Source organism: Neomonachus schauinslandi, chromosome 1 (assembly GCF_002201575.2).
Source record: "Neomonachus schauinslandi chromosome 1, ASM220157v2, whole genome shotgun sequence".
NCBI classification, from domain to species: domain Eukaryota; kingdom Metazoa; phylum Chordata; class Mammalia; order Carnivora; family Phocidae; genus Neomonachus; species Neomonachus schauinslandi.
In genome coordinates, this window is record NC_058403.1 from 146,037,375 (window position 1) to 146,109,463 (window position 72,089).

Here is a 72,089-nt window from a genome sequence, read left to right on the forward strand (position 1 = left end):
CTCCCCTCTAGAACCTTCAGTTTGTTTTTCAGAGTCCATTGTCTCTCATGGTTCGTCTACCCCTCCGATTTCCCCCCCTTCATTCTTCCCCTCCTGCTACCTTCTTCTTCTTCTTTTTTTTTTTCTTAACATATATTGCATTATTTGTTTCAGAGGTACAGATCTGAGATTCAACAGTCTTGCACACTTCACAGCGCTTACCAGAGCACATACCCTCCCCAGTGTCTATTACCCAGTCACCCCCTCCCTCCCACCCCACCCCCCACTCCAGCAACCCTCAGTTTGTTTCCAGAACATTGCCAGACAATTTAACAGCACAGAGAGTATGGTAATGGTTTCCTAAGGTCCCTGGTCTTTTGAGAGCTGATGTCTACGAAGCACCTAAACATTAGGTGGTATGTTCCATGCTGTGACCACTGTATCTCCCATCTTGGCAGATAACGTCACATCACCGAATGGCCTTCAGAAGGAATCTTGGGCTGCAGGAGATGGGCCCCTTCATTGAGTGACTGGGAGCAAGGCTTGTTTTCTATAAATCTTGTTCATTGTCATTTGCTGTCACCTAACCCTACCCTCCACCTTTATTCCTATATCAACCCCTGCCTCCCCTCTACCTCCAACTTGGCCACCACCTGGAAGCTGTTTCATCGACAGAGGAGAAATATTAGGGTCCCTATTACCCAGGCCAGTGACTGTCCAGCATGGTAAAGGAAAAAAGCTTACTAAAACTCCCAATCCTGCCAAGGCTGAAAGTGTGGTGCACCCAAAGACTGGCTCAGTCCTATGGGCTTTGTAGGGGAAGTATGCTATTGTTGGCTTCCTAGTAGATGGGAGTATTGGATTCAAAATTTTCTGCATTTTTTTGGTATTTACTCATTTAATTTTTTTAAATTAAGGTGTAATATAAAATAAAGTACAGACATCTTAAATGTACATTTTGGGGAATTTGTTTTTATATATATACACACATGTGACTCCCACCTAGAGCAAAGGATCCTAATCCATATCTTCCATCAAGAGCAATCACTTTTCTGATTTCTAGACTGGTTTTGCCTGTTCAAGAACTTTACATTTATGGAATCCTGGAGCTTCTCTCGCTCAATATTATGTCTGTGAGTTGCACCCAGATGGTTGCATGTAGCAGAGGGTATTCTTTTCCATTCCTGTATAGTATTCCATTGTACTGAATGTACCAGAATTTATTTATCCATTCTACTGTTGCTGGACATTTGATCATTTTCCAGCTTGTGGCTATTATGAATAAATCCACCATAAACATCCTCGTACATGTGTTTTGGTGGATATACACACTTATTTTAGTTGGGTTTATATCCAAAAGTGGAATTGCTGGGTTGAAGGCCATGTAGGTTTAGCTGTAGTAGGGACTGTCAATGTTTTCCAAAGTGATTACACTAATTTATACCCCCTACTAGCAATGTGTTAAAGTTCCAATTTATCCACATCCTCACCAAAATTTGGTAGTATCAGTTCTTTTAATTTTAGTCAGTCTTGTGTGTTTGGTGATTCTGGTGGAAGTATATTGCCAGATTTTGAAGTTCCAAGTCAGAGGTTAGCAAATAGGGCCTGCGGGCCAAATCCAACCCACTGCCTGTTTTTGTAAATAAAGTTTTATTGAAACACAACCATGCTCATTCATTTGTGTATGTCTATCACTACTTTTGCACTGACATAGCCAAGTTGAATAGTTGCAACAGAGAATGCATGGCCCACAAAGCCTACAATAGCTGGCCAGTTATAGAAGAAATTATGTATTTCATTGTTTAAAGCAAGTAGATCATGGAAAAATCATCTTGGAAATCATCATAGGCCTCTTGTTGCTGTCCTCTTGGCTTATCTGCCAATGGGGACAGTGTTATGGTGCCACAGTGCCTTGGTGCTGGATGGTTACAGAAAGCTGGCATGTTGATCCCCTCAGCCCTCGGGGCAGCTGGATAGGGGATAGGGCAGTTGGAATTCCTGGGCAGCTCTTCTGTGATTTTGAGAGTGATTTTGAGTGGCCTCAGTGGTTTGTCTCAGCATGTTGCCTGTGTGTGCCGTGACTTATGAAAGTTTGGGACATCTTCAGACAGGAGTCCATACCAGCTGTCTTCACTATCTCGAGTCTGTACCCTAACACCCTCCCAATTGGCTTCTACCTATCTCTACTCAGGGAAATCACACATCTAGGGTTTTTTTCCACAGTCCTCATTTTTCTTAATCTCTTTGTGGCATTGGACACCTTTTGCTGCTCTTCTTCAAAACATTTGCTGGCCTTGCCTGCATAATAATTATAATTCTGATTAGCATTCACTGAGTTCCTCCTCCGGGACGTAAGATTTACATAGAGCATCTTAATGTTTCTCACAACAGGCAGACATGGTGAGTACTGTCACCCCAGATTTACATTTGAGGAAACAGTTTTGTCAAGTCTCAGTTCCCAGCTAGGAAGTGGAAGAGCAGGGATTCAAACCTTTGTGTGGAGGACCTGACTGCCAATATTCCCCAGGTCAGTGCTACCTCTGACCACATGATGCTATAGTTCTTCCTCGGACCTGAAGGATCTCTCTTTTGTTATGGCTTCTGCTCCTCCTGCTGTCCCTTAACTGTTGTTTTCCCCGAAGTTCAGGCCTTAATCTCTTCTTTTTTACCACATACTCTTTTCTCTCACGGTCTGGCTCACGCTTTCAATGTTAACATTGATCCTGAATGTGAATTAATATTGATTTTTCCAAGAGTGCTCTGGGGACTTTACATAGGGTATCTCATTAAATCCTCAACATAACCCTGAAAGGTCAATGCTGCACCCACTTTGAAGTTGAGAAGAGTCCATTGACCTGGCTGAGGCCACTCAGTTGGAGGATGATGAGAGTGGGCAGCTCAAACCCAGCTCTGTGATGATACTAAAGCCCATGAGTGTTTAGGGCACCTGCCCTCCCTGACATGAATGCCAGATTGGGACCCCCAACCACCTAGAAGCTGTGTCTGTTTATATATTTCATTAAGACCTTGAACATTACATGTCTAAAACCAAACTCACTTTTCCTTCATCCTCCTCTATGCCTTCTCTGCTTTATAGATTCCCCTATATGTTGACATCTACAAGTGACCTTGGATTCCAGATTCCACATTCTCTACCTACATGCTGTCAGCCAGCCCCAGGCCCAGGCAGGTGCTCTCTGTCCCCTGACACCATGCCCAACCATCTAGATCACAGACTCTTTCTCTGGGTCCCCATCCCTCCTTGTCTGCACCGTTCCTTCTGCAACCCAGTGCAATGCCCACATGTAATGTCACCTACCTGCTTTCATCTGTCTGCCCTGGATCCGCTTGGGCTTCTACATATCCCATCAGGGCAGGTAGACCGTTCAGTGTTATCTTTCATGGTAGTCCTCAAACTTGCTTGAGCCTCAGAATCAACTGCAATCTTTTTTTTTTTTTTCCAAGTGGATACCTGACTGGAGCATCTGATTCAGTGAATCTGAAGTAATGTTGAGAACTTGCATTTTTAATAAGAACCTCTGGAATTGCAATGCAGGAGGCCCTCTGTGTTAGTCTGAGGAGCACTGGTCTGCTGCAGCCCTTCCTCCACAGATGGGAGCTGCAAGCCAGAGGGAGAGGGCTGGCAGGACAACTGGCTGTAGAGCCCTGTGCTTCTGGCGCTCGACCCTCTTCTCTTGCACCCTCCATTGGGCCTCCTCCAGCACTTCCTTAGCGTATATGCAGGGCTCAGTGATTGTAGAATGAATGAATGGATGAATGAATGAATGAATGAGTGGATTTTAAAGGCCTTTGTCCTAATATCTCAGTTATTCTCTGGTTGTAAAGTCTAGGAAGCCTGGGGAAGTTGCATGAATCCTTTCTTCCAGTAGGATTTCCTAGGTACCAAGTGGTGAGGCTGAGGGACAGTCTACAAAATATCTTAGCAGCCCTCCTCAAAACTGTCAAGGTCATCAAAACCAGGGAAAGTCTGAGAAACTTGTTATAGGCAAGGGGAACCTAAAAAGACAAGGCAACTCAAAATAATGTGGTATCCCGGATGGGATCCTGGGACAGAAGAAGGACATGAAATAAATCTAAACTTTAGTTAAGAAAAAAAAGTGATAGAGTAGGAATCTAACTTTCCATCAGCACACAGGGAGGGACACCAGCATTCGGTTACAACCTCAGTGTCAACATCTCATTCATAAAGTTCATGATGGATGTGTTTACAAGTATTGACACTAGTCCAGTGAGAGCCCTGTTTCCTCCCCTTGCTCATTTTCTAGGTTGGATGCCCGTGAAGATCTGGCTGGTCTGACCGTCGGTGACATAGGCAGGTCACTAAGAGCTAGAACCTTGGCATTGAGGGCTGGTGGAAGGAAAGCATGATAATTTCAACAGAACCAGGCACCAAACCCAGCCCTGACAACCATCGGCTGTGTGACCTTAGGTGTGTTACCTTTTCCTCTTAGAAGTGGAGTGGTGGTGATAGTGCCCTCCTCATAAAGCTCTGAGGAACATTTGGTGAGTAGAGAGCCAGGGGCACTATAGACACTCGACACCTGGAAGATGGTACTTTACTTAAGACACCCTTTGGTCAGGCGCTGGGAGTTTCAGGCTTGCTAAAGACGACAATTCTGGGCCGTCTCAAAGTCTGCTGAACTCATTTCCCAAGTTGGGCTCCGCTACACCCCTGCAGTGCCACAGGCGCCTCTTGTCCCAGAAGCATCCCCCCCCCCCCACCACCACGCTTGGCTGGGCACCCCCAGCCATAACGGAGACGTCTGGTCCTCTTTAAATGGAACATTCATCTGCCCTGGTCCCCGATGTCATTTTTATTGGTGTCTAAAAATAAAAATAATCGTAATTTCCTAAACGGTAATAGCCTGACCCAGCCAGCCTGCTCCCTCTTCCTCCAGGCATGCTGTGAAAGCCATTGACACCGTGTCCAGATTGCAGACCTCTGACCTGTCACCAGCCTGTCAGTGTCAGTGAGGCCGGGGAGAGGACATGGGCCAGCAGTCCAAGGAGGAAGCTTCCAGCCCGTGCCCAAGGCTCAATCTCCAGGCTGGGACTCTTGCCCTGCCAGCCACCCCTTCAGCCCTGGTTAAGGGCCCTGGGAAAGAAGGAGAAAAAGTGGAGAAAGGAGTCAGGGAGGCAGAGAGTGAAAGAGAAAGAGAGAAAGAAGACTCTGACGGCTTAAAGGTGAAAGAGGTAGTTTTGGCAGATAAGTAACAAACGTGGTTTCCTCCTGCATGAACCGTCTATGCAGCTGATTAGATTTAGCATCACCCAGTATCATTCTCTGATGTACTCCATGCCACATGAGGTGGGGGGGGGGGGAAGATTTACAAGTGCAATTCTCAGAGATGCTGTACTGGGGAGTTATGGCATCTCTGTACAGTGCAGCCAGGGAGGCCAAGAAAGTCTCAGGCAATTTAAAACACTCCATAGATCTTTCTGGACACCTTTCTGATATATCACCAGGCCATTAGCTATTCCAACAGAGGCAGGGAATGGGAGCAGGCCAGGGGTGGCAGACCCCTGCAGGATGGAACATTACCATGTAGTCGTGGTCCCCATCTAACGGCTTTGGGTCCCGCTGAGATGCTGGGGAGCCTCCTTGAGAAAAGTCAGTCTCAATCCAAGGAACCTGCATTCCCAAGGGCCGGTATATGTCTTAAAATTTTTTAATTACATAAGTAATACCTGCATGTGTTCTCCTTGTAAAAGGAACATGATAGCAATATACACAATCTGAAACCCTATTCACAGATAACTCCCTAACTTCCTCCCTCCACCCCAAGCAATAACTATTGTTGCCATTTGAGTGGACTTTTCCCAGAACTTTTCAGTGCATATCTATGCATACATATGAATGCATAGAAAGATATGGGTTTTTGTGTGTGAGGTTCCCTCCTTCCTTCCTTGATTTTTCTTTTTCTCTTTCTCTGTCTTTAAAAAGATAGTTATTCATGTAGGCATGTACTTGTTTGTTTACTCACATAAATGGTATCTTAGTGTATGCATTGTCCTGAAATTTGCTATTTTCACTCCTCAATGAGTGTGTCAGTTTGCGGTCCTCTGGAAGGCAGACACTGAGAACAGTTAGAAGTATAAGAGGTGAACTGGGGGTGATACCTAGGAAAGATAAGGGGGACACATTGGGGAAGGACAGCACAGAGACGTGGATCTCACAGGGTCTTGGCCAGCTAGTGGGGAGCTCAGAGACTGCCCCCTAGAGGAGTTCCTCACTTGGCAGAAATGGTGAGGCCTTAGAACCCTACCATGCTCTGTCATTGGCTGGGGGATACCCAGGAAAATCAGGGCCTTAATTCAAAAGCTGCAGTAAATTCCCAGAGCTCTGCAGCTGGAGGCCATCTGCTCACTGCACTCCTTATAGCCACTGGCAACTCCTCTCTTACAGGCTCACAGCTGCCTCATTGGTCTTAGAGTCTTTTCAGGAGGGGCATGTATGCTTTTTGTTGGAGAATGTTCCCTGGTATCGGTTGATTACAATTGACTTAACCATTCCCCTCTTGATGGACACTTAGGTTAGCCCCTCTTTGCTGTTATGGACAGTGTGGCAATCATCATCCTTGAACAACACTCCATCCACAGCAGGAATCTGATCAGGGCTTCTCTGGGGTAAGTATGAAGAGGAGGAATTTCTGACTCTAAGGATGATGAACTCAGAGATTCAGGCAAATTCCCTGCTTGATGGGCTGTATATGATCCCCTGCAGGATGGGAGAACCCGTACTTTCCCATACCCCCAAGACATCTGGGTTTGATGTTGGATTTTTGTCTCTGAGGTTAGCCTTCCTGTGTCAGCCCCTGACCTTGTTTGTCCAAACTTTGCCTCCTGGCACCTGCTGCTGCATCTTCTAAGCATCTTCATCTAAACCTTTATCCTGTTTGCCTGGCTGGCCCCTGAGCCGTCTAAGGTAGCAAATGTAGGGTTTATGATTACAGACTCTGGAAACAACTGATGGGCTTCAATCCCAGCTCCACCAGCTACTAACTGTGATGTCAGACCAGTTTCTGAACCTCTCTTTGTACCTCAGTTTTCCCATCTGTACAATGAGGCTAATAATAGTACCTGGTTCATACAGCTGTTGAGATGAAATGAGTTAGCACATGTGGACCTCTCAGCACCCTGCCGCCAACTCAATAAATATTAGCTATTGCTATTATCTGCCCCCCTGGCTGGGATCCCAGCCCACTGACAATCATAAAGCCAGTATTCTGCTGCTAATTCTCATTTCCCAAGTGTCCTGCCCTTGCAAGTAGACTCCTGCTTCTGTTTTGGCCTGGGGAATATGCTTACACCATTGTCTCCCCTGAGCTAGGCTACGCTCAGCCTGGGGTTCCCCCTCTCCTGACTTCAGCTTGCCAAATATAGCAAAACCCCAAGAGTTCAAATCTTGATCCTACAACTCATGAACCTTAGCTCCCTCATCCATAAAAGGCCATTGGCAATGTGACCTAGCTCACAGGGCTGTCATGAGGATGAGAGGCAATACCATGTACCAAGCACTTAGAACTATGCTCAGCAAGTGGGATGAACACAATTATCTCCTCAGAAATGGACATTTTTACACTCTATTCACTTGCACCTCCTGGTTGACTGAGGATCTGGCACGTCCATCCGTCAGGACAGGATTAATACCATCTGATTAATACCATCAGATTTGACTTGTGTTTAGTTGAGTTAGGTGTGTGATAACAGGGCTTGGTGCAAAGAGACGGAACACAGAACAGGACAGAGGTGGCAAAAGCAAAGCAATCGGACTATCCCCAGCAGTGATGCCTTTCCTGTCCATCTTCACCACCATGTCTACATAGGTATGCACATCCTATCCTCCATGCTGCAAGGGCACCTCCCTACAAAGAAATGTGAAAGTGTCCCTATTTTAATGGCACCACCCAGCTACCACCCACCATTACCTTTCAGGATCTTGGGCCCAGCCTTGTCAAATTCAATTTTCAGAAAAAACAAAAAAATGGAAGTTGGGACTTTTATGTAAAAATTCTCAATTTTATGACTTTGACAACTAATCCAAATGAACATGGCCAGCCAGTTTATGCTTCTGCTTTTGGGGCATTTCTGCACACTTTCTCCATTACCAGCTATGTCACCTGAAAGCTGATGGTGTCTCTCTAAAGCATGTGGTCTTCAATGGTTGGTAACATTTATGTGGCAATTGTGGACACTTTGGGACTTCAGTGGCCTGCATTAAACACTTTCTCCTTTGGGTTCCCAGGTTTTATTTCTCCTGGGTTCTGCTTGGCTTCTGGTAATTGTGGCCTTTCTTCTCACCTCTCCCCTCCCCCACCTTTCCACAAGGGCAGGTGATCAAGGAGGCTGCCTGGCACATAATATTTGTTGAATGATTGCGAAGTTAGGAATCCAGGCACTTCTTTCCCTCAGCAACTCTTTTAATTTGTATCTCTCTCCTCTTGGAATGAAATTAAAGATATTTTTCAGGAACCTGTTTAACCAGATGGAGAGCAAGGCTTCTCTTGGGCCACAAATCTCCCTTTGGGCCTTTTCTTTGTATTTGGGGGGTGCATTTTTCATTTGCAAGGACTTTATTTACCAGCTGCCAAAGCTCCCTTCTTTCGGTTCTGTCCTTGGTTTATGTCTGGGCACCATTTTATTGCTATGCACTAAAAGGTGAAGTATGTTTTACACATACTTAGTCTTAGGACCTTTCACAGAATTCTGTGACAGTGTAGCCAGAGCTGTTGAGGCTTGAGGTCTTCAGTTTGGTGGGATGCATGGGGGCTAGGGGCAGGGTGTGCATCAAGGGCTGGGATTGCTGCTATCCTAGGGCAGGGTGGATGACTTCTCCCATGGGCACAAGGCTTAATTACCATCTTGATTTACTCTGTTCTCTTTGCACATGGAAGCATTGAAGAGCCATTGTAGGATGATTTTCAAACTTCCGTTTAGCAGGGGAAGCCTTTCTTTAAATGACATTGCATATGGGAGATCAATATGTAAAAGGAAGGAAGGATGAGCTGCTCTCCTTGGAGATCCTGACATGAGGAGCCCTACTCCCAATTGGAGTGGTCCCTAAGAAGTCCCTTGAAGTTCCACAAAGGAAACAGGTATCCAAGTCCAGAGTGTTTCTTCTGATCATTCCTATACCTTCACAAATATTAGTAACTGGAGTGGACATTGCCCAGATCCACTCCCTTTTACCATACCTGTGTGTGTCTCCTTGACTTTGGTGAATTTTTGCTTATAGCAGCTACTAACTTCTGCTTTTCTCCACAGAATGGCCCTCCAGTTCTGGGAGCCCATTTGCTTATAAAGAGCTGGGAGTGTTAGGGAGTTGACACCTCCAAGGGCAGCCAATGACCAATGACTGGCTGGAGAAGGAATAGGAGAGCTCAGCTACCTTGCCTGAGGGAAGGCCAATTGTGAAGTGTGACAGGACAGAGTTTCCCTATAGGATCAGGCTAAAGTTGCCTTTGGATGGGGTTGCCCCTGAAATCACAACCTTGCTTGACTTTCTCCCCTTCTCTGTACTGTTTCCCTCCCTCCCATACCAATCTCAACTGTGAGCATGTCCTAAATTAACTCCGTGTGTTTGGAATCCTTGTCTCTGGTGCTCCTCAATCCCATAGGTCTCTGTACTTTCCTAGGAAGATGTCCTCCTGTCTTTGGCTAGTCTTCAGTCAGCTTCTTCACACGTACAGTGGGGCTCATCTACCAATGGCCTTTGGGGATCCAGACAACTGTCTGCTCAGGCCGCAGCCACATCTCTCTTCTGGGTTGGGTTATTTCAGGAAAGTACAAACTCACCAGCCAGCATTTGACTTATCTGGGACTTTGTTGCCTTGGAAACATGGGTCCAGGAGAATGAGGAGCCAAGTGGGCCCATATTAAAGAGAGGTGGTTCCTGGGATCCTTTCTCTGGGATGGGAGGAGCAGCATCCCCTTTCACATGGCCACTGCACCCTCAAAATCTGATGCTGATTAGAGTTTGGGGATGTGCCTTTCAAGTATTTGATTAATAGTTTCCTTGATGAATCCAAAATAAGGCCGGTGTCCTTTTCCCATCTCTACTGCTCCAAAGAGTATATTAGAAAATAGCTTCCCCTCCACCCTCATCTACTTGGCTTTTATGTGGTTAATGTCTTGTGTGTACTTCTGATTGGGGAGGGACACAAGTAAGGCAGGTATTACCCTTGGGCCCCCAAAACCTTTCTTGACAGCCTCAAGACTGGCCTGGGCCCCTCCAGTGTGTTCCCGCAGACTCCTTCTACATCATTTCACACATTATTTTGCAATTGCCTTTTACTTGTCTAGTTGATGAGGGTGAATGAAAACCTCTAGGTCCGAGGGTTTGAAGTCATTGAATAATAATATTTAAAAGCAAATCATGGTGCCTTAATCAAGTGGTAAATTTGTACTTGCTGGCCTTACCTACTTGGCAACAAAGGAACAGCCCCAGGGTGAACATCAGAATGTAATTTGCAGATGGAAGAAAATAGGTCACTCTTCATACTCATAGACTGTATTTTTAAATTAAAAAAAAAAGAAGAAGAAAAAGAAAAAGGAAGCCAGGGCACAAGCTGTCCCAAGCACTTATGGGAACAATAGGAGAGAATGGTTGTAAATCCAGAATGCGGTGCCCTTGTCCTCAGGCAGGCCTTGCCTGAGCTAATAGCCCCATAGCTCTCAGCCCCAACCCTGGTACTACCCCCACATTTATCAAGGTGATGGAGATGGGAGCACTTCCCAATCTAGGTCCTCCTGGGTGATCATCCTAATGCCCCATAGCTCCTTGACCTGCTCACTTCTCATGACCGTCCCCTCCCCTCTATGCCTATGGCACCTGCTCGATTTTGCCGACTTGGAGCTGTTGGACACTCTGTGTCTTCCTCTTTGAGCTCGGCCTCTTGTCCACCCAAGCTTCCCAACCCCCAGTTCCTACCACATCCACTCTTGGACTCCATGTGCCTCTTTTTCCATGCATCATCCTCTTAGGCTCCCCTTATCTCAGACGGCATCACATCGTCCTTTCTTTGGCTAACTCCCCTGTCTTCAGCCTGCCCCATGCTCCACAAAACACATCCACCCTTTCCACACTGGTCTGGCCTGTTAAAGAGAACTGAGCCAGACCGAAGTTAAAGCAGGAAAAACAGACTTTATTCAAGAACTATTGTAACAGAAAAGAGGCCTCAGTATAGAACTGGGCTCAATCTGAAGAGAGCAAGAATAAGTGTGGATTGATAGCTGAGGGGCAGTTTGAGAGGGTTGGTGGGTGGAAATTATACTAGAGAAGGCATCAAATGTAGGGGTAATTCTTGCTAAACTGACCTAATAGGATTCTTGCTAAAGGCAGGCCAGGGTGATCAGGTATCACTGGGGGGATGGTGGAGGTGGGAATTTGATCAGATATCAAGGGTGGGAGATTTTCTCTAAATTGACTTAACAGGCTTCTTGTCAAAACTGGGCTATGCAGACCCAGCAAGAATGGAGGCCAAGGTCGAAGATTGAGAAGAGGGCTTAGAGGAGCCTGACTGAAGTTTGATCAGGTGAAGATTTTTGTCAAGCATATGAGTGCTGCTAGGGGGCAATTACACAACTCTGTTCCTTGTGCCCTCAACACCGCTCAGCATCTCTGAAGTTCCTAGCTCCTTCCCTTCCTCTGCAGCTATCCCAGACCCCTTTTCGAGCTTTCAATAGACTGTGCTAGCACAGGAGGAAAGAGAACCCTGGCTTGAATTCCTCCCCTCCCGGCCTCATTTGCTGGGCATTTTGTCTCTTCCTTCTCTCTCTTTCACCACCCTGCTGCCTGTCTTCTGTCTACGGAAACCAGGGCTAAGGCTAGACATCACTTCTTCCAGGAAGTCTTCCTTGGATCCTCCCACCCCCACTGGCCAACACCAGGTTGGAGTCCCCTCCAGTGGATTTCTACACAGCCCTGATTTTAACTCCATCATATCACACTATAGTGGTTGAGTCACTGTTTATCTCGCCTTCTAGACTGTGAGTTCCTTGGGGGCAGAAATACTGCTTTGCTCATTCTCTTTTATATTCCTAATCCTTGGCGGAGTGCCTGACACACAGTAGGAGCTTGGTGTGTGTTGAATGAATGAATCCCTTTTCTGTACAAAAAATTAGTCCATTCACCTGCAATCTGGATCTTTTCTCTCCCTACCTCCTCATGCCATCAATTGTTCTATTTCCCCATGGTATTTTGCATTCTACTATCATTATTGTCATTATTAATAATATTATTATAGTGACTATTTACTGGATACTTACGAAGTTCCACGTACTTTGCTGAACACAAATACATGCTCTAGTTTAATCCTTATAATAGTCCTATGCGGGCACTATTATTATCCCACTTTCCAGATGACATTTAAATATAGTCTCCTTTATTTAAAGCATTGCCTTTCCTAGGTGCTGTATTCCCTTCCACCTGATGCCGTTATGCTCTTTCATTCCATTCAAAGTGCCATCTGTACCAGCTGCCTGCACACTCTGACCTCTGTCTTTCCTATCTCACTGGAACTGAGCCCTGCCTGACTGTAACAGCTCCTGCTGACGTCACCAGTGACCTCCATGAGGCCAGCACAGTGCCCCCTTTCACGCTTTGTCGCCCCAGTTTCTCAGTAGCAGATGACACTGATGGCCGCCCCCCCACCCCGCCCCGTGCCTCTCCTCCCTTTCCAGCTCACATTTCCTCTGCCTTGCAAACTGTGTGTTCCTGAGGGCTCTGTTCTCTGCTCTTTCCTTTCTTCCTTCAGGACCCCTCTCCAGCATTCTCTGGTGCCTCATTCTCAAGTCCCTCTCTGCAGCCCAGACCCTTCCCTCCACCCCTTCGGCCCCCCAGCACTGTATGACCAGGGCTTTTCCCCCCCATCCCCATAGGGGCCACGCTCAGTGTGCCGACGGAACCTGCTCACTTGCTGTCTCCATCCAAGCCCGTCCCAGCACCTGCTCATCCTCTGGTATTCCCTAACTTGGCCAGCAACAACATCACCTGCCCTGAGGCCCCAGTAAACACATCTTTGAGAGTTCTGACTCCTTCTCTTCTCTTCCAGCTGCCAAATCACGTTTATTATTTGTGCCAGGCTTCTCTCATGTCTGTTTTTCTTCCCTTGTGTCTTCTTTGATGTTGCCCCAGCAATTGGGAGCCAGGTGCCCCAGGAAGAATCAGCCACGCTTTCTCTCACATCTGAATCTTCTCTTTAACTTAAAAAAATTACGTATATTTAAGGTGTACAACTTGATAATTGTACGTTGCTAAATAATCATCACAATCAAGCTAATTAACATATCCATCCCCTCACATAGTTACCTTGTGTGTGGGGTGTGTGTGTGTGTGTGTGTGTGTGTGTGTGGTGTGATGAGAACACTCAGGGCCTACTCTCTTAGCCAATTTCGAATATACAGAACAGTGCGGTTACAATAATCACCATACTGTACCTTAGATCTCCAGAACTTATTCATCCTGCATGACTGAGACTTTGTACCCTTTGACCAATGTCTTTCTATTTCCCTTACCCCCAGCCCCTGACAATCACCATTCTACTTTCTGGTTCTATGAGTTTGACAATTTTAGATTCTAGATGTGAGTGAGATTATACAGTATTTGTCCTCCTGCATTTGGCTTACTTCATGTAGAACAGTGTTCTCTAGGTCCATCTATGTTGTTGCAAATGGCAGGATTTCTTCTTCTCTCATGGCCAAATACTATTCCATTGTATGTATACACCACATTTTCTTTCTCCATTCATCTATCAATAGACATTTAGGTTGTTTCCCTATCTTGGCTACTGTGAATAATACTTCAGTGAATATAAGCAAGCAGATATTTTCTTGAGATTCTGATTTCTATTCCTTTGGATAAATACTTCAAAGTGGAATTGCTGGATCATAAGATGTTTCTATTTCTAATATTTTGAGGAACCTCCATACTGTTTTCCATAGTTACCGAACTAGTTCACATCCCCACCAACAGAGCACCAGCATTCTCTTTTCTCCACATCCTCATGAACACTTACTATCTTGTCTTTTAACACACTCATTACCCATCCTAACAGGCTCGAGGTAATATCTCATTGTGGTTTTGATTTGCATTTCCCTGATGATGAGTGATGTTGAGCATCCTTTTGTGTGTCTGTTGGCCATTTGTATGTCTTCTTTGGAAAAATGTCTATTTACATTCTCTGCCCATTTATTTTATTTTATTTTATTTTATTTATTATTTTATTTTATTTTATTATGTTAATCACCATACTTTACATCATTAGTTTTTGATGTAGTGTTCCATGATTCATTGTCTGTGCATAACACCCAGTGCTCCATTCAATACGTGCCCTCTTTAATACCCATCACCAGGCTAACCCATCCCCCCACACTCCTCCCCTCTAGAACCCTCAATTTGTTTCTCAGAATCCATAGTCTCTCATGGTTCGTCTCTCCCTCTGATTTCCCCCCCTTCATTTTTTCCTTCCTGCTATCTTTTTCTTCTTCTTCTTTTTTTTTTAACATATAATGTATTATTTGTTTCGGAGGTACAGGTCTGTGATTCAACAGTCTTACACGATTCACAGCACTCACCATAGCACACACCCTCCCCAATGTCTATCACCCAGCCACCCCATCCCTCCCACCCCCCACCACTCCAGCAACCCTCAGTTTGTTTCCTGAGATTAAGAATTCCTCATATCAGTGAGGTCATATGATACATGTCTTTCTCTGACTGACTTATTTCACTCAGCATAATACCCTCCAGTTCCATCCACATCATTGCAAATGGCAAGATTTCATTCCTTTTGATGGCTGCATAATATTCCATTGTATATATATATACACATCTTCTTTATCCATTCATCTATCGATGGACATCTTGGCTCTTGGCTCTTTCCAATTGTAGACATTGCTGCTATAAACATCGGGGTGCATGTACCCCTTCGGATCCATACATTTGTATCTTTGGGGTAAATACCCAGTAGTGCAATCACTGGGTCATAAGGTAGCTCTATTTTCAACTTTTTGAGGAACCTCCATACTGTTTTCCAGAGTGGCTGCACCAGCTTGCATTTCCACCAACAGTGGAGGAGGGTTCCCCTTCCTCTGCATCCTCGCCAACATCTGTCGATTCCTGACTTGTTAATTTTAGCCATTTTGACTGGTGTGAGGTGGTATCTCATTGAGGTTTTGGTTTGGATTTCCCTGATGCCGAGCGATGTTGAGCACTTTTTCATGTGTCTGTTAGCCATTTGGATGTCTTCTTTGGAAAAATGTCTGTTCATGTCTTCTGCCCATTTCTTGATTGGATCATTTGTTCTTTGGGTGTTGAGTTTGATAAGTTCTTTATAGATTTTGGATACTAGCCCTTTATCTGATATGTCATTTGCAAATATCTTCTCCCATTCTGTCGGTTGTCTTTTGGTTTTGTTGACTGTTTCTTTTGCTGTGCAAAAGCTTTTTATCTTGATGAAGTCCCAATAGTTCATTTTTGCCCTTGCTTCCCTTGCCTTTGGTGATGTTTCTAGGAAGAAGTTGCTGTGGCTGAAGTTAAAGAGGTTGCTGCCTGTGTTCTCCTTTAGGATTTTGATGGACTCCTATCTCACATTTAGGTCTCTCAACCATTTTGAGTCTATTTCTGTGTGTGGTGTGAGGAAATGGTCCAGTTTCAGTCTTCTGCATGTGGCTGTCCAATTTTGCCAACACCATTTGTTGAAGAGACTGTCTTTGTTCCATTGGACATTCTTTCCTGCTTTGTCAAAGATGAGTTGACCATAGAGTTGAGGGTCCATTTCTGGGCTCTCTATTCTGTTCCATTGATCTATGTGTCTGTTTTTGTGCCAGTACCATACTGTCTTGATGATGACAGCTTTGTAATAGAGCTGTAAGTCCGGAATTGTGATGCCACCAGCTTTGCTTTTCTTTTTTAATATTCTTCTGGCTATTCGGGGTCTTTTCTGGTTCCATACAAATTTTAGGAATATTTGTTCCATTTCTTTGAAAAAAGTGCATGGTATTTTAATAGGGATTGCATTAAATGTGTAGATTACTCTAGGTAGCATTGACGTCTTCACAATATTTGTTCTTCCAATCCATGAGCATGGAACGTTTTTCCATTTCTTTGTGTCTTCCTCAATTTCTTTCAGGAGTATTTTATAGTTTACTGAGTACAGATTCTTTGCCTCTTTGGTTAGATTTATTCCTAGGTATCTTATGGTTTTGGGTGCAATTGTAAATGGGATTGACTCCTTAATTTCTCTTTCTTCTGTCTTGTTGTTGGTGTATAGAAATGCAACTGATTTCTGTGCTTTGATTTTATATTCTGCCACTTTACTGAATTCCTGTATGAGTTCTAGCAGTTTTGGGGTGGTCTTTTGGGTTTTCCACATAAAGTATCATATCATCTGCAAAGAGTGAGAGTTTGACTTCTTCTCTGCCAATTCGGATGCCTTTTATTTCTTTCTGTTGTCTGATTGCTGTGGGCTAGGACTTCTAATACTATGTTGAACAGCAGTGGTGATAGTGGACATCCCTGCCGTGTTCCTGACCTTAGGGGGAAAGCTCTCAGTTTTTCCCCATTGAGAATGATATTTGCTGTGGGTTTTTCATAGATGGCTTTTATGATATTGAAGTATGTACCCTCTATCCCTGTACTCTGAAGAGTTTTGATCAAGAAAGGATGCCGTACTTTGTCAAATGCTTTTTCTGCATCTATTGAGAGGATCATATGGTTCTTGTTCTTTCTTTTATTAATGTATTGTATCACATTGATTGATTTGTGGATGTTGAACCAAACATGCAGCCAAGGAATAAATCCCACTTGGTCGTGGTGAATAACCCTTTTAATGTACTGTTGGATCCTATTGGCTAGTATTTTGGTGAGAATTTTTGTATCCATGTTCATCAGGGATATTGGTGTGTAATTCTCCTTTTTGATGGGGTCTTTGTCTGATTTTGGGATCAAGGTAATGGTGGCCTCATAAAACGAGTTTGGAAGTTCTCCTTCCATTTCTATTTTTTGGAACAGTTTCAGAAGAATAGGTATTAATTCTTCTTTAAATGTTTGGTAGAATTCCCCTGGGAAGCCATCTGGCCCTGGGCTTTTGTTTGTTGGGAGACTTTTGATGACTGCTTCAATTTCCTTAGTGGTTATAGGTCTGTTCAGGTTTTCTATTTCTTCCTGGTTCAGTTTTGGTAGTTCATACATCTCTAGGAATGCATCCATTTCTTCCAGATTATCTAGGTTGCTGGCATATAGTTGCTCATAATATGTTCTTATAATTGTTTGTATTTCTTTGGTGTTGGCTGTGATCTCTCCTCTTTCATTCATGATTTTATTTATTTGGGTCATTCTCTTTTCTTTTTGATAAGTCTGGCTGGGGGTTTATCAATCTTATTAATTCTTTCAAAAAACCAGTTCTTAGTTTCGTTGATCTGTTGTACTGTTCTTTTGGTTTCTATTTCATTGATTTCTGCTCTGGTCTTTATTATTTCTCTTCTCATGCTGGGTTTAGGCTTTATTTGATGTTCTTTCTCCAGCTCCTTTAGGTGTAGGGTTATGTTGTGTATTTGAGACCTTTCTTGTTTCTTGAGAAAGGCTTGTATTGCTATATACTTTCCTCTTAGGACTGCCTTTGCTGCATCCCAAAGATTTTGAAGAGTTGTGTTTTCATTTTCATTGGTTTCCATGAATTTTTTAAATTCTTCTTTAATTTCCTGGTTGACCCATTCATTCTTTAGTCAGATGCTCTTTAGCCTCCATGTATTTAAGTTCTTTCTGACTTTCCTCTTGTGATTGAGTTCTAGTTTCAAAGCATTGTGGTCCAAAAATATGCAGGAAATGATCCCAACCTTTTGGTACTGGTTGAGACCTGATTTGTGACCTAGGATGTGATCTATTCTGGAGAATGTTCCATGGGCACTAGAGAAGAATGTGTATTCTGTTGCTTTGGGATGGAATGTTCTGAATATATCTGTGAAGTCCATTTCAACCAGTGTGTCATTTAAAGTCTTTATTTCCTTGTTGATCTTCTGCTTTGATGATCTGTCCATTTCAGTGAGGGGGGTGTTAAAGTCCCCTACTATTATTGTATTGTTGTCAATGTGTTTCTTTGCTTTTGTTATTAAGTGGCTTATATAATTGGCTGCTCCCATGTTAGGGGCATAGATATTTACAATTGTTAGATCTTCTTGTTGGATAGACCCTTTAAGTAAGATATAGTGTCCTTCCTCATCTCTTACTACAATCTTTGGTTTAAAATCTAATTTGTCTGATATAAGGATTGCCACCCCAGCTTTCTTTTGGTGTCCATTAGCTTGGTAAATTGTTTTCCACCCCCTCACTTTCAATCTGGAGGTGTCTTTGGGTCTACAATGAGTCTCTTGCAAACAGCATATCAATGGGTCTTTTTTTTTTTTAATCTAATCTGATAGCCTGTGTCTTTTGATTGGGGCATTTAGCCCATTTACATTCAGGGTAACTATTGAAAGATATGAATTTAGTGCCATTGTACTGCCTGCAAGGTGACTGTTACTGTATATTGTCTGTGTTCCTTTCAGGTCCATGTTACTTTTAGGCTCTCTCTTTGTTTAGAGGACCCCTTTCAATATTTCTTGTAGGGCTGGTTTCGTGTTTGCAAATTCCTTTAGTTTTTGTTTGTCCTGGAAGCTTTTTATCTCTCCTTCTATTTTCAGTGACAGCCTATCTGGATATAGTATTCTTGGCTGCATATTTTTCTCATTTAGTGCTCTGAATATATCCTGCCAGTCCTTTCTGGCCTGCCAGGTCTCTGTGGATAGGTCTGTTGCCAATCTCATGTTTCTACCATTGTAGGTTACAGATCTCTTCTCCCAAGCTGCTTTCAGGATTTTCTCTTTGTCTCTGAGACTCATAAGTTTTACTATTAGATGTCGGGGTGTTGACTTATTTTTATTGATTTTGAGAGGGGTTCTCTGTGCCTCCTGGATTTTGATGGCTGTTTCCTTCCCCAAATTAGGGAAGTTCTCTGCTATAATTTGCTTCAATATACCTTCTGCCCCTCTCTCACTTTCTTTTTCTTCTGGGATCCCAATTATTTTAATAGTGTTTCATCTTATGGTATCACTTATCTCTCAATTTCTGCCCTCATGATCCAGTAGTTGTTTATCTCCCTTTTTCTCAGCTTCTTTATTTTCCATCATTTGGTCTTCTATTTCACTAATTCTCTCTTCTGCCTCATTTTTCCTAGCAGTTAGAGCCTCCATTTATTTTTTTTTTTAAGATTTTATTTATTTATTTGACAGAGAGAGACACAGCGAGAGAGGGAACACAAGCAGGGGGAGTGGGAGAGGGAAAAGCAGGCTTCCCACTGAGCAGAGAGCCTGATGCGGGGCTCAATCCCTGGACCCTGGGATTATGACTTGAGCCGAAGGCAGATGCTTAACGACTGAGCCATCCAGGTGCCCCAAGAGCCTCCATTTTTTATTGCATCTCATTAATAGCCTTTTTGATTTTGACTTGGTTAGATTTTAGTTCTTTTATTTCTCCAGAAAGGGGTTCTCTAATACCTTCCGTGTTTTTTTCAAGCCCAGCTAGTATCTTTAAAATCATCATTCTGAACTCTAGTTCCTACATCTTACTAATGTCCATATTAAGTCCCTGGCAGTCGATACTGCCTCTTGTTCTTTTTTTTGAGGTGATTTTTTCCATCTTGTCATTTTGTCCAGAGGAGAATAGATGAATGAGAGAACAAAATGCTAACAGGGTAACAACGACCCCAGAAAAATATACACTAAACAAATCAGAAGAGACATGAAACCGGGAGAAAAGAAAGGGAAAGAAAGAAAAAGAAAAAAAAAGAAAAAGAAAGAAGATAAAAAAAAGAATATGATCAAATATGATGAGGCTGGTGAATAGATCAGTGCCACACACTAGATTTTGGGTGTATTTTGGTCTGTTAGAAGAAAGTGCCTCCCAAAATTTTAAAGAAAGAAAAGTTTATATATATACAAAAATAAGGGTAAATACAATGAAGGGATGGAATATGACTGTAAAGATGAAAATTATCAAGGATTTTATGAAAGGAATTGATAAGATAAGAAGTTGGTTGAAAAAAGAAAGAAGAGGATTTAAAAAAAAAAAAGGGAGAGAATGTGATCAGGCAGCAGACTAGAACAAAGCCATACACTAGAGATTTAGGGTATATTTTGGTCTGTTAGAAGAAACTGTATCCCAAAATTTTAGAGAGAACAACTTTTATATATATATATATATAAACCAAAAATAAGGCTAACTACTATGAAGGGATAGAATATGACTCTAAAAATGAAAAATAAAAAAGATTTTTTAAAAAAGGGATTGATAAGATGTTGGTTGAAAAAGGGAAAAGGAAAAATAAAAAAAATAGAAAAAGAAAATTAAAAAATTAACTTTGAAAGAGTAAGGAATCATGGGAAAAAGCCATGAATTCTATGTGTATTATTCCCCTAGTGCTGGAGTTTTGCCGTTCTCATTGCTCGGTAAACTTGGTCTTGGCTGGCTGTTCTTGCTGATCTTCTGGGGGAGGGGCCTGTTGCCGTGGTTCCCAAATGTCTTTGCTGGAGGCGGAATTGCCCTGCCCTTGCCCGGTCCCGGCTAAGTAATCTGCTCGGGTTTGCTCTCGGGAGCTTTTGTTCCCTGCAAGCTTTCCGTACAGCTTTGGAGGCCGAGGTTGAAAATGGCAACTTCCCAATCTCCACCCCAGAGGAGCTGAGAACTCGGGGCCCCACTCCTCAGTGCACCCCCAGAGAAAAGCAGTCAGTCACTCTCATCTCCCTGGTCTCCGGCTGCACTCCGTGCTCACCTGGCCTGTGACCGATCATTTCTATCTCTGGCGCATGACTACGTGTGGAGTCTCCAAACCCAGCAGATCCCTGCGGTGTGCTCCCGCGCCACTCCTCCTGGGGGAGGAGGGGGAGTCTCCCTGGATCTGCCGCTTGTTGGGTCCCTGCTGGAGGAGCAGTGGCCCAACTGAGCCGAGGATCACGGTTTATGGCAACCCCCAGCCGAGAGCCCGCACCTCTGCTCCGTCTCTGCAGCCGACTTCCCCGCTCCCATACCTGGGAGCTCTGCCACACTTAGGCACCCCCGGTCTTTCTGTGACCCCGAGGGTCTTGAGTCCACACTGTCCCGCGAGGGTTCCATACCCCGCTTAGCCACTGGAGCGACGTCCCTCAGCAGAGCGGACTTCTAAAAGTTGCGATTTTGTGCTCCGTGGCTCTATCACTTGCCAGAAGCGGCCGACAGAGGCCCCCTCCCCTGCTGTCTATCCTCCCGAACATCGCCTCGGATTCACTTCTCTGCACGTCCTACCTTCCAGAAAGTGGTCGCTTTTCTGTTCAGAGAGTTGCTGCTATTCTTTTCTTCGATCTCCTGTTGAGTTCGTAGGTGTTCAGAATGGTTTGATCCCTATCTAGCTGAATTCCTGGGACCAGATGAAATTTAGGTCTCCTACTCCTCTGCCATCTTGCTCCTCCTCCTCTCTGCCCATTTTTAAATTGGATTAGATACGTTTTTACTTTTGAGTTTTATGAGTTTCTCATCTATTTTAGATGTTAACCCCTTATCAGATACATGGTTTGCAAATATTTTCTCCCTCCATAGGTTGTTTTTCATTTGTTGATTGTCACCTCTGAATCTTTACCCCTACTTTCTCTTTCCTGCTTCATGACTGGTCCTTCTCCCCCTTTGCTCTTACTTTGGCATACTTCATTATAGAAGTTATCTCATTGCTTTTCAAATACTAGAATATCTGTTTGTAGTCTCTACTAGACCATGAGTATCCAGAAGTCAAAGATTTTGCCTCTCTATTTTTGCAATGCCAGTGCCAGTGCAGGGATTAGCATGACTAGGATGTAACCTAATTTTTTTTGCCTCTATGCCCATCATTTAAATGAATGATCAATATTTGTAGTCAGAGGCAGATCATATAATTCCAAAAGCCAATTGTAGGTGACACTTAGGGCTAAAGACCAGCGATACCAGCAAAGGGCATTCTTGGTGCTCCTTTCCCTGCCTACCTCCCAATGACGGGCTTTGGCGCTGTGAAAAATCACGGGGATGGTGTCTGAGAAGAAGAAAGGGATGGAGTGATATATTTGAGGGACATTTTCATATTTTGCCATACTGGGTATCTCAAAATCTGCAGGTATTTAGATTTAGCTGAGGAGTGGAGGTCACCAGCCACAAAGGCAGACCTGAATGTTAATATCCAATATTTGTAGGCAGCCTCTCTACTTGACAGCTCAGATGTTTGGTTCTGTTTCTTCCATCTCTTCCAAAGAACCCCTGATGTTGAACTCTCTTAGAAAGGAGAATCCTGATCACAGTGCCTTTAATAACTGAGAATAACTGTCCCACATCAGCAGGACATGCTGCTTGGCCATTACTTGGGCTTGAATGAAAGTTATTTTCTAATTCTTCCAAGCTCTCCTGGTCTCCGAACAGGACAGAATACCAGGTAGTTATTGAGGTCTGGGGATAGAGGTGAGCAGGAACATCCAAAGTGTGGGTAACATATTGCAGAGGATCTGTCTGAGGAAGATCTGTAGGTCCCTCAAAAAATCTGTGTCCCTTTGGACAAGACCTTTCCCCTCTCAGGGTGAGTTTCCCGGCTGGCAACAAAGACAAAAAAGGGGAGTTGGACTAGATGATTCTGAGGAGCTAGGAATCCATGGTATGTGTGACAACCTCTGCGAACCATAAGCTTGTCTGGAGACGTTGCACAGGATGGTAAATTATAGGGCGGGGTTTCTTCTTTCTCTTTACTTGAGAATTTAGTGCCTGGAAATGGCCTGTTAACCACCTTATACAGGTGCCACCACCATGTGAACATGCTCAGGCTAGCCAGCTGCAGGATGAAAGACACGTGCCCCAGCCACCCCTGTCACCCGGCTGATAGCAAGGCCATTCTGCAAAGCAGAACCACAGGCATGACTTGGGAGTGTCTGCAGGCCCATGAGGGAGCCCAGCTGAGACCGGAATACCTACCCAGCCAAGCTCAGCCCAATGAAGGGCCCTCGCAATGGTGAGCTCCATAAACAACCATTGTTTTAAGCCATAAGGTTTGGGGATAGTTTGCTTTGTGGTAAAACTGGGTTATGGGCAAGAGACGGCCAGTAGTATTCCTGCTCCTGGCCTTCATGCACAGCTCAGCAGACAAGGAAGTGGGAGTGGTAAATAAATGCACAAAAATAAACAACAGGGAATGGAGCCAGGTCTCTGGGTCATAGGTCACCCAACAAGAGGACTGGGGAGGATAGAGGAGTGGACAGGTGTCACCAGTGAGTTTGGAGCTAAGCGGAACTAACAGGCAGCAATTGGTGTGCCTGCAAAGGCCCAATCCCACCTTGTTTTCTTGCTGGGCAGATATGTACCTCCTTGACTCCTATTCTGGGCAAAGCCACAGACAGTGTTTTGTTTTGGGGTCTAAAAGGAACTTAACATTTTTTAAGACAGCTGCTGAATCTTACCACAGGGGTGCTTAATTTCTGGAGTTTAGAGGCCAAGTGGGAACAATGACAGAGGGAAGAAAAGTATCTTTGGAGAGAACCTACTCAGAGTTGCCAGTGCCTTCTAGCTCTCAAGGGCACCCCATGAGAAGTAGGAATTTGCTCTGGCCTGGCCAGGGGATAGAATGGTAAATGGAAACAGCTGTTGCCCTGTAAGGGTCTGGTCTGGAAGGCTCCATGACAGGGATGAGTGGTGGAAGTTTACATCTGCAAAGGGTCTTAAAGTTTGTCTTGTGAGAAATCTCTGTCCTCCACTCGAATGTTTCATTTTATTTTTATAGTTATTGTTTTTATGGACACAAGCAATACCTGAATATATTCTCCTTGGAAAGTAGTCCTACAAGAGCAGCATTGCCTCTTCACGCCATGGTGCCCTGACCACCCTTGCGAAGGCAGCCATCTCTATCTGTTCACATTCATATAAAAATGGATATATATTCATGAATCTACTTTTTTATTGCTACATTATGGGATCATGCCAACCGCAATGTTTTTTAATTTTATTTTCTCACTGACCAGTATGTTTTGGAGATCCTTTTGTCTTCGTATATGGAGGTCAAATTCATTTTTAAAGGCTATATAGTATTCCATCATACGGATTTCCATGCTCCCTTGACTACTTCATAATTTTAAAAAATTTTTTTGAGTACTTCATAATTGATGGGAAATGTAGACTGCTTCCACTTCATCGGCTATTATAAACCTCAAAGTAAGAAACACCTTTGTGCATAACTCTTTGAGCATATATGTGTATTTCTTTAGGGCAGACACCTAGAAATGGAATTGCTAGAACAGAGGGCATATGTATTTCTCAGTTTTGGCATAATTTGCTTTTAAACCATCTCCACTTGCTACCTGCTGTCGGGAAGTTGTTCAATTAACTTTTCGTTTCCTCTCCAATTGATATTGGTCTCTTCCTGTTTGGCCTCTTCTTTAGTAAGTTTTTAAAATTTGTTTTTTCCCCTGGAAATCATCTATTACATTTAGATTTTCATATTTCCTGGTAATTATGCTTTCTATTTAGCCCTTTTAAAGTTAATTTTATTTATTTATTTGAAAGAGAGAGCATGAGAGATCACGAGCAGAGGGGAGGGGTTGAGGGAGAAGCAGACTCCCTGCTGAGCAGGGAGTCAGATGTGGGCCCTATCAAAAGACCTGAGATCATGACCTGAGCTGAAGGCAGCTGCTTAACTGACTGAGCCACCCAGGTGCCCCATCTGTATTTTCTCTTCATTAGATTTGCCAGAGGTTTATCTGTTTGGTCTTTTCAAAGAATGAGTTTAATTCTTACTGATTATTCTCTTTGGTTTTCTGGCCTATTAATTTCTTTTATCATTATTAAATGCCCCTACATCTTTGGAACTGTTCTGCAGAGCTTTTGGATAATTTTTCTGGTAGTATGTTTAATTCATTTAAAGATTTTTAGTTTTCTAATATGTGCCTTTAAAGTTGAAACTTTTCCCTTGAGAACCACTTTTGATGTATTGTATTCTCATTTTTATTCACTTTTAAATAGTAATAATTTCCATTTTAATTTTTTTATACAAAAATTATGTTTGGAAATTTTTTAAAGTTTTTATTTAAATTCCAGTTAGTTAGCATACAGTGTGTTATTACTTTCAGGTGTACAATATACTCATTCGATACTTACAAACATCACAAGTACACTCCTGAATCCACATCACCTATTTCACCCATCCCCCCCACCTCCCCTCTGGTAACCATCAGTTTGTTCTCTATAGTTAAGAGTCTGTTTCTTGGTTTGCCTCTCCCTATCTCTCTTTTCCCCCTTCGCTTGTTTGTTTTGTTTCTTAAATTCTACATAGGAGTGAAATCATATGATATTTGTCTTTCTAATATTTAGAAATATTTCAATATTTCTAAATAGACAGAGTCTTTTTGGCTATCCTTTTGATGCTAATTTCTTAGTTTATAGCCTTGTAGTCTGAGAATATAGCCTATATGACTTCTGCTTCAGGGAACATTTTTTCTAGATTTTATTTGTATAGGGTGTGTGCGTGTGTGTGTGTGTGTGTGTGTGTGAGTATTTATATGAGTGACTTAATATATGGTAAATTTTGTGAAAATTTCATGTTGGTTTGAAAAGAATGCCTTCTCTCTCTCTCTCTGTGTCTCTTATCAAGTTTATTATTATGGAACATAAAGTCTCTATGTCTTGAAAGTTATTTAATGAGGGGGATAAACAAATCTTCCCTTCTTTCCCACCCTTCCTTCAGTTTTATTGAGATATATTGACATAGTGTTGTATAAGTTCAAGGTGTATGATTTCATTTGATAAGATATGATTTGATCTGATACACTTACATCTTTGATACAGTGATATATTACAAAATGATTACCATAATGGCATTAGCTAACACCTCCATCATTTCACATAATTACCTTTTTTTTTGTGGTGAGAATATTTAAGATCTAGTCTCTTAGCAACTTTCAAGTAAATAATACAGTATTGTTAGCCATAATCACCATGCTGTACATTAGATCCCCAGAACTTGTTAATTTTATAGCTGCAAGTTTGTACCCTTTGGCCAATATCTCCCCATTTCCCCCACCTCCTGTCCATGGTAATTATCATTCTACTTTCTGTTTCTATGAGTTTGGCTGTTTTAGATTCCACATATAAATGAGATCATACAGTATTTGTCTTTCCCTATAAGATTCATCTCACTTAACACAGTGCCCTCAAGTTTCATCCAGGTTGTTGCAAATGGCAGGATTTCCTTCTTTCTCATGGCTGAATACTATTCCATATCACATCTTTATCTATTCATCCATTGGCACTTAAGTTGTTCCTATACCTTGGCTATTGTGAATAATGTTGCAATGAACATGGGGGTGCAGACATCTCTTTGAGATTCTGTTTTCATTTCCTTTGGATATATGCCCAGAAGTGGGATTGCTGGATCATATGGTAGTTCTATTTTTAATTTTCTGAGGAAACTTCATGCTGTTTCCCATAGTGGCTGCACCAACTTACATTCCCACCAACAGTGCACAAGGGCTCCCTTTATTCGACATCCTTGCCAACATTTGTTATCTCTTGTCTTTTTTGATGATAGTCATTCTAATAGTTGTAAGGTGATATCTCATTGTGGTTTTGATTTACATTTCCCCGATTATGAAGTGATGTTGAATACCTTTTCATCATGTACCTATCGGCCATTTGTGTATCTTCTTTGGAAAAATGTCTGTTCAAGTCCTTTGCCCATTTTTAAATTGGATTGTTTGGGGTTTTTTGCTATTGAGTTGCATAAGTTCTTTTATATGTTTCGGATATTAGCTTTTTATCAGATACCTGATTTACAAATATTTTTCCCATTCCACAAGTTGCTTTTTCATCTTGTTGATTTTGTTGATCATTTATTTTGCTGTGCAGAAGTTTGATGCAGTTCCACTTACGAATGACTCTTGAACAAAGTGGAGTTATGAGCACCAATCCCCATGCAGTCAAAAATCCATGTATAAACTGACAACCCTAAAACTTAACTACCAGTAGTTTACTGTTGACCAGAAACCTTACTGAACCTTAATGATTAATACATATTTTATATGTTATATTTATTATATATTGTATTCTTACAATAAAGTAAGCCAGAGAAAAGAAAATGTTTTTAAGAAAATCATAAGGAAGAGAAAATACGCTTAGAGTACTGTAGGTATATTTATTGAAAAATATCTGCACATAGGAAGGCCAGGTTGGCACTGGAATGGTAGACAGCAGTAGAACTGGCCCCTGGGAGACGATGTTCTGAAATCTGGTGGCTTTGGTTTATTAGTGGCAGCCACCAGGCAGGCTGTGGGTGGCAACAGTGGCTTGGAGGTACAGTATGGCTGCCCCATCTGCCTGGAAGTGCACCAGTTAATGTGGTATATCACATTTATTGTTTTGTATATGTTTACCAATCCTTGCAGCTCAGGGATAAATCACATTTACTCAAGGTGTATGATAGTTTTAATGTACTGTTGGACTTGGTTTGCTAATATTTTGTTGAGAATTTTTGCATCCATGTTCATCGGGGTTATTGGTCTGTAGTTTTCCTTCCTTGTAGTATAAAATGAGTTTGAGAGTGTTCCCTCCTTTTTAATTTTTTGATAGAGTTTGAGAAGGATTGACATTAATTCTTCTTTAAATGTTTGGTAGAATTCACCAGGGAAACCATCTAGTTCTGGGCTTTTCTGTGTTGTGAGGTTTTTGATTACTGATTCATTCTCTTTATTTTTTACTGGTGTGTTCAGATTTTTTATTTCTTCATGATTCAGTCTTGCTTAGTTGTATATTTCAATGACTGTACCCATTTCTTCTAGTTTAATCCAGTTGTTGGTATATAACTACCCATAGTAGAATGGCAATAATTAAATATTTTGCCCATTTTAAAATTGGGTTGAACATTTTCTAACTCCTTCTATTAGGTTGGTATTCCCCTGATACCAAAGCAGACAAACACATCATGAGAAAAATAAAACTATCAATCAATAACTCTTATGAATATAGACACAAAAGTCCTCAATAAAATACTAGCAAATGAAATCCAGCGACATGTAAAAAGAATTATACACCATGACTAAGTAGGATTTATCCTGGGAATGCAAGATTGGTTTAACATCCAAAAATCTATTAATGTAATACAACATATAGATAGAATACAGGACACAAGCCATATGACCATCTCGATAGATGTAGAAATGGTATTTGATAAAATTCAATACACTTTTATAACAACAACCACAAAAATTACCAAAGTAAGAATAGAAAGGAATTTTCTTAACCTGATAAAGGGTGTCTGAAAATCCACAACTAATGCTCAATGGTGAAGGACCAAAAGCTTTTCCTCTAGGGTCAAGAACAAGACAAGGATGTCTGCTCTTGCCACTTATATTCAATATTGTACTAGAGCTTTTGATAGGCAATTAGGCAAGAACATGGGTTGGGGAGGAAGGGCATCTAGATTAGAAAGAGAAAAGTAAAACTACTTTTATTTGCAGATGACATGATCTTGTATATAAAATCCTAAGGAATCCACTGAAGAACTATTAGAATGAATAAACAAGTTGAACAGGTTGCAAATGCAAGATCACAATTTTAAAGATCAATTGTAGTCTTGTATACTTGCAATGAACAATCCAAAAATAAAACTAAGAAAACAATTCCATTTACAATAACATCAAAATGAATTTAAAACTATAAAATATTGTTGGGGCGCCTGGGTTACTCAGTTGGTTAAGCATCTGCCTTGGGCTCAGGTCATGGTCCCAGGGTCCTGGGATCAAGCCCTGTTTCAGGCTCCCTGCTCGGTGTGGAGTCTGCTTCTCCCTCTCCCTCTGCCATTCCTTCTGCTTGTGCTCTCGCTCACTTGCTCTCTCTCTCTAAGTAAATAAATAAAATCTTAAAAAAAAAACTATTAAAAAAACCTATAAAATATTGTTGAAATAATTAAAATTGGATTGTCTGTTTTATTATTGAGTTGTAAATGTTCTTTACATATTCTGAATAAAAGTTTTTTATCAGATATATGATTTGTAAATATCTTCTCTTAATCTGTGGCTTGTCTTTTCATTTTCTTAATGGTGTCTCTGTAGTGCAAACATTTTTCATGTTGATGGAGTCAAATTTACAATTTAAAAAAATGGATAGTTCTTTTGGTATCATATCTAAGTAATCTTGGCCTGACCCAAACATGAACATTTTCTCTTATGCTTTTTTCTAAAAGTTTTATAGTTTTAGCTCTTACATTTAGGTCAATGATTTATTTTCTGTTAATTTTTGTTTATGGTTTGAGATAAGGATTAAAATCATCTTTTTGCATATGGATGTCCAATTATCCCAGAATCATATGTTTAAAAAATCATTCATTACTTTGACACATTATACAAATATCAATTGACATAAATGTGTTTGTTTTTGTATGCTTAATTCTGTTTATGTCTACCCTTATGTTTGTACTATACTGTCTTGGTTACTGTAGCTTTATAATAAGTTTTAAAATTGGGACTTGAAACTCCTTCAATTGTATTCTTCTCCTTCAAGGTCCATCTGGTTATTCTGAGTAATCTGCATTTTCATATAAATTTTAGGATCATCTTGACAATTTCTCCAAAAAAAAAAGCTAAAATTTTGACAGGAATTGCATTGAATCTATAAATTAATTTGGGGAAAATTACCATCTTTTTGAGTCTTTCAGTCCATGAATAGAACATAAATATTTATTTATTTAAAATTTTTTTAGTTTCTCTGAGCGACATTTTTGTCATTTTCCATGCACAAATCTTGTACTTATTTTGTTAAATTTATTTCAAAGTTTGTAATGCTTTTTGATGTTATTGTGCATGGAGTTGTTTTCTTAATTTTATTTTTGGATCGTTCATTGTGAGTATGTAGAAATACAGTTGATTTTTGTATATTTAACTTGTTATTAGTTGCTGAACTTGTTGATTAGTCTACTATTTTGATTTTCTACATATAGGATTATGTTGTCTGTGAATAAAAACAGTTTTAATTCTATTTTCCAATTGGGATACTTTTTATTTTTTTCTTATCTGATTGAACAAGCTAAAACCTCCAGTACAAGGTTGAATAGATGTGGAGAAAGCAGACATCCTTGTTTTTCCCCCCAATCTTAGGGGGAAAGAATGTGGTCTCTTATCATTAAGTATGGTATTAGATGTAGGTTTTTCATAGATGTCCTTTATCAGGTTGAAGAAATTTCTTTCTGAGTTTGCTGAGAGTTTTATCATTCATGGGTACTTGATTTTGTCAAATGTTTTTCTGCATCTGTTGAAATGGCCAAATAGTTTTGGTCTCTTGCTCTATTAACATGGTGTATTACATTAATTGTGGGGGTTTTTTGGGTGTTAAACCAACCGTGAAATATTGGATAAATCCTATTTGGTCATACTATATAATTTTTTATATGTTGCTGAATTCAGTTTGCTAATAATTTCCTGAGAATTTTTTTTACATATATATTCATAAGGGATATTGGCTTTAGTAAAGTTTTTTTCTCCTCCTTTATTTTCTGTAAGAGTTTCTGAAGGATTGGTATGAATTCTTCTTTAAATGTTTGGTAGAATTCACCAGTGAAGCCACCTGGGCTGGTGCTTTTACTTGGAAAATTTTCAATTACTAATTCAATGTCTTTACTTCTTTAAGTCTAGTCAATTTTTTTTAACTTCTTGAGTCATTTTGTTAAATTTTTGCCTTTCTAGGAATGTCTCCATTTCATCTAAGCTGTCTAATTTGCTGGCATAAAAATGTTCATAGTATTCCCTTATTTAACATTTAAACATTTAACATTAAAAGTATTTCCTGGGCATGGAAGTCTTTGCCTTCTGTTGCAAGTAATGTCAATCCCTTTCAGCAGGAGAGCTGCCAGTCCTGTGGCCTGTCCCATTCAGATAGAACCCCTAGGCTACAGAGCTGGAGCTGGGGGAAATGGGAACTGCTGAAAACTAAAATGTCATAGATTCCTCCCTTTTTATAAGCACATCCAATTTGTTGTATGCTTTGGCCAATCTCCAGAATTATTAAAGGGTTGTTTATTATAATTGTGCTCAGTTTTATTACTTCTTTTTGGTCAAAGGATTTTCCAAGTTTGTCCTTCAGCTATTTCAGAAGTCTTCCCTCCCACCTCCACCATTTGCATTTATTGCAGTTATTTACACCAATGCAAAGTTATTCCTGCCATCTTATTTTAGTTTTATATTTACCATATTTTATGTTCTCGTTCCCCTCATGTTGCTTTTTAGTGAATTGGTTGCATTTTCTTTAATCCTTTTCCTTCTTAATGATGTAAGAATTTAGATGCTATTTCTTGTCTTCTAGCAGTTACCTTTAACTTTTAGATAAATACATGTAAACACATTTTTTCTATCTGTACTTAAAGTTAATAAGTGTTTATATCCCCTTCCCAAATAAAACATGACCTTGGCACATTTTTATTTTTCTAGTCTTTCTACCATCTCCCTTCCCGCCCACTGCAGTAACTTCCCATGTTGAGACCATTTGGCATTTTATCTTTAATCTTAATTTTTATTATTTTTGTTAAGTAATCAATGCCTTTTTAGGTAGCTGTGAATTTTGTTGATTTTTTTGCCACCATTCTTTCTTCACTGCCCCCCAGCCATCACTCACATGGTCATTGTCTAGTCTAGACTTTGCCATCCATAATAAATGAATCAGTACCTAATTCTCCATTTTAAATATCCCACTATCTGACCACCATTGCCATTTCTTCTGTCTCATTATTCTGCCTTCACTGTCTATTTCCCTCCCTACTCCCTTTAGGTTACACAGGCAATGCAGTATAACTGTCTCCTTGTAAACACCCTTTGCTCCTCTCTCCCTTCATAATTACTCCTGGAAAAATAACCCTGTTAAACCCTAGTTTTCTGCTTACTCTATGTTTGTACCCAAGAAGCTGAATAATGCTGGGGAAAATGACATTAAATCACTTCAAATTTGTGACCTTACATCTCACATGGGCACTCAACACATTCAGACATGCCTACTATTCTCCCCCAATAAATTTATCCTTCTACCCTCTCAAACAGCTATTTTACTTCTCTTCTACCCTTAAGCCTCCAATATCCTCTCACCTCTTAATCTCAGCTAAGACCTCAACTCCAACTTCATAGAGAAAAACAACTTAATTAGAAGGAGAGTGATCTTGTCCTTCTACCTTTTGTCTGACATTCTGCCTGCATTTGTACCCCAATTTATAATAGATGATTTGCACCATGTCCTGTCTGAGCTCTGCATTTCACCCCCTTGTTCCCTCTCCCCTCAACTCAAGGATTCTCTACTCACATTATCTCCTTTCTGTCCTGTATTAACACTTTTTCCCTTTCAACTAGGTCATCTCAGACATACATACTTCAACATCTCCCACCTTAAATAAGACCCTCTTCATGTAGTATCAACTTCCAGCTTTCCCATTTCCCTGTTCCCAGTCATGGCTGAATTCATCAAAATATTTAAATATAAGCAAATCTTTCAAATTCCTGCCTCCCATTTTCACCCCAGCACAACACATTGAATCCACACCGATAGGGCTTTTTTTAAGGTTGCCTTTGACCTACATCTTGACAAAGCTTAAGATCAATTTCCTGGGGCACCTGGGTGGCTCAGTTGGTTAAGCGACTGCCTTCGGCTCAGGTCTTGATCCTGGAGTCCCAGGATCGAGTCCCATATCAGGCTCCCTGCTCGGCGGGGAGTCTGCTTCTCCCTCTGACCCTCCCCCCTCTCATGTGTTCTCTCTCTCATTCTCTCTCTCTCAAATAAATAAATAAAATCTTTAAAAAAAAAAGATCAATTTTCTGTCCTCATCTGACTTCCCAGTGGCATCTGATCCAATTGACCCTTCCCATCTTTGAAATACTACTTCATCTGATTCTGAGATAACACATTCTTCTTTTTTCCCCCTGTGCCACTGCCCACACTTCCTCAGACTCTTTATTTAGCTGCTGCTTCTGTTCTAGATCTTGAAATGCTATGATGCCCAAGGCTCTTTACTTGGCTCTCTTCTCTATCCAGACTTGATGGGTGGTCTCCTACAGTCTCAGGTGTATAAAAAAACATGTATGTGTTGATGACTCAAAGTTTAATTAGCAGACCAGATCTTCCAAGTTTTAGACTTACATATTCAACCATCTACACAACATTTTTACTTGTTTGCCTACCAAACATCTCCCACTTCATATATTCAAAGAGATCTAATGGCTATTATATTCTCCCCCATACTAGCCCCAACCATTCCCTCTAGGTCATCCCCATAGTATGACAAATCACCACCCTCTATCATTTTAGTCCAATTCACCTTCCTCTCTCCCCTGAACAACTTTAATAACCTCCTTAATGATCTTATTGCCTCACTTTTGTCTCCATAACAGTCAGAATAAAATAAAGACTGAAATATTTTAGATCTAGAGAAAAGTAACTTCCACATATCCATAATCCAACATAAGAAATAAAATACTATTGACATAGTTGAAGTCTCCATGATATCCTCCCTCTCTCTCCCGTCTGGAAGTTACTGTCCTCTTTAATTTGGTAGTTATTCCCACACATGTCTTTATATCTTTATACTCTAATTAATATATATATATATCCCTAAGTAATATGTGCTTTTGTTTTTCATGCTTTATAACTCTATAGAAACATCATATGCCTAGAAAATAAGAGTACAGTTTGCTTCAGAAAATAATGCTCTGACTTGGGAAGCTTCTAAACTGCCAAACTTGAGCCACTGTGTGGAACTTCTCATCCCTTGGCTTCATATTTTTTTCTTAGGGATGCCTGTGACGTTTCCAAATGACTACAGTTCCCTTTTTTTTCTGACCTCAAGATAACAGGATCCAAATTTGAGAAATTTGCATATAGACTTTTGACTCTTATTGTATGAACTGATTCACCCCTTGGCTTATTCTAATTTTTCCTTTGTCCCCACTTTTCACTGACATTATTTGAAAGCATGTATGTATTTGTGTAAGTGACTACAAAACTTTTTCTAATAATTGGGCAAGGCCTAGGTAAGTAAATAAATAAGTAAATTTGACACATCCTAGAAGAAAGAGAAGAGTTTGATACAGACCCCTTGCATGGTTGTGGTAGTAAGCCTTCTTTTTTTGCATTCAGGATTTTGTGCTACCACAGCTGACCAGGTCACCTTGTATTATCACAGAGGCTAATCTGATGTTTTAATAACATTTTAGGATTAACTGCATTATTCAAAACTGTATTGTAAAGCACCACAAGCCATAAACCAGCTGCTCAAACACTTTATCATGCAATGTCAACATAATGACATCCCATATCTCCACTGGCATTGGAGTAGGGAGGTGCAATAAGGATGTAGGAAGTTTCTCTCAGAATTCATATTTATAGCATATTTAAGGTCACCTCCATAAAACCTTATGTTTCTTTGAAATAATTCTAGTGTTCACTTTCTGGGAGAAGTGTGTACCAAAGTAAGCTGTTGTTTTGTCAGAAGGTGAGTCTGTAGGATGACAAGAAACATGGCAATTGTCTTCAGACATGAAAATGGCTACCACAGGGGAAAAGGACCAGACTTTTTCCGTGTGGCCCCAAGAGGCAGAAGCAAGTCGTAGGGCTGGGATCAGTAACAGAAAGAAACTTTCTCATGGTCAAAGCCTGCCAAAGATAGAATGGCTTAAACTGTTTGTTGTTATTTTAGGCCTTGAGACAAATAATATTGAGAATGTTAGTGCGATCAGCTGTGTCCTCTGGTTGGCAAAAACAAAGACTCCATCAGCTGTGAAATAAAAAGATACTACCAGTGCTAAAATGTTTACAGATATTCCTATTATACGTCTATGAATTAAAGATGACAAATTCTGAAAGTGCTTAAGAATTTCACGAAGATTAAAAAAAGGAATTTTGTGAAGATATTGTAACAGTGTGGACATTTGGGGGAAGGGCATGTGACTTCTCAAAGACAGTCTCATTATCCTCATTTATTCTGTTTGGATTTTTCTGAGGTGACAGATGAGGAGTCTTGTATGCTAACAAAAGGGGCTATGAGCAGACAAAGTTCGAGGACTCCTATTTGACTCTGCTATAGCTCACTTGGAGCTCAGCCTCCTACTCAGAGTGAACCAGTGGAAGGGATGAGAAAGAATTTATCCATTCTGGTATCTGAAGTGCTAACCAAGGGCAGCATGCCCAAGAAGTGAACGGAAATGAATAGACACTGGGTGTCTGAGATTCTAGGTGAGTCATTGCCAATATAGTCCATTCTGATTTTTGTATTTATGGCTAAATGTGTACCTTATCTTTCAGTAATCTGGAATTCTGGCAGTCCTATTTGAAAGGCAATATTTCATAGTAAGCATTAATACTTGTGAATTTGAATTCCATATTCTAACCTGCCTTTCACCCTTTGCACATGTCCAGTGGCCACGGCCTCCTCATTGGTCAGTGATGGCCAGGGGTGGTGGAAAAACACCAATGAAGCTCACCTCAGTGGCACTGTGCACCTCTCCCATCTGCCCTGGGTCAGCCTGGGGCACCTGCTCAGCCATTCTGATACCCACTGTCCAGGATATCCCATAGGGAATCCCTTGACCGTGAGGGGGACAGAAGCTGGCTTTCTCTCCTTCTCCACTTTGCCTTTCCCAGTGCTCTACTCCTGTTCCTTAGGATCATTTCCCAAAATGTGCCATTGGTATGCAAGCCCTGGTCCCGGGCTCTGCTTTTGGAAATAAACTAGGTAAAGATAAGCACCAATTTGTTTTATTTGGGGTAAGTTCCTTTTCATTTGCTGGACTTCTGTTTCCTCTTTATTGAAATGAGAGAACTTGGCTTGTTCATTTCTTCCAGTTGTAAGAGTCTATAAAATAGAGGAAAATTGTCAAGAATTCTGGGAAATCCCATCTTCCTCAGTAATTCTTTTATCAACATTCAAGCGATTTAACCACAGTTCAGATAAAGTTTCCATAGTTTTAAATACGTCCATTCTTCCTTGTGTGGATGCCACAGCAACTGCTTTATGGCTTTTTATCTCCCTAGCCCTCAGACCTTATCCTAAAATAGCAAGAAAAAAACTTTTAGGGACCTTAGCAATGCCAATGGCTATAGGTTCGCTCCAACTACTTTCCTACCTTTCATAATTACTGCCCCACCAGAGAAGCTCGGAATGGGGTTGGGTCTCCATAAATGACCACACGTTGCTGAGCCTAAGAGTCATGAAGGGTGGGGATAGAGATGATGTGCTGTCAGCAAACACTGGCCTCGAATCACATGGACTAATGAAGGAATGAAGATGATCAAGCAGCTCTCCACTCAGCAGTTTCACCCTGAGGGTCCAGACCTAGGAAAATTAGAATGAACACATTTTAGGAAATAGCAGATTCCTAGTCAGAACAAATTTTAAGGCAGTTTAAGGTTGAGACAAAATAGTACTAATAAAGCAGTTTGTTGCTTATTGATTGGTTGTTCCTGTTTTGAGTAGCAGACATCAGGAGAAAGGTGGATTGTGGTCAGAGTCAGACTTTTTGTGCTCAGATGGAAGGGGGCAGTCTCATGGTGCCTGGAGACTGGGAAGAACTTCCAGCTTCTAGGGTGCTTGGGCCTACAGCTGATGACTTGTGCACTAAGGCACCTTTGCAGGAGTTTGTAGGGGTAAGGTGGTAAAGATGCCAGCCAGTGGAGGTTTCCATGAGGTTCTTTGTCCTAATTTCCAAATCTAGCCACTTTCCTCAGTCCAGGCCACTATCAGCTCTCTGGTGAATGACCTTCTCATTGGTCTTCATGGTCCCACTTTGACTTTGTGCCCCTCCTCCTCCATCCTTTCTGCATGTAACAGCCAGTGTGTTCTTTCAAATATAAGTCACTTAAAAAATAAATAAATAAATAAAATGTAAGCCACATCATGTCTGCCCTTGCCCAAAATCCCTCTAGGGATTTTCACTGCATTAGAGCAAACTACAAGGTCCTACATGATCTGCCCTGGCTCTTCGAACCCACCTCCTCCTTTTCTCCCATGCTCTAACCATGCTGCCCTTCTCTCTCTTCCTGAAGCATTCAAAGTGTCTTCCCTCCTTTGGGACTCTGTGCTGGTGACATGCTCTGTTTTGCCCCTGGGTTTCCATGTGGCTGGCTCCTTCTCACTATTCAGGTACCAATGCAAATGTCACCTCTTCGTGAAGCTGTTCCTTGACCCTTTGAAATCCTTGTGTCACATCATCTTGTTTAATTGACTTTATAGCATCATCACTATCTGGAAATATTTTAATTATGTATTGACTTATTTGTTTTCTCGCCTCACCTAGTAGAATTGTGCATTAAGAGAGCAGGGGCCTCTGTGTTTTGTTGGCCACTGGGTCTTCAGCAGTATGGATGGTCCTTGGGATTTATTAGGTGTGCAATAAATCTGGGTTGAATGTGCTGACTCCCAAATGTCCTCAAGGGTCATCAATTGTGTTCAGAAGGAACCAGAGTCCTCCCGAGAAAGGGTGCTCCCTATGTCCAAAGGGGTGCATCAGAAGGAACTCAAAAGATGAAAATCTGGCTGATGTTGGCGACGAGGAGGCACTCTTATTCTCAGTAATTCATTCTGATGAAGGCTCTTGTGCAGTAAGAAGCCACAAAAACAGGAGGCCAAGATCTTTTTTATATCTGATACTACTCAATATATAGCCTATCCTATCAGTATGGATTTGTAGCAGAACTTCTGCCAGCAGGCTGCTCTGAGGCTGACTACCTGGCAGGCTGTGTGCTGTTAGGCACACCCTGAAGATACACAGGGTGCTCTATCTCCAATTGCCAGATATTTCCTATGCAGCACCTGTGGGGTCAGGAAGAAATGACAGTCAGCTGGACATTGAGTTGGTCCCCAGAGGTTGAGTGAGGGAAGTGACCATCTGGCTGTCCCCACCACCTTTCTGGGGGCTGGACAGAGCTAGCCTTGGGGTGGGCTGTGAACCAGAATTTGTTACAGCAAGAACTTGGTAGCCCAGCTTTTAATTTGGATCCATGAGAGGGTTGGAGTGATTGATGTCGAGGAAGTGGAGCTTGAAGAGCGGGGCAGACACCCAGGTGTGCTTGTCCTTTCATCTTCACATCAAATGCTACCTGGTGAGTTATGGGGGCTGAGGGTAGGCAGCTGCTGCTCAAAGCAGAGATGGGGCCCTGTGGCTGAAGATAGACCCTGGCTTCCTGTCAGACAGCTGGCTGTAAATAATAGGCTGCAATTTCCTGGGAGGCGCAGACAGGTAAGAGTCTCTTAGTAGATGAAAGAGCCGGAGCTGATGATATACATAACGGAAATTTAATAAATTAATTTATTATTCATTCATTCATTCATTTGTTAATCCAACAAGGATCTATATAGCCTTGCTCCTCAAAGTGTGGGCCATGGCCCACAGTGTCAGCATCATCTGGGGGAGCTTGTCGGAAATGCAGATCTCAGGCTCCACCTCGACCCTACTGAACTTGAATCTGCATTTGGATAAAACTGCCAGAGAATTCTTAACCATAGATAAGTCAGAAGGCCTGATCTACAGGATAACTGTAATGGGCTACTATGGGGTAAGCCCTGCAGGGATGCTGGGAGGGTGCATCTGGCAAACATCACGTCCCCACTGTGAGGTGCTTGGAGGGGGAGCTCCTTCTTCAGGTGTTACTTCTGAGAAGACACATTCTATACTTGCTTTATGCCTTTCCAAAGTCCCTATAACATCTGTCCACTTTAACAGGATAAGAACCTAAGTGATGATAGCTCCCAGCAGTGACAATGCAGCAAGGTGGGTATGAGTGCTGTTTCTTGATGGGGTTTGAGATAAAGCCACTGCAGGCCCCAGTCCCTTCTCTTGTATCCTCTCCCCACCCCATTGAAATTCCCAGGATCTGCCTACCAAAGAAAACCTGCTCTTCCTGAATGAGAGTCTGTCAGGTATCACTTACAGCTGGGCATGAATTTAAATCAATGAGCATTTGCATTTCTATACTCTAGATGACTGTTAGAGCTACTAAGCTGAAGGCAACAAACATGTTGGGGGGGTGGCATTTGGGAGCAGAGAGGTCACATTGTTCAGGTAAGTTCTGTCGTCTTGAGGAAGCAGGTCCTCAAAATGACCCTCCCAACAAAGAAGTCTGAAAAGCACTTTACAGTTTACAAAAGTATTTTTTCCCTCATGCACCTGTTTTGTACTGAAGAAACTGAAGTTCAAAGGGATTGTGACTTGCCCAAAGTTGTATGACTTTGGAAGTGGTAAAATTGAGATTCCAACCCAGATCTTCAACTAAAAATCTATATTCTTTATGTACTGTTAGGCTCCTTATATAGGCAGGAGAATTCTTGGTTATCCAGGAAACCCCAAGTCCCTCATCTCTTTCCATTTTCCGTTAATTCACACAAAAAGAAAATTATCAAGCACCTTCTTCATGCTGAGGAAAGAGGACAGTTACAAGAATAACATCTATCTATCTATCTATCATCTATCTATCTATCTATCTATCTATCTATCTACCTATCTACCTATCTATCATCTATCTATCATCAATCATCCATCCATCCATCCATCCATCCGTGTATCCAGTTGCTGCCTTCAGCCTCAAGAAACTTACAGACCAATAAAGGAGAAAAGACATACTGAGAAAACTGTACCACATCCAGGCCCCTTTGGTAGAAGCTAAACTTGCTTCAACACCCGATTTCTTGGCCCCATAAAGGCTCATGTCCTCTCAGTGATGAATGCCAATTCTAGAGTTCACCCTCTCTTGAGGCTCTTTACCGCCAGCTCCTGAATCAAGTGTGCTAACAACATTTCATTCTGTGCCAGTGGACACATGGAACTAAGCCACTTTACCACAGTCCAGAAGAAAAATCCACTCGTGCATTTTGTGAGCTTAGATAAGGCATCACAAGTGGAGAGTCACAGAGTAGAAATGGCATTGTGGGGGTGTGGTTGCCCCCCAGCCCCATCTCTCTGCCCCACACCCCTTCACCACTCAGGGAAGCTCCAATGCTTCTCTTCCTCTTTTAGGGTGAGTCGGTCACCCAGCTCCTAACCCCAAAGCTATACAACCACACGTATCATAGTGTCCAGAGGAGAAAAGGACTTTCTTTTGCCACCAGGACTTTAGATGCAGTTGATATTTTATCTTTAAATAAACTCTTTTATTGATAGACAACATCCAGGCAGAGTGTACACACGAGAAGCATACCGTTTGATAAATGTGCACAAAGAAAACACACCTGCATACCCAGAGTCCAGACCAAGGAACAAAATAAAAGCAACATCTCAGAGCCCCTAAGACAGTTGGCAATTTAAATAGCAAATTTTTCTTCGTATTATAAACATGAAAGGAACATGGAAAGTGCCATGAAGAGGGAGCAATGTCCTATCAGAAACAGAGGATACTTTGTTCTGGCAGGAAGGAGAAAAGGAGACTTCAGAACTGCGCCCTGCAAGATGGGTGGTGTTCGGTTAAACAGAGAAAGGGGCAGGTGTGCCGGGGGGTGGGGGTGGGGTGCTGGGATCCCTTGAGCGTAAGAAAGGGCCTGCAGGGCTTCAGCAACCAGCAAGGAGCCCTATCTGGTCCCTGTCTGGAGATGGGGGAGGGTGGGGAAGGAGTGCTGGAGTACCTCAGTCTGGGACCGCTGGTGCACAGTGTGGAATGGCAGAGTAGGCGGCTGTTGTGGGATTTTAGATAATATCTTTTAAGACTCTATGTTGCAACTGGGAAAAAAAATCAGACTTATTTAAGCAAAAATAAATAAATAAATAAATGAAAAGCAATATATTGGGCCACTTGAATTAATCCCTGAGGTGGGGGGGGATTGATATCTTAGAAGAGAATTCCTGTGTGGTTAGTTGAGAGCAGAGAAGGTAGGAGAAGCAAGTTCACACTGAAATGAGGAGTCTGGTGGGGGTGTGATGGAGGTGTCCTGCAGGCAACTAACTGGTGCGTGGTCTGGGAACCTGACAAAGAGCTTGACTGAAAATGTTTACATGGGCGTCTGTCTTCATTTGGGTCTCCTCAAAGCAGACCCTGAGAGAGAACCTGGGTGCAGGTGGAGGAAAGGAAAACAATTCAAAGGGTGTTAGTGAGCATGGGCTCACTATGGACACCTGGGACTCAATCCCACTGGGTCTCTGAGAACCAGAGAAGAACATACTTCAGAATTTCTCACGGGTTTGTGATGCCTCTGCTCACTAGCTCCCATCCGTCATTGGCTGAGAGACTTTCTGAGGCATTTTACTCCTCAGTCCTTCTAGCCTGACTGGTCTGTGGACACAGCATGTGCCTGTGTCCAGAGAATGGCCTCAGGCCAAGAGACACAGGCAGCCATCAACAGTGCGGGCATCAGCTGGCTGCAGAAATCCTCTAGGGCCGGCTGGGGGGATGTGGCTGGGACATTATTAGCATGTGCTGCTGGGTCCTTTCTGTTCTTCTGCTGCCCCGGCTCTTTGTACCCATCCCTTTTCCAGTCTTTGAATTCCCTGCTCTGTTCCCAGGCAGCCCCAGAGCCCCCATCTCCTGTAATCCCACTATCTGTACTTCCACTCTGGCTCTGGATATGAGTGTTCTGGATGGAAAATATAGTTCTTTGATAAACTCCCACATTACAAAGAACCAAGGAATAAAGGCTAGGGGAGTGTCAAATGTTAATCCAAAATTGTCCCTGGAATGGAAATGGCAGTTATGTGGGCAGGAAGAAAATTATGTGACCTTGGTCTGTATCTATTAGTTTAATTCAATCAGTGATTCTAAAATGGCTTGGAGGGGACTTCAGGATTTCTGAGGAGCTTCTTTCCAACCAGACACACTACCTCCTCTGAATCTGATGGGGTCCCCTGCAGGGAGTTGGGGGTGGAGATAGGGCCTCCTCTCTACTTCCCTGGTAAAGAATCCTTGTGGGAATCTGGGAAGTAACTGATGAGCAAGCCTTGGAATGCAGATGATGTGGAGGCAGAGGGGAGGCTGAGATATTTTGAAACATAACCCTGGATCCCCAAGTGCAGTAGAGTGGGAGGGGCTCATGGAGAGAAGATGTGGGTCTGAATTCAGAACTGACTAGACACTAGGCTCTGTACCTGTTTCACCATCTGTAAAATGATAATGAAAATGTAAGCTGCATGGGAGTGTCGTGGGAATTAATAGAGTTTCTGGCACATTGTTTTGATTGCAAACTTACTTATGACTTGTTTTGGAATCTACCTTCTGAATGGTCTTTGATTCAGAGCCACCCAGTGAGATTATGGAGTAGTGTTCTCCTAGGACCCTCCCTTCTGCCCGTATTACTGACCCTCCTGTCAAGCTCCTGGCCAGCATCTGCCCATGGAGCTTGAGCTCCTCCACAGTTGCCAAAGGGTTCTTAAAGTGGGGAGATCAGGGTTGTTTTCCCTCATCTCTTGCAGAGCCATCTCACTCTTTTGTCTGGTAGGCTTAGGAGATTAGGGGCACTCTGGAGGTCAGTTCAGATGTCCCAGAGGGCCACAAAAGAGTGTAGATAACGTCTGCTTGTGAGTCTTGGGACAAAAGGTGGATATTTAACAGGAAAGGCAGGAAATGGAGGGTGAACACCCTACCTGGCAGAGACAGGGGAAGTGAGAACCATGACAAGATCACCTCCTCAGAGACTCCTTCCTGACCTCCCACTCCTCCTCCCTAGGTGAAACTGAAGACATCCCCCCTCCTCTTTGAGCTCTACAGGGCACACTTTCACCAAAGAACTGCCAGTCTCATCTATTACATGCATGTGTCTGCATGACTATTTCTGCCTTTCCTATGTGCCTTTAATTAGTACTGAAATCATTGCCCTCAAATATTCAACACAGGGGTGCCTGGTTGACTCAGTTAGAAGAGCATGTGACTCTTGATCTCAGGGTCATGAGTTGGAGCCCCATATTGGGTGTAGAGATTATGTAAATAAATAAAAATTCAACATAATATTCTTTAATATGATAAACAAAGAAAATAGCATACGCACAAAATAGCACATACAAGAAAATTTCATTTGCATTCCTAAAAAGATGCTAGTTGTTGTGGATTCTCCAAGAAGCCTGAGTGAGTTGACAATATATCCTAAACCCAAATGCAAACATAAATGCTGTCAGAGTGAAAAGCCACTTGCTGCCATTTGGAGGGGAGGAAGTGGGTGGAAATTCCCAGGAATTCCCTGGGTGACTCCTGCAGAGGCATTGCCTCAAGGAGACTGATCCCAAATATAGCAGGTGCAGCTGGCCCTAGGCTGGAAAAGTATTCCTCGGCTATTCTTCACCCTTAGCCAGGAGGGGCTCTGCCCAGTATCAGGCTTTCCTTTTTTTGCCTCCTGGATTAGTGTGACATGCTCTGTGACTTTTTTTCCTTAGAGTTCCATGTGGCAAAATGAAAAAAAAAAATTGCTGACCCTTCCTCTTTCCCCCAGTTGCTTTACCCAATGACATCCAAGGACACATTTTTGGCTTTTTTTTGTGCCTGCTTCATGCACCTACTGAATACACCAGGAGCCCAAGCAGAAAGCTCTTGCAGCAAGAGCCTGTCCAATTAAAGTCCCACTAGTGCAGAGTCTCTGAGAATACCTGATGTACAAGAGATCTGCCAATGAGACAAAGATAAGGCAAAGTCAGTCCATCTAGTATATTCCAGTGGTCACTTCTAGTGCTGAAAGAATGGCACAACCCTATGCACAATCCCATCTGGAATAGGGTAGGAAATAAATTAAGAAATAATTACACAATGTTAGTTACATATTAATGTTTATATATGGAGTGTATTTTCAGAATAGTTTGCAAATATTCCACATTCAAGGATTTGCTGTGTATAGTGTAGACTCATATTTGAATCTTTCTGTAATAGGATTTGCAGAAGAGTGGAGAAATGATTGGACCATTCAATAAAAGGTATTAAAAAGAAATGATATACTTCTACACTATAGAATACACAGAAATACATTCAAAGAGCATTAAGAAGTTAACAATAAAAGTATTAGAAAAAAATACAGGATAGTTCATTTTAAAAAAATGTTTGGATGTGGGCTTCCTAAGTAAGAAACAAACCCCCAAAAGCCATATAAGTGGAAAATTAAGAAATTTTAAGTCAAAAAATGAAAAACTTGTGAACAATAAAAAATACCATAAGCAAAGTTAGATGGAAAGTTACAGGCAGAAGAAATATTTGTGATATATTTAATACAGAGGGATTATTAGCTAGAATGGAGTGTGTGTGTGTGTGTGTGTGTGTGTGTGTGTGTGTGTGTGTGTGGTTATGTGTTACAAATCAATAAGAAAACTGTTAGGATGGAAAAATAGACGAGAGATATGAATGGATACTTCAAATGCAGATATACAAATGGCCAAAGATATATGAAAATGCTTTAGACTACAGTCTTAATTAAACAATAAAGATGAGGTACCATTTGACACACACAGAATTGGGAAAATTTAAAAGATGGATCTATCAGTAGAGGTTCTTAGTTGCCAAGAGAATTCAAACCAGAGACTTTAAGCAGGAAAGAAATTCCTAGGAGGGAATTTCTAGGAAGGCTAGAGATAAACTTGTAGAATGCAATGCTAGAACAACACCAGATCACTCTGTGGGGGTCATTCTGGCTAAGATAACCCTGCTACCCACACTCGATCCAGACTCTGCAACTTGCACCTGTGATGTTAGGCACTGGACGCCACCAGCTCTGCCTGTGAAACTCCTGTAGAACTAGACACCTTCACAACCAACCTTGTCAAAAGAAGGATTTCATGTTCACCTATTTCTTCACATTTCCCACTTCTGAACAGAAGACTTGAGTGGCCATGTCTGATTGGTGGAATGTATGTCACATGCCAGCAGCTTAGGAAAAATGAGGCTGAGAAAGCAACACTTGATTTCTATAATGGGACAAAGGACTCATAACTTCAAACACAGAAAGGATAATCCAAAGATAGTGAGGTTCTAAACTAGAGAAACTAGAAGAAGTAGAGCAAAGTAAACCCAAGACAAACAGAAGGAAAGAAAAATAAAGATAAAAACAGAAATCAGTGAACTTGAGAACAGAAAAATAAAAGAAAATGTCAATGAAACTAAACTCTGGCTCTTTGAAAAGCTTAATAACACTGATAAACATCTAACCAGACTGACCAAGAAAAAGCCCAGAAGATATAAATTATAAATATCAGGAAAAGAAGAGGTGATATCACTACAGACTCCATGAACATTCAAAGAACAATAAGAGAATACTATGAATAACTTTCTGCCCATAAATTTGACAACTTAGATGAAATTCTTTGAAAAACACAAACTACCAAAGCTCACTCAAGAAGAAATAGATAACATAAATAATCCTATACCTTATTAAAAATTGAAGTAGTAGTTAAAGGCCTCCCAAAAAAGAAAACTCCAGGCCTAGATGTCTTCACTGGTGAATTCTAGCAAACATTTAAGGAAGAAATAATATCAACTATACACAAATGCTTAGAGAACATAGAAGAGGAAGGAATACTTCCCAACTTATTTTATGAGTCCTGTATTACCCCAAATAACAAACTGGACAAAGATTTCATAAGAAAAAAACATTATAGACCAATATCCCTCATGAACTCAGATATGAGAATCCTCAACAAAATACAAGTAAAATAAACCCAGGAATATATAAAACAATAATACATTATGTCTGACGAGAATTCATCCTTGGAATGTAAGTTTGATTCAACATTTAAAAATCAATCACTGGGGCGCCTGGGTGGCTCAGTAGGTTAAGCATCTGCCTTCAGCTCAGGTCATCATCTTCAGATCAAGTCATGATCTCTGGGATTGAGCCCCGCATTGGGCTCCCTGCTCAGCGGGTAGTCTGCTTCTCCCTCTCCCTCTGCCCCTCCACACCCCCCGACTTGTGCTCTCTTTCTCTCTCAAATAAATAAATAAAATCTTTAAAAACAATCAATCACTGTAATTTACCATGTCAACAGACTAAAGAAGAATTACCATATGATAATCTCTATAGATGCAAGAAAAACATTTAACAAAATTCAATATTGATTCATAGGCAAGAGCTCTCAGCAAACTAGGAATTACCTCAACCTGATCAAAGACATCTGCAAAAAAACCTTTTAGCTGATGTATACTCACTAGTAAAGACTGAATATTTTCCCCTAAGGTTGAAACAAGACAAATATCTCTGCTCTCACCACTCCTATTCACATTGTATTGGAGATCCTAGCCAGTGCAACAGTCATCTCTATTGGAAAGGAGAAATGAAAACTCTCTCCACTGACAGATGGCATGATTATCTACATAAAATATCTAAAATAATCTACAAAGAGCTACTAGAAATAGTGAGTTTAGCATTATTGTAGAATACAAGGTTAATAAAAAATCAATCTTATTTCCATATGCTAGCGATGAACAATTGAAATTTGAAATTTAAAAAAGTATCATGCTAATAGCACCCAAAAATATGAAATGCTTAGGTACAAATTTTACAAAATATGTTCAGAATAGGTGTGCTGAAAAGTATAAAACACTGGTGAAAGAAATAAAAGAAGACTTAAGTAAGTAGAGTTATATGTTGGTGAACTGGAAGACTCAGTATGGTTTAGGACTAATAATACCAAGTGTTCTTTCATGTGCATATTTGCTATCTCCAAGCTGACTTCTAGATTCAATGCAATTCCAACCAAAATCCCAGCAGGATTTTTTTAGATACTGGCAAACTGATTCTAAAATGTATATAGAAAGGCAAAGGAACTAGAAAAAACAAACCAGAGGTGCCTGGGTGACTCAGTCATTAAGCGTCTGCCTTCAGCTCAGGTCATGATCCCAGGGTCCTGGGATTGAACCCCGCATCGAGCCCCGCATCGGGCTCCCTGCTCTCCGGGGAGCCTGCTTCCCCCACTTCCGTTGCTTGTGTTCCCTCTCTCGCTGTGTCTCTCTCTGTCAAATAAATAAAATAAAATCTTCAAAAAAAAGGAAAGAAAGAAAAAACAAACCAATTTTGGAAAATAACAAGTTTGGAGAACTCACACTACTGGATTTCAAGACTTATTATAAAGCTATAGTGATAAAGAGAGCATGTTATTTGTAAAAGGATGGACACAAAGATCAATGAAACAGAATAGAAAGTCTAGAAATAGATCCACGTATATACTTGTTTGGTTTCGACCAAAATTGCAAAGGCAATTTACTGGAGCAAAGGTAATCTTTTCAACAATTGGACATTCATATGCAAAGACATAAGAAACAAAAAACCTTGGCCCAGTTTAAAATACACACAAGAATTGAACAGATGCTTTACTAAAGTAAATACATAGATAGCAAATATGCACATGAAAGAACACTTGGTATTATTAGTCCTTAGGGAAATAAAAATTAAAATCATGAGATATCTCTACTCGCCAATCAGAAGGGGGGAAAAAATGAAAGAAGAGAAAGAAGAAACACCATTAATACCAAGTGCTGATGAGGATATGGAGAAACTAAAACCCCTTTCTGTTGCCTGGGGGAATGTAAAATGATATAGCCACTTTGGAAGATAGTTTGGCAGTTTCTTATAAAGTTAAATACCATATGACCCAGCAGCATCACTCACCGATGTTTACCTAAGTGAAATGAAAGCTATGTTGACCTCTACACGGATGTTTATTCATAATCATCAAAAACTAGAAAGAACACATATGTTCTTCACTGGGTGAACAGATAAACTGTAGTACTTCCAACTCAGCAATAAAAAGAAATGAATTGTTGATACCCAATAACACGGATGAAAGCCAAATACATTTAAAAAGCCAGACTCAAAAAGTTACATATTCTATGATTCCATGGCAGCTTGGAAGAGGCAAAACTACAGACATAGGAAATGTACTAATAGTTGCCAGGGGCTTGGTGTGGGGGAAGGGTTGAGTACAAAGAGGCATGGGTATATTGTTGGGGGTGATGGAACTGTTTTTTACCTTAATCCTGGTGGTAGTTACATGACTGTATGCATGTGTTAAATTTCACAGAACTCTTTGATAAATTTACATATAGTAAATTTCACCCTCCCTCCAAAAAAGTTGAAGACCACAACACGACCAATTTCACTGTAATAGGGAACATCAGTATCCCACAAAGCAGGGTAAAGGGAATTCAGATGAGCTGTTAGCCAGAGTATCAGTTGGTGAGCACTTCTTAGAGTGCAATTTAGCAGTATATCTTAAAATTAGGAAATGTGCACTCCTTAAAATAGGCGTTCTGCCTCTGAGAATGTATCCTACAGACATCCTTGGGTAGGGTAAGGCCTATGGGAAATGCAGTCTACCTGGTCTCCTCAGCTTGGGGACAACCAAGAAATGCCATCCTTGCCGTGGGTAATTGGGGAGACAGATGTTGTGACCACCCCGCTCATCTTCCCTGGGGCCATACTATCTTAGTGCACACCAGCCAGTCTTCCAGTTGTTCCAGGGCTTGCTGTGGCCTGAAGACCCCTATTCCCAGCAGCCCTCGAATAACGACTTCTGGGAGTTGGTAGATAAACATCCCTTTTCTCTCAATCAATTCCTACATTGATTTCCAGAATTCCTCATCAGGATTAACTTTCAATGGTCAAACATAATGACTGGTTTGGTAACACATCTCTTATTTACTTCCTTTTCTTCCCTGCTTGGATTATGCCTCAAATAAGGGATTGTGTCTGTGATTATGTATCCAATAAGGCAATTCTGCTCAAATCCTTGTCTTGTGGTTTGCTTCAGGTGGAAACCAAACTAAGACAATGGGGTCCTTCTGGAAGAAAGGCAGTAGTGACACCACCCTTGGGTGCCTTCCTGACTGGTGAGCACCAATGAAAGAGCCAGACCACCAAAGGACAATGGCTCATGAGCATATGTGGGACCCTTGAAATCTGGAAGAGTAGGGCGTGGGCAGATTTTGCATGAGGTGTAGGCTTGTGCCACTAAAACGTAAATTATTACTGTGGTTTGGATCCCTGCTTTGCTCACATTGCCATCTGTGGGACAGAACCACATGCCATTTGAGAGTTTCTCACAATCACTGCTTTAAATTAGATGAGGACAGCTGAACTTGTGGGCTTACTGAAGAGGCACTTTTCCCAAGCACCATCAGTCACTGTTCAGAGATTTAAATTTCACAAATGGAATCTGTAGCCTGTGAACTACTGCTATTTAAGTTGGATATTAATAATTTGTGCCCCTTCTACTACCAAGAAAGAGTTTTGAGAAATGACTGCTTATGTTGTGCATTTTAGAACATCCTGGGTCAATTCGTCTTCTAAAGTTAACTGGTCAAAGCAGCTGCTGTTCACAACATCAAAGATTAAGTTTTCATAATCCATAATGGACTGGCTCCAAAGACAAGTTTCAAGCCTATCTGGTGAGGCTTGATTCAGATCTTTTTCTTTCACAAATAGCAATCATTGTTGAATCAGTTCAAGTCAGCTGGACTCCTTATGAAGACCAGACTGTCTGGAAAGTGATATAAGGTCAAGACAGTCCTTGAAGACACTCTGAGTCTCTGCAAGTGCATTGCGTTCTTACTATTGGCAATATCAAAGTGTCAGGCTTGATAGAGGTCAACTAGCTCATGTTGGATCAAATGTCATTGAACCAACTGCCATACTGGTCCCATATTACATTGGACTATCTTCTCCAAGACACAGCCTACAGGATGATTAATTAATGCCATTAACTGTGTTGCTTGACAGCATCGACTGTGTTAATTGACAGGTGCCTTTATAGGTGTGGGTGGGTGGCAAGTAATGAAACTTGTCTCAGCAATTCAGTTTATTCATAAGTTGTAGAAACTACTTCTTTTCTGAAAAATGACTTGTAAGAGAAAAGGCTGTATTACTATAGAAGATAATTTTTTGTGATATGTGGACCCTATAACTCACCCAGGTATTGCTCATCTGATAATACTGCCAGGTGGTTTGGAATAGCTCCTAACATTTAGCATGACTGGTCAAAAAATTCTGATGAGAAATCCATATAGATTTCTGCAAAATGAGTTCAAGGGAAGAATTTCTTGATACAAATTTATCTTGTTAAAAATCGATACATATTTAGCCATCTCCTTAGAGAAAGGATGTAAGTCCTTGTTAACAGTAGTCTCAAGCAAATATTTAGAGTTATAAAATTTGACTGTGTGTATGAGGACTGTATTGCACAAACCAAAACTTTCAGAAAGACTCAGATCCTTAAAAAAGGTTGTTCAGTGGCTGGGTCAACTGGGACAGAGGGAAGCAGATGGTTGCTCAATCCTACAAGCTCTCCTTCGAAAAATAATCTTTTGTTTTCCCTTAGTTATAAGGTTCTTTGCTTATAAAAATCTGGATGTGATTTCATCCATTTATGTCACCCAGGCTGGATGCAGAGCAGGGTGAGGGTGGTAGGTGCCCACTTGTAAAAATTCAGATGGGCTTGGGGTAGGACACATGGAGACCTCAGAAACACAAGCTTGTAGGAAACAGAGAAAGCCAGGGAAGCATGAGAAGAATGAGGGCTGAGGTAAAGGATAGGACTCTAGGGTAGAGGATTCCAGGGTGACCAGATTTTGGCAGATGTTATTAGGGGGGCCCCAAACAGCAGAAGCAGTAGGTGGTCCTCTCAGCAGTGCTGAGCCCACTTAGAGATGAGTCTACTAACTAGATTAATGGACACCTGCTGAAGCCACAGTGGGCCATCTTGTTCCCCTCTGGAATGAGGGTATGGTGGGCCCTCAGCCACTTCAGGCCTCAGGTCAAGAAGACTGAAGCTTAGCACCAGGCTTGTGGACAAGAGACGGTGGGAAGCTGACCCAACACCATGGGTATGAGTGCAAGGTTGATATAGGGAGCCCTTTGGTGGTCTGAGGACTCATCATAGCCTGTATTAAGCTTGTGGCTCAGCAGGAGTCATTCTAGCCCCACATGCTGGGGGGCTGGGCTGCTGAGATGCAATTTGCTAAAAGGTATGTCGTTGACTTGGCCTTGCATCTTGAATGATGCAACCTTCCCATAAGAAGCCCAAGTATGGCCCAGATGCATGTAGGGATGTCTGATGAAGCAAGCATAGCACAACATGCTAGCCCTCAGACTTTTCCCTGCCCTGCTGGGCTCCCTCATGCAACCCCAGGTACACCCACTTCTTTGTTTTTCTTTCACAAGTCCAACAACTTCTTGCCTCAGGGCCTTTCTACTTGCCATCCCCTCTGCTTGGACTGCTTTTCCTCCACACATCTTCTTGGCTCACTCCCCCGCTCTATTCTGGTTTCTGCTCAAATGAACTTAAGAAAGGTCTTTCCAGACCATTTTTACTAAAATTGTGCTTTTTCTTTCTCTAGCCTTTTACCCTGGATTTATTTATTTTTCTTCATAGCACTTATAATTCCTTGATATTATATCAACTTGTTATACACGGTCTCCCCAGTATAATAAAAATATTATAGGGGTAGAACTAACTGTGCTATCATATCTCCAATGTGTAGAACCAGCTTCTGTACAAAGAGGTGCTCAAGAGACATTTGATGAATGAATGAATGAATGAATGAGCTGTACTAGTGTCCACCGTATGGAATGACTGGCAATGGTGCTCGCCACCAGCCCGAATGTGACATAGTCAGCACAGTTAATTAAGTCAGCACAGTGGTGCTGCCTAAACTTGTCAGTGGTCCTAAGAAAGGACTGCAGGGCTCCAGAAAACTCGGGTTGCTGAAGTGTTGTGAAGAGAAGCTTTCAGCTCACGGTGAATCTTCCCATTGCTTGGTTCTCTCCCCAGCGGGTTCTCCCCGTCTCCTGTGGACAATGGCAACCCTGACTGACACCAGTACCTCCTGCAGGGCTGGAGACAGCCAGCTTCTGGGCAAGTTGCAACCTTGGAAGCAACCTGGGAACAGGAGACAAATTCCTCTAATTTGTATTCTCAGCAAGATTCAAGATGACACATCACTGATGAAAAGGGAGAAATTTGAAATCAGGATAGATTGCTTTCTGATGAAAACATGAATTCCTAATTTAGAAAACCATCCTGGACAGCATGAATAACATAGTGGATAAGGCAGAAAAGAGACTCATTGATTTTGAAGGATGGTTTGATAAATTATCTGATTATTCAGAAATGTAAAAAGATTTCCTGTAAGTGTAAAAAGATTGAGATCAGGAGCAAAAGATAAGAGTCATGAAAAATTGATTCAGGAGGTGTTATAAAAGCCATTTTCCAGAGCTGAAAAGACTAAAATCTTTAGATTAAAAGGGCTTACCAAGTATCAGAGAAATTAATAGAAAGAAAGAATACACACTTAGGAATCCCCTGGAAAAATTTTTTTTAATTTGACAATAAGGGGAAAAAAATCTTACAAGCAACCAGGTAGATAAAACGAACAAAATGATCAAGTTCACAGCTTACTTTTTTCTGCAACCCTAAAGATCAGAAGGAAATGGGGCAATGTTATAGATGACGATTGAAAAATTTGAGGCAAGGAAAATAGAGAAGACCCAGACAGACAAGGTCTCAGGGGGAATGCAACAATCTTGTGTCTCTTCTTTATTCTTCAGTAGTCCAGTGTCTTAGAAACAAATCACAATAGAGAACCCCAGTATGAGGATAATATAATATGAAAGAAATGAGGTGACCAATGATAGAGTTTAAAGTGAAACTATTCTCTAAATAATTAATTAAAAATATAAATAGCACATTGAATATAAATCATTAAATTCTTAATTTTATAAGGAAACAATGCTAATGTAAAAATAATCATGAAAAGAAAAAGATTGACAGTTAAACAATATTATTAACCTGGGCGTAAAAACCAAGGTTATACCAAAAAACAACCTTGGGAGGTTGGAGGTGGACATGGGTGGGAAAGAAAGAAAAGCGTACTAGGTCATCCATTGTCTGTGCAGAGGGCCTATAGATCCTCTCTCATTCTTGACACTGATAAAAGAATACAGGATCAACTATTTTTTGAAATGTAAGGGTAACCATTAACCCAGGAAAAATAGAATTCACAATGTTCAAATCACTTGGGTAAAAAAGAACAAATAAACAAGCCATTTGCCAAAAGATAGGAAACAAAGAAGCAAAGAGGCATAAAAATCCCAAACAGTTTGCAGAAACTACAATGAAAGAAATAAGACCGCTTATGTCTATTGTCGAAACAAATAAAAGCAAAGATCCCCAGATTGGATCTAAATGTGGATTATTTCTAAGAAACATATCTAAGATAATGACAGAGAAACTAAAATAAGTAAGTAAATAAATAAACAAATAGACAAATAAATGAAGGTGCCAGAATACACCAGGGTAGGAAACACAAATAAAATAATCTGTTTAAAACACAAGGTAGGGGGTGCCTGGGTGGCTCAGTTAAGTGTCTGCTTTCAGCTCAGGTCATGATCCCAGAGTCCTGGGATTGAGTCCCACATCGGGCTCCCTGCTCAGCAGGGAGTCTGCTTCTCCCTCTCTCTCTGCCTCTCCCCCTGCTTGTGCTCTCTCTCTCTCTCTCTCATTCTCTGACAAATAAATAAATAAAATCTTTAAAAAGAAAAAATAAAAAGGTAGGGGAAGGAACCCTTGCTATTCCCCATAGTTTCTTTTATTTTTTTTAAGATTTTATTTATTTATTTATTTATTTATTTATTTATTTATTTATTTATTTATTTTAGAGATAGAGGGAGAGAGCACAAACCACAAGCAGGGGGAGGGGCAGAGGGAGAGGGAGAAAATCCTCAAGCAGACTCCACACTGTGCTTGGAGCCTGACACTGGGCTTAATCTCAGGACCCTGAGATCATGGCCTGAGCCAAAATCAAGAGTTGGCCACTTAACTGACTGAGCCATGCAGGGGCCCCACTCCATAGTTCCTTTTAGCAAGAGCATCACATTTATGTGAAAGAAATGTATTGATGAGCCACTACGGTGGCATTGGGAGCCCAAGGGCAAGCTTAGGCCTCAGAAGATGCTCACTAAACTGTTGTACAGGACCCTGTAGAAGACTTACCTGTGATCCTCAGACACAGGTAGAGAGAGAAGGCAAGGTACCGGCAGGCTGCTGGTGGGCTGTGCTCTGCTCTGTTACCCTCTTCCTGTGCTCCAAGCAAGGTTAGTTAGGGCAGGCAAAACTCCTGCTGAACCCTGGGCACCCGTGGGCTCTTTGTGGAAATGGGTAAAGGAGCTTGTTTTTCCATCCTCTACCCACTAGATGCCAATAGCATCCCCCTCTCCCCTCAAGTTTTAATAATGGAAAATGTCTCGGACATCACCAAATATTCCCTGTGAGAAAAACTGCCCCACACATCTACACTGGCCCCCTGGGGTTGTGGCGGGTGCTACCACCACACTCTGTGGAATGAGGACCCACTTTTCTCTCCTCTTTCAAGGTCAGGTTTATTAATGGTGTGAGGTAGGGGTGTTTTGCTTTGAAAATACAAGAGACTTCAAAGGCTCAGTCTCAAAGCCAGCCCATCAAGCTGGCATTTTTGGACTTGGCTATCTCTGACTTCAGTAGCTCTCTCATACATCCTAGCCAAGGTTCAAAACCTTTGTCACTGCTGCAGAAGGAGCATGCTCTGAATAGAGTCTCCACTGTCATTTTCCATTTCTTTGGTAATAGGAAGAGTGATTTACCCAAGGTGTTTTATATTGTTGAGGCCCACCCATTGGTCTGGTGAGAATGGGCTTCTAAGTCTGCAGAGGGATCCCCAGATGCACTCACTAATTTAGCTTTCTCCCTCAAGGAATGTGATTTCTCCATGCTAAGGAACCAGAATTAGGAACAGGAGAGAACCTCTTTCATGAGCAAGATTTATAACATACCTGATAGAAAATGTGATCCAAGGCAATGTAGCTATTTGTCATTTCCATTCCACCTGAAACTGTTCAGAGTGTTCTGTGTAATTTTCCTTGGCCATGAGGGGAATGTAAAAAGCACATGGAGTTTGCTGCTAATGGACTTATTATAGCTGTGTGATTTTAGAGAAGTTCCTTAACCTTTCTGAATTTCATTTTCTTTATCTAAAAATGAGTACCTATTCATGAGTAGGTTCGTGTTTTATTTTTTTAATAAAATGAGATAAAATATGCAAAATCACCTGGTAAAATACCTATCACAGAGCTGTCAATCAACAGATGACAATTACTCTGTCCTTTATGACCCTGGCCAAGTTCCTTCATTCATCTGAACTTTGATTTTCTCATTTGTAAAATGAGAATGATAATATCAATTTCACTGGGGTCCTATAGAGATGAAGTAACAATTTAGATGAAAATCTTTTTAGAACCATGGAGTTCTATAAAAGTATGATTATATCCACTACAAAACCACTATGGATAACCCTGGAGCTTGTAACATGTTGAGCACTGGCAGGTTGTCTGTAAGCTCTGGTGTCAGCATGAGGTAGTTGTGCTCTTTGACCACCTCCGGGCACCTTCTCTTCTCACCTTAATGTTAATGCAGGTATTGATGCTTCCCAGCAAGCATTGGTCTTGAGTGAAGCTTCCAAAGTACCCCACCCTAAGTCAAGGGGCCATCCTCTGGTTCAGAATCCTGAAGGGCTTAGCTCTTCTGAAGGGGAGAAGGGTCTTACAATGTAAAATATCTTCTCTTTGATGCTTAGTAAGAGCTAACACTTTTAGAGTGTTCACTCTGTGTCCATCATTGTGTTACACTAAACATATTGTGTGAATTATTTTATGTGATCTTCACATGATCCCCTGAAGTGAGCAGTATTATTATCCTTAATTTATAGATGAGTTAATTGAGGCTCAGAGTGGTAGCTCAAGTGTGGGAGCTGGAATTCTAATTCAGTAGTCTAACTCCATACAACTGGCAGCCCTCTAATTTCAAATACTGGAAACATTGTCATTCTAGAGCTTAGATTAGGACTTGGCTTTGGTGGGGGGGATACAGGGAGGAAGACTTTTTTCCCTCAAAATAAAAGAGAATATTTTATCAACCAGAGTTGTCCCAAGTGAAACATGGCACCTTTAAGTATGAGGGCCCCCTATTATTGCAGATATTCAAGAATAGTCTGAACAAATAGCCATTAGAAACATAGAAAGGAGAATTCTATTTGGAGAGGGTTTTGGTTATACAGGAATGTAAATGTACCACAAACATCAGGTTTGGGATTTTGGCAAAACACAAACCATATGTGGAATATAGTCTGTATGGGAATGGTATCATAAGTAGGAAGTCAGGTTCTCTCTCAAAAAGAAAATGGGATTGAATATAATGGATCGTGGGTAGAATCAAATCTAATACCAAAAGATCCAAGATAGCTCAGGAAATGGATGGATTAAGGTAGAAAAAAATGAGAGCTAAAGTGAGCATCCAGAAATTAAAAAGAGCTAGATAAGTCTGAGCAGACAAGCAGCATTGTGAACCTAGGAGATCAATTTAGATATGTAGGTCTACATTAACTCTTCAGGGGTGGGCAGGAGCCAGATCCTACTTTGTATGTTAGGCCCTGAAATCCAAGCTTCATCCTGCAGGCAAAAAGGAGCAGCAGAAGGGCTGTAGATGGGTCGTCTCATGTTGATAAAGTTGGGGGGTGATCAGAGAAGGTCTCATCCTCTGGCCAGGTAGCAATGCTTAAGAGATTGGTCACAGGACTTCTACCTGACCTCTCATTGACCAGTCTGGGCTCATCCTCCACCATGCCACTGATCTGCTTCTGTCAAGCTCATCAATCGGTTTCATCCTGAAAAACTATAGGTAATTTTCTGTCTTCAAACTAGTTTATTTCTCAGCAGTATTTTACATAGTAGCACTCTCCTAGCTTGGTTTCCATGATACCATATCTCCAGGGCACTTTTATTTTTATATTACAATATTTAAAACATACAAAAAGCATAGAAAGCATACACCCACTACCAAGATCAAATAGATGTTTACATTTTGTCATATTAATTCCAACTCTATTGCTTCTTGTATCTTTTTTTTTTTCCTTCTGGATTCAATTTTCTTCATCCTAAAGTGTATTCTTCTTTCTGTTAGATCCTCTCAATTTTGGTCTAAATATGTCATTTTTGGCCCTTACTCTTGAATGACATTTAGCTGAGTATAGATTTTAAATTAAGAGTGAATTTTCTCTTAGTTATTTCCTTATATAATGCCAATCCTCTATTACTGTGAAAAGGTCTATTGTCATAATAAACCCCCCTCATGAACACTGTTTTAGAAAACAAACAGCAAGATGATAGACCTAAAACTAATAACAACAATAATCAATTAACTGTAAATGGTTTAAACACTCCCATTAAAGGCAGTGATTTTCAGTTTGGATAAAAAGATGAAGATACAACTAAATGCTGCTTAAAATAAATGCACTTTAAATATAAAGATATGAACAGGTTAAAAATAAAAGGAAAAATTTATACCATGTTAACACTACCTCCTTCACTATCTCCCCTCAAAAAAGATTGGAATGGCTATATTAAATGTTAGGCAAAGTCAATTTCAGAACAAAGACTTTTCATAATGATAAAGGAGTTATTCATAAAGGTCATTCACAAACCTAAATGTTTCTGCACCTTACAACAGAGCCTCAAATACACGAAGCAAAAATTGATAGAATTTCAAGGATATAAAGGATACAATTCACCATAATAGTTGGAGATTTCAATAACTAAATAATTGATAGAACAAACGAATGGAAAATTAGTAGGACATAGGAAACTTGAACAACACTGCCAACCAGCTTGACCTAATTGACACTTATAGAACATTCCACTCAACAACAGAATACATTTTTTCACGTATACAGAGAGAATTTACAAGATGGACAATATTCTGGGCCATAAAAGAAGTTTCATTAAATTTTAAAAGATTCAAAGCAGACACAGTATTTTCTGATCACAATAAAATTAAATTAGAAATCAATAACAGAAAGATATCTGGAAGAGTCACAAAAATTTGGAAACTAAGTAACACACATCTAAATAACCCATGGATCAGAGAAGAAACCAAAAGGGAAATTAGAAAGCATATTAAGTTGAATGAAAATGAAAAAAAATAGCATACCAAAATTTGTGGAGGCCCCTAAAGCCATACTTAGAGAGAAATTTATACACTAAATACCTATGTTTGAAAAGAAGAAAGGTTTTAAATTAATGATCTTAGCTTTCACAATAAGAAACTAGAAAAATGAGAGCAAATTGAGGCCCAAAATAAGCAGAAGAAAAGATGAAGTGGAAATCTATGAAATAGAAAACATAAAAAAATAGAGAAGATCAATTAAATGATAATTAGTTTGAATTGCCAACAGTAAGAATGAGGGAGGTGCTATCACTTCAGATTCTACAGATATTAAAGCATAATTAATATTATAATTCACTTTATGCTGAAAAGTTTGATGACTTAGATGAAACGGACAAAGGATAAAACAACCAAAGCTTGCTCAGGAAGAAGTACATATTAATAGCCCTAAATATATTAAAGAAATTAAATTTATACTTGAAAACATTTCCCTAAAGAAAATTCCTAACCCAGATGAATTCACTGGGGATTCTACCACACACGTAAGGAAGAAATAGTACCAATTCTACAAACTCTTTCAGAAAATTGCAGAGAATGGAATACTTTGCAACTGACTCTACGAAGCCAGCCTTACTCTAAAGCCAAAATGAGACAAAAACTTTCAAGAAAAGAAAATGGCAGACCAATATCCCTCATGAACGTACTAGCAAAAACCCTCAAAAGAATACTAACAAAATGAATCTAGCAGCATATAGAAAAAGATCATCCATCACAAACAAAAGTTGTTTCTCCCACTTGGGTTATTGTCACTAACACTGTTATTCAACATTTGAAAACCTTAAGGCTACTCCTACACCACACGTGCCCTTGAACTTTATTTGTGAAAAACCATCAGGTCTTTCTATGACTGGTTATACCTTTCCTCTTCTTTCTTTGCAGTGCTGTTGGGTTATTAGACTTGGACCCTTGGCATTTTCTGAGGAATCTATCTTCTGTACACCTTTTGGTTCTTTCCAATTCTGGATATCTAAATTCAGAGTCCAAGACCACCAGCCTCAAGCCCCAAACTCAGCCAACCAGAGTCTAATCCATGTCCATCCTGTAAGGGGGTTTCAGATAGGAATAAGTCCATCTTAATTTACAAATGCAGGGCTTTGATAAACAATACATATAAAACACCTACCACATGGAAGACACCCAAGGAACACCACTTTCCTTTTTCTCTTCTAGGGGAAAGGTCTGGATGAAATCTGAGTGAGGCAAGCTGCCTATTAAGTTAAGCTTCCAGCTCTATGTTGCAAATCTAGATGTGGGGTGCCCATTGCTCTTCTTAAACATCAGGCTTGCTGGATAAAGTTGCAAAGTGCTTTTTGGGCTGTGCTGGAAGATGAGGACTATTTTCAGTGCAGAGGAATTTAATCTCATTACCACCAGCAGTCCATTTAGGGCTGATGGCTCTGCCATAAGATTTCAGACCCTATCAACAAGATAAGGTGCATCATTTCCGGGAGATGTAGGATTGCCACTGCAAAATTATTTTTAGGAAGCTGTTTTTTTTTTTTTTTTTTTTGTCCGGAACATCTACCTGAAAATAGCTCTGAACATTGTGGAGGCAGCACCTTGCAGACTACTGAACTGAAAGTTGATGCCTAAAGACTTATGGAGCAGATTTTACCTCTAATTCCAGATTTTGTAATGATACAAAACATGTTGATAATAAATAGCAGCCATAAGAGGCTTGAGAATATGGTCCAAATTCAATTCACTCCCTGCCTTTTATCCAGAAAGAATCTAAGTATCCTGTTCCTCAAGTCAGGGGGGGGAAATGACTATTTCTTCCCCTCTCTGCTAATAGTGGATCTTTCAATTGTATTCCACTCACAGGTTGCTTTCCTTTTCTTCCTTGCTGACAGAATCCTAATTTTGTTCAGGCAGCAAGTCATGAAAGCCAGTCTTGGCAATCCCACTCCCTTTTGCCAGTCTAGGGAGCCAGGGAGCCAGCATGGGAGCCAGGGTTGGCAAAGGAGATGGAAGGAGAAGCTTCTAGGACTTCTGCAGGAATACAAGAAGAGCAGTACAAGAATCAAGCCCTCGCCTGCCACCTCCTCAGTCTTAATTTTGGAGCAGGATGGGGATTTGATGCTTGAGGCTGCAGCAGCTATCTTGACACCAGAAGACCACAGCCTGGGGAAATGAGAGGCAGAGGGGAAGCATGGGTACTAGGCTTGGACTACCTGCCTTTGGATTTTTGATGACTGAAGAATAAAAGTCCTGGTGGCCTAAACCACTGAAGCCTGGGCTTTTGCTTAAACAATCCTGAGATGCACACCCACTGGTTTTCCCTTAATATGTGTTCCCCCATCTTCCTTAGTATGTAAATAGCCCCCACCACTACCACCATTTTCATCTGGGCATATGGCCACCTGGAAATGTTCCATTTCCTAGCCTCCATTACAACTAAGTATGCCCATGTGACCAATGAGATATTAGCAGATTGTGTCAGGTGGCAGCTGTTGGGAACCATCCTTAAAAAGAATTGGTTCATATATTTCGCTCCTTTTTCTTCATCCCCTTCTTTATGCAGACACCTGGAATGAGAATGTGATGGCTGGAGCTTCAGCCACTATCTTGGTCTGGGATGAAAGCCTCATCCTAGGGATGAAAAGTGGCAAGGTGAAAGAACCTGGGTCCCTGAGGGGTTTTCAGGAAAGAATAGCCTTAGATTTACCCACCTCCAGACTTTTGTACAAGAGACAAGTCAGTCTCTATCATGTTTAAGCCATTTCTATGTTAGTTCTCTGTTCATGTGGCTGAATTTAATCCCAGGTGATACACTAAATGGGCAGCTGCTGGGAGGACCCCATAGCAATTGTACTTCATACTCCAGAGTCTACAGCAGCTAGTTTCTAGAAGAAATGGAAAGAATTAACTGTGAATGGCAGTTACTCAACTCTGGCATTGTAGCACAAAAGCAGCCATAGATAATATGTTAAACAAATGGGTGTGGCTGTGTCTCAATAAAACTTTATTTATAAAAACAGGTAAGTTGGTTAGGTTGGGCCTGTGGCCAGCTGTTTTAGATGCCAACCATTGTGTTAGATACTTATTTGTCAAGCATCTACAATGTGCCTGACATTTGTCCAGATGTTTCAAAACACTGCCCCTCATTATTCTGATCAGATTCTGAAAGTCTCATGCATGGGGACACTGACCACATAGCTATACTCACAGTCAATAACAGTGCTGGGATGTGGACCCAGACCTGGTTTCTAAAATCCATGCCCACTTGAATATATTAGTCTCATATTCTTTTCCAAGAATGAAATTTCTCTTCTAGTAACTGTGTGCATTGTGCCTGTGAGACTGCTAGTGGGCACACCTGACCACATTTCAGATGCTCCCCAAGGACCAGAACAGAGGCACATGCCAGCAAAGCTCGTGGAAGGAAGCTCGAACACAAACATTGTCTCGTTTAACACATTTCCTGCAGACAGAACAGTCAGCTTCAAATTATGGGTGGGAGAGGAAGGGACAGACAATAGAAGGAAAAAAAGAGAGGCATGAAACTCTGAAGAATTCCACAGCAGAATAGCCTAATTATAGTGCCTCCTCCCCGAGGCCTGAGAACCCAGTGGGCAGGAAGTTGGAAATACCAAACCTACCAACAGGGACCTACCATATGCTGACCCCTATATTGAGGGCTTTCTTTCTGTGTCTTATTGAATCCCCACAAAAAGCCCCATGAAGTTGATACTGGGACCCCCTTAATGGTACCAGAGGCTCAAAGAGCTCTTAGTGGTACCAGAGGCTCAGAGAGTTGAGTACATGGTACAAAGCCACCCAGCTTGTGAGCAAAGCTGTGAATTAAATGGGCATCCATCTCACTCTGAAACCCGTCCCCTCTCCTGTCCCATGGCTTTCCAGAACCACTTTTGCAGTGACAGAGCAACAGGGGCTGCTCTGGGAGTGGCTTGTCCCTCTGGCCACACTCTGCTAATCAGAGTGTGGGCGAGTCAAGTCTGTTCCTTTCTCTTTGGGCAGAGCAGCAAAATATGCAGGAATGGAGAGAGCAGTGGCTTCAGTGGAAGTGAGCTACATCAAATCCTGGCTCTTCCACAATGAACCATATGAAGGTGCTTCAACTCTTGGGATCTTGATCCTCCTTCTGCAAAAATGAGAAGAATAAAGACCTACTTCACCAGGTTGTTGTGGGAATAAAATACAAATATGAACAGAAACACTGTGCTCAGTGCTTGGTTCATACGTGGGGACTTAAGGGTTGGTTGAATCTCAAAATACATTGAATACCAGTGAACACTTGGGAGACAGTGTTGCCTATGGGTTATGGCCTCCAACAGACATCCTGGTTCTGCCAGTTCCTAACATCTGAGCTAAGGAAAGTCACCAAATCACCAAGCCTTGATTTTCTTCTTTGTAAAATGGAGCCAATGTTAGTAATAGCATCACGGGGTTCTATAGAGGACTAAAGGGGAAAGCAAAGGACTGTGCCTAACAAATTGCAAAAGTCCCATTAATGTCATTATTATTATGTCATAGATTATGATGATTACATATGGGTTTATCTGCTAAATTAATAAAGGAGGAAAGGAGGGAAGGGGTGTGGTTCATGACCCGGGGGAGGGATTTGCCTTGCTTCTCTGAGTTGCCTGACAGCATACGCATCCTGACACAGCATTAAATTGTGTGCTCAGAGCCAGTGGTGGATGGGGACAGAAACTGGAGGGGAGAAGGCCAGAAGCTCTGTTGAAAGAACAAATTAGTTTGCTCTGTTTTAAAATTTATTCATTCATTCAGCCATTATCGATGACCACATCTTTATACACCAGACACTGGGCTGGGCTCTCAGGATACAGGGGTAAACAGAACAGACAGGATCTCTGTCCTCATGAAGCTTAGAGTCCAGCAGGAGGACCAATCATTGAAGAAGTAAACCACATACATACATGATAGCAGACCTTGATATTTGCTAGGAAAGAAAACAACTGGGTGCTCTCTGAGAGAGAATAACAGGAAAAGGACCTTCTTTTGATTGAGAGTCTGGAAAGGGCTCTGGGAGGTCTCAGGTGGCACTTACCTGAGAATGAATATGTAAGAAGGAGCAGCCACTGCAAAGGTGGCAAAGAGGAAGGAATTCCAGGCAGAGGGAACACCACGGTGTGAAGACCCTGAAGTGAGAAAGGATTTGGTCACCTAGAGGAGCTAAACAGACCAGAGTGTGGGAAGTGGGAGAGAGGGCTTTAAGGGGAAGCTGGTGATGTAGCTGGCGTCATTTGAGTTTAGATTCTGTTCTGAAGCCATTGGTTGGGGTTTTGAGCCAAGGAATGATGATCTGCTTCATGCTCTGGTAAAGTCATTCTGGCTGTTCTGTGGTGACAGAGATTCAGTGGCAAGGCCAGTGCAGGTGTGAATTTGATGATTTGGGTAGGAGGTGGTGGGGGCTAGGCCCAGGGAACCAGTCTTGAAGATGAAAAGAAGTGGATGGATTTGGAAGTATAGTAGCACACAGTGATGGGCTGAATGTGGGAGCAAGGAGGAGAAACTCAAGGACAATGCCCAGAGCCTGGCTTGTCCCCCACGAAAGAGAGAGTTTACAAATTCCTTTTTAAACGAGTTTGAGATTTCAATGACATATCCAAGTGTGTAATATCAAGGAATGACTCTAGAGCTAGGAAGTAGAGTCTGGGCTGCAAATACACATTTGAGAGTTGTTGGCATTTGCATGAGTTTTAAAGCCATGGGTGGGCTTGGAGTCCCAGGCTCCAATCAACATCCCATCCTTAGGCTCCCCTTCTTGTGCTGACTGACTCCGAATCTTGATAGAGTCTGACTGCCTGCAGACCCCAGAACACCATCATGCTGCTTCTGCAATTGCCTGCTGCAGTGGGATGGACCTGGAAGCAAACCCAACCACCTCTGTTCCACAAAAGTCTTGGTGAGCAGGAGCAGTCCAACAAGGCCAACACAAGAACCCTGAGCTAGGATACCTTTCTTCTTAGAAAGACCCCAAGGCGCCAAGCACTGTCCACAAGGACTGAAGGTTGGAAAGGCAAGGGCAGAATTGGGTGAGTGTTTAAGGGTGGAGTGCCTAGTGTGGTTTCTGCCCCGCCCCTGCCCCTCCCCTCTCCATCCTTGACCTTACCTCCTTGTCTCCTCTTAGCTCTGGAAGAGCCCTCATCTCCTTGATTTTCTTTTCCCAGTTACAGTCTTGCGTGTTCAACGGCCCTTGAGCAATGCTCGACTCCCTCAAAGTTTCTAACTTCATCTAAACATTCACCTTAAATGTTCACTCTCTTTCTTCCAGACGTTAAACAGAGCTCTCAGAACCAGGCTGTCTTTGGGGAGACAGCTGCTGTTTCTCCAAGTTACACATTATCTGCAATGGTCATCCACATGCTGGGAATGAGGGGTAAGCATCTCTGCTCAGGAGACAGAGGTAGGACTAGGGAGGCTGGAAGTAACCAAGCTGGTGGGAGTTTGCCAGGGGGTCTTAGAAATAATTTGGTTTAGGCCCAGACAACCCGAGTTCAGTGCTGGGATCTGCCTGCTTTGAAGTAGGGCGTGTCATTCAACCTCAGTGTGCCTCAGTTTCTGCATCTATAAATAGTGATAATAATTTCAGGATTGTTGTTAGATTATAGGGAATATGGGGAAGGTGCTTTGCACACTGTAAATAGAATTACAAATGTAATATGTGATTTCCTGTGCACAACACTTAGCAATTTGGGTAATTAGAGTCCTACATTTGTGTAGCGGGCAATGCTTTTGATGGTGAACAGCCCAAGGACTAGATTAGACAAGCCCAGGCAGCTGCTAGAGGCTGTGAGGGGCACAGAGTTGTAGCAGCTTCTGTTCAAAGACACCTGATTTCTCTGGGCTTTTGTGTTTTCAAGGAGAAGCAGTCAAATTTTTTTTCTTTATTTCTCTTGATTCACATAGTGATGTTAATTGGTGCATATTCTGTGTAATGGGCAAATATTAGGATTGTCAAGATGTCAGAGTAGGGAGAGAGGATGCAGGGAACAGAGAAGGGAGGGAAAACTCACAGTTTATGGAAGCCTGAGTACTCACATCTTGGGTTGTTTTTTGGTTTTTAAACCAACAAATAAATAAGAAAAAGAGCCCACTTGAAGTGGTCCTCACCCCAAGGTCTTTACGACCTGCTCTTGACTCAAACTGAAGAGTTTCAAGCTGAAGTGATTTCAGCTGCATGCACTTGTGAGTGTCTGGGTGTCCGTGGCTCCGTGTGCCCTTTGGCCGGAGAAGGTTGCAGAAGCCTCCGGAAGCCTCCTCCATGTCTGTGTTGACTGCATTTCTCTGGCTTTTTTCAGCCTGTTTCCTCTTCACCTCTGTCCTCGGCTGTTTGGTAGGCCTGACTCACTCATAGGAACCACAGCCAAGTCACCTGGTGATCTGACTCACTGGCTCTTGGAGCATCTCTTTCTTAAAAAATAATAAAAGCTAAAGTAAGTGCCTAAGTAACTACTTCGTTTTGCAAAAGATTTCATCTAAGTAGTGCTTTCAATGGTTAGCTCTGGGAATTCCCCGCATGTGTCAGATGATTTCTCTTTGGCAACTGTGATATAAGCAAATAATTTTATCTCCCAGCAACGGACTTCCCTCCTCCCTCCTACTTCCCTCTGCAAGTAGGTCTTGAGTGGAGAAATGAAGACACAGCGTCCTGCTCCCCAAGTTCCTGGTGCACACGGGGATGGACCAGTAGACCCAGGAAAACAGATGGGACAAGTTCACTGGTAAGAGGCAGCACAGGGCCAGGTGTGAACAGGCCAGGTGAGCTCCTCAGGGGAGACATGCTAGGCAGGGTCAGATGATTCTTAGCCACCCTCTTTCATGGTCAAGTAACATGCTCCCTTAAACAGCAGCTTTCCTCTACCCCTGGGACCTGCTGAGGCTCCACGACTCCTCACAATCCCATAAAAGTGCTTTGCAGGAGGGAGTGCAGACAAAGGTATGGGTTGGAGGAAAGATGGAAGAGGGCCATCCTTTTCTTAGGGCCCCTACACCCATAGGGGAAGCTAATAACAGCACCCTTCCATGCCAGTGTCATTGGGACTAGACTAATTAGTCTTCTTTTGGAAGATCCTTTGCTTTGGAGAGCACCCACATGGGCACAGTGGGGACCAGAAGATGCAGAAGGGACAATATGTTTACAGACAATGGTTTTGGTACCTTGTGACACATCCCCTCAGCCCACCTATGAATTCAGCTGTAGTTCTGGTGGTAAGTTCAAGTATGGGCTTACATGATAATGTCCACCTTAAACATGACGTGAGCCTTCCTGTTTTTCTGCCTCAGAGCCATCTATCTCTGAAGCTGGAGCCCACTCAACCCTCACACAAGCACAGCGTGGAAGTGTGGGGAGGTAACACTCCAGGAACCACCATCAACTAGTGGAGAATAAGAGCCAATAGACAAATGCCCAGCCTCTCATCCTTTGCATGGAACATTCTGGAAGGAATTCTGTACACTTGCCAGAGGTCCCAGAACTAAGACCCTGTTGCCCACAAGCAACCTTGATAATGCACATAGAGCAGCTTTTCCTCCTTCTTGGGCTTGCTCACCTCCTTTCCCTACACCCCTACTTCCTGGGATCTCCTCCCAAATAAACCAGTCTTGTCTCAGGCTCTGCTTCCGGGGGAGCCCAAACTAAGACAGAAATGGCATTAACATCTGAGGATTTGAAATAAAAGACATTTGAAGGTCTAGTATCAGCCTCCTGGGAATGTCATCTCTTACTTTTTGGTATTGCCATTTATACTCAAACCAGACAGGAGGAGAGTTCCAAAACTGGCTTTGAAACCCCTCTGCCCCACAGGAAATGGCTGTTGTCAAGTCAGGCTGTGAAAAGGAGTTAGTGATACAGAAAGTTCAGAGGACCTGGTGGGGGGGGAGATTGGTGGGGTGATTCAATTTAGCATATGACAAGAAATTCTGGTTTTCCCCCGGGGGAAAGCTGCTGGATATTATTATTTTTTCCTCAGTCATAATGGTTCCATTTTTTTAAAACCTCACAGTTCTAGAAGGATGAATGGCTGAGAAAAGACTGGGGAGAGTAAAGTTGTATGTGAACCTAGAAACACTGATAAATATCTTTACATTTGTAAAAGCACATTAAATTAAGAAAATAACAGTGGAATTTAAACTTCAAAAAGTGAAAATAAAAGTGAATAGACAATTAATTTTTCATGTCTTTAATTTCAAGATAATGTACTGAGGTAATGATGGCCTGATGTACAAAGGAGAAAGATTATTTTGGGAAGAGGCATTCTTAAGATTCCTTTTATCCTCTGAGTCACTTTTGATCTTCATATACTCTATTGAAATTCTTTCTATTGCAGAAAGTAAATACATCACAGATGGAGAGAGACTCATGTATTTGGTAAGGTGTAGTAACTCCCACCCAAATACTTTTTTTCATTTTACTCTGCTCATTAAAGGGCCAGTTAACATGTTAAGTGTGCTTTGTGTGCTGGAGACCAGGTTATGTTACTAAAGTATTCACATGTTTTGTGAGACACTTAAACACAACAGCTCTGAATGTACGTAATATTGTCCAGTTTTATAGACAAGAAAGCTGAGGCTCTATTAGGCATGCACTATGATCTGATTTGGTTTTAAAACTTTGAAAGGTTTTTTTTTTAATTTTAAAAATTTTATTATGTTTTGTTAGTCACCATACAATACATCATTAGTTTTCGTTGTGGTGATCCACGATTCATTGAAAGGTTTTTCATATGGATCTATTCCTACATTGGGGGAAAAAAACTTGTCAGACCATATGAATTGCCTTTTGGTTAAAATCATGATCATTTTAAAGCATTGGAACAAATGTTGTTAAAAAAACCCCGACTTAATCAATTTTGTGTTTGAGAAGGTGGTATTTATTCTCAGGGAAAAAACAATTCTTTTCTTTAAGGAAATGCTTTAATGGCTCTTTGGTTATAAATAAGCTCCCTGGCTCTTGTCAAGACAAAAAGAGGGAAACTACTTTGCTTAGATCGCTTAGTATTAAGAGATTTTAAATTTTTCCCTGGTGAGCTCAAGTCAGAAGTTAGAGTGCCAGCGGTAAGATACGCCCAAGGCAGGGATGGTCAGTTTTAAGTTGTTTTTTGTCTTGTGCAATAATTCCCCTTTGTTATTCTCAAACCTTCAGTGAATCCCATTACCCACAGAGCACTATATTAGCAGTGTCTTGGGAAATGAAGGGGGAGAAAGAAGCCACGTCAGCGTCTGGGCAAAGCAATGCCAAGAGAACACAATAGCCAGCAGAAGCAGAGAGTAGACCGTCAGAAGTCAGTAAGACAAAGCTGGAAGCAGTTTAGAATGAGAAGAGGCATCTGTAATTCTCCACCTATAGAAATATTCAGGAGGTGCTGAATTTCTTACAGAGTGAGTCTGGATGAGGTTTCAGTTTTCCTTGTTGGTTTGCTTTTTCCTGGAGATTATAAGAAACAGAGACTTAGTGAGGTCATGAGGATTACCAAGGGAGCATGAGCCAGTTGATTCAATTCCCTAAAAAAGGTAAAGAAATGGAGATTTTGCGGGAACTTCCTGAGCTCACTCATCTTCTGCGTTGCCTGAGAGCCCATTAATTTGGAGACATTTTTATATTCAAGTTTATTAGATAAATGGAATTGAAATTTGATTTTACTTCTTTTCTTATTCATCACCTTTGTTAACCAACTGTACAACTATGATGACTTCCAATGAGTAACCCAGCTTAAATTATTGGTAAATGTGTTCTAATTTTTCAGACCCCCTCAGACTATTATTAAAATTACTGGAAGTGTGCAACAGGATGTAAATGGAGTTCTTGCAGCTTGTTTACAGTGTTCCATTAAAACCCGGATCCTTGGAGTCCCTATCCCAAGGCATTGATCGTGCTGTGAATGCACCAGCACCATGAAGCAAATTATATGGGGGTTCCAGGAGCGCTAGCAATGCCAGTTTTTAAAATCCAAGGGGGAAGGGTTTCTGGGAAGATGGAGCAGATGTGCTTTTTGTTATATTCCTCCTGCTAAGTCTAGCTAAAATCTCTGACATGGCCTATAAAAGAAACATAAGGAGACTCTGAAAGGTGGACCCTGGCTGGGGACCTTCATACCCCAGGAACGACAAGGTGATGTTTCCCTGGGTGTTCTTTTGGCCTCATAGATCCCAGACTGGAGACAAAGGAAGCCAGAGACTCAGAAATGTCAATGGTTGCAGACAAAAAGAAGCCCCAAGAAAAGCCTGCTCTCCCTAGCCAAAGGACCAGGAAAGGGGCAGTCTTAAAGACAGAAAACTTTTAGGCAAGAACTGTCCTCCTCCAGCCAAACATCACAGAAAGCACTGTAGCCCCACCCCACCCCTTCTAGCAAAGACCAAGTGGAGAGTCTAGATTTCCACAAGGCACTTCAACCCTCCTGACAGAGTGGTGTCACAGAAGGTAGGGAGCTGGGACTTTCATCTCTGAGGTAAAAACACTGCCCACCCCCACCCTCTGTCAGTGGAGATCATCCAAGAAGCCTAGACTTCTACTTCCACTGGGCGATAATGAGGTACCTTTTCCCCTCCTCACTGGGGGGTGTCAGAAAAAAAATGGTGGAGAGTCAGGACTTCTGCCACTGCTCAGCTGTAATGAGCTCACCCCTGCACATTGGGAGATGATGGGGAAGAGTAACAAAGTGCCACCCTCGTCCCCTCAGTCAGGATAATAACAGCAGAGACCCAGTAGGGAGACTGAACTCCTACTCCTGCCCAGGAGCAAAAAAGAACTTCCTCCCTCCTCCTGTTTTGACTTCTACCCCCACTGGCAGTAATGAAGTGATGTTCCCCTTCCCCCATGAGAGCAGTGTGAGAAGAATCCTTCTAAAATACAAAATTTAAATAAGATCTAGAGTCTTATTATAGTACATGAAATGTCCATGTTTCAACTGAAAATCAACTGTCATACCAAGAACAGGAAGATCTCAAATTGAATGACAAAAGAAAATCAATAGACAACTATAATACCAAACACTGAATACAAATATCAACACAAAATACCAATACAAATACCAACACTGGCACCAAGATAACATACATTAGAATTATCTGATACAAATTAAAAACAGCCAATATAAACATGCTTAAGTGAGAAATTATGAATATACTTGAAAAATTAAAAATTAGAAAATCTAAAAAAAAATCTTAGAAAATCTTAGCTAACAAAGAGAAGATATAAAAAAGCCAAATGAAAATTTGGGAACTAAAATATACAATAACCAGAATAAAAACTCAATGGGTAAGTTCAACAGCAAAATGGAGAGGACAGAGAAAAGGATCAATAAACTGAAAGGTAAAGCAATAGAAATTAAGAATCTGAAACACAGAGAAAAAATAGACTGATAAAATAAAGGACAAAATCCACATGATCATCTCAGCAGGTACAGAAAAAGCAGCCAAAGGAATTCAACACCCCTTCATGATAAAAACACTCAAAAAAGAATAGAAGGGAAATTTCTCAACCTGATAAAGAGCATCTATGAAAAACCCACAACTAACATACTTAATGGTGAAAGACTGAAAGCTTTCCTCCTAATATCAAGAACAAGTGGTTCTTAACCGCTGCTATTCAACATTGTACTGCAGATTCTAGTCAGGACAATGAGACATGGGCAAGAAATAAAAGGCATCCATATTGAAAGGAAAAAAGTAAAACCATTTTATTTGCAAAAGACATGATCTTGCATACAGAAAATCTTAAGGAATCTAGTAAAAAATGAGCCTCAAGGACACATGGGACTATAACGAAAAAAGCTAGTATTTGCAGCACTGGAGCCCGAGAAAGAGAGAAGAAAAGGAGTGGAGCTGGAAAAGTATTTGAAAAAAAGTTACAACTGAAAATTTCCCAACTTTAGCAAAAGACATAAACCTATATAATCAAGAAGCTGAGCAAATCTCCAATAGGATAAACCCGAAGAAATCTGTGCCAAGATTTCTGAAAGCTAAAGACAAAGAAATCTTGAAAGCAGCCAGAGAGAAATGATGTGTTACCTAGAGGGGAAACAATTCAAATGGCAGTGGCTTTCTCATCAGAAACCATGGAGGTCAGAAGAAAGTGGCACAATATTTTTTAAGTGCTGAAAGAAAAGAACTGCCATCACTGAATTTTATATTCAGAGAAAATAGCCTTGAGGAATGAAGGGGAAATCAAGACATTCACAGATGAGGGAAAACTAAGAATGTGTCACCAGCAGACCTACTTTAACAGAATGGCTAAATGTAGTTCCATAAAAAGAAAGAAAACAATAAAAGAAGGAATCTTGGAACATCAGGTAGAAAGGAATAACATAACAACAAAAAAATATTGGTAAAGAGGCTTGCCTGTTCCTCTTATGTTTTCTAAATTATGTTCGATTTGAAGCAAAAATTACAACATCATCTAATGTAGTTTTCAAAAGACATAGATGAAATTTTGGAGGAAATTATAATACCAATGGGAGAGAGTAAGGTGACACAAAGTGAGGAGTATGTTTTATACACTTCACTTGAACTGGCAAAATGTCAACATCAGCAGACTGTGACAGTTATGGATATATAATGTAATACTTAAAGCAATCACCCAAAAAGGTATGCGGAGAGATACGCTCAAAAACACTACAGAAAAATCAAAATGGAATTCTAAAGAAATGCTCAATTATCCCTCAGGATGGCAAGAAAAATAAAACACAGCAACAGAAAAACAGAATAAATAGACAACAAAAAGTGAAATGGTAGACTTAAGTGCTAACATATTAATAGTTACATTAAATGGAAATGAACAGGGGTGCCTGGGGAGGCTCAGCCGTTTAAGTGTCTGATTCTTGATTTCAGCTCAGGTCATGTTCTCAGGGTCGTGAGATCGAGCCCTGTGTCGGGCCGTGGAGTCTGCTTGAAATTCTTTCCTCCTTCCTTTCCCTCCCCCTCTGCTCCTCCCTCTGCTCTCTCTCTCTAAAATAAATAAATAAATAAAAACAAAATCTTTTAAAAATGTAAATGAACATATACACCAATTAAAAGACAGATTTTGGTGGAATAGGTCTTTTTAAAAAATTGTTGAATTAATATACACTATCTATAAGAAACTTACTTCAATTATGATGGTATAGGTATGTTGA